This window comes from Pleurodeles waltl, chromosome 5, assembly GCF_031143425.1.
Source record: "Pleurodeles waltl isolate 20211129_DDA chromosome 5, aPleWal1.hap1.20221129, whole genome shotgun sequence".
NCBI classification, from domain to species: domain Eukaryota; kingdom Metazoa; phylum Chordata; class Amphibia; order Caudata; family Salamandridae; genus Pleurodeles; species Pleurodeles waltl.
The window spans coordinates 1,020,161,809-1,020,233,897 of NC_090444.1; positions in this window are offsets into that span (position 1 = coordinate 1,020,161,809).

Below are 72,089 nucleotides of genomic sequence, written 5' to 3' on the forward strand. Positions count from 1 at the left end.
GGGCCCACAACAATACCTCCCACCCCAGCAACAACACATCAGGAAACATCATCCACCACAATCCATGTACCTAGCACAGCAACCACCATTTTGTGCCCCCAGTCCTGGATCCTAATGTGACAATCACTAACCCAGTTACAGAGGTGCCAGGAACCAGTGGGAGGGGACACCCTGGGCCAAGGACACAAGCTCATAGTGGGATGAGTTGTGGAAGGGTAACTATGGGCGGGCAGAATGAAGCCACCTGGGACACTCATACCCAGGACGACATCGGCCAAGTTTTAGTACTCTACTGGGAGTCCCAAGGCATGATGAACCAGGTACTCACCAAAGTGAGGGAGATGAAGCAGCTGCATAGGGACATACACAATCAGTTGGAGGCCCATACCTCAAACATGAGCTCACAAATATACATCACTGATGCACTATTTGCACCTTTTCATACCTTAGAAAAAATTGGTATTGGAGAATTTAACATCAATGGCGCTGTACAGTACCCCACGCTATTTAAGCCTAAATCACCATGCAGATGAAAAGTTCAATAAAGATTTTTTGTCAGTGGTCCAGCCTCCATTGCAACATTTTCAGCCACTAAAATGGCGACTGTCGGACCTCGCATATTGTACATTATGTGTCTGATGCAGTCGGTGGATGTCCACCGCACAGTAGGCGGATGAGTGCACAACGGACACAGCCATAGGCTAACGTTGATGATGTCTGTATATGCTGAAGACCGCGTATGTTGCATACATCTATGCCCCGGTATGGAAAAAAACTAACTTGCCTTCTGACACTGCTGCCATCAAGATCTTCCCCATCTTAGCTGCTGTTTGTCACCTCTGGGAGCAATCATGGCTGACCAAGCAGGTGAATGGGCCTGTGCCTTCTCAGCAGAGGAACTGGAGCTGCTGGCAACTGAGGTCCTTTCCCTGTATGGACAGCTCTGTGGCTCACCAGAGGAACAGGTAATTCGCTCACGTGCATATGTTTCTATGTTTTACTCCATAACTTTCCTTCCCACTGGTAACATTGTGCCTCAGAGTCCAATTGTAGTCTGATTACTTGTGTATAGTGTTCCCAACATAGGGTAATAATGTCAGGAATTTGGCCAGCACTATACATTGTGTACTGAACATCATCATTAGGATGTATTAAGTGTGTTGAGCCCTTTATTCTATTATGATGTATGTAGACATATATGCATGAATACCTTTCATGCTACCTGTGACTAAATTTGCATTCAGGGCATGCTAACTCTGGAAACACACGTCTGGCCCCTACTGCATGAACTGGGAATGTGTCCTATAGCCATGAGCACACATACGGAGTTACCTCAAATTTCAAAAATATATTTTGCAATGCTTGAAATGTTATGTTCAGGTAGCCGGCAGTTATCAAGGCCTGAGATTGAGTTGTGCCCTGTCATTACAATGAGCCAGGCTGGGGCAGAGGTTATAATGACAGGCCCCTTACACCTATTTTCCATAAGTAATTATTTCACTAAACAGGCCTATTTACAGTGTAATATTTTTTGGGTTAGAAGTGGTTTAATGTATGTAACAACAATTTATCAACATCCATCCACACCAATGATAACAATGGAATGTTGATAAATACTACACAAACTCAAACAGACTTAACTTGATATTATGTTTAGTTGGCCACATGTCCACATATCAGCATGGAGGAAGTTATCACTGGTCATAATGGAAGGCCTGTCATGACGGTCCAAGTCTTATGATGCCATATGTGCTATGCTTCCAAACTTTATGGACATTATGCATCAAGTCAGTGGGTCTAGCTGTTAGGCCTAGGTTTAATTTGCAGAGTTCTGCCAAGCGAGACTTCACAAAGTGCCTAAAAAACTCCACCATGCTATGCAGAGTTCGGCGAGCAGCAGAGTTTGGGTAACTTACACTTTTTGCGCTGATTTTCAGTGCCAGGAGTTTCTCCCGCACAGTAAAATCAGCGTGAACAGCATCACGCTGAGCACCAGAGAGTGCTAATTTCTTTCTGCCGCTCTAGTAGATTTTCTACGTGAGTGGCCGCTTGTCAAAGCAGGCATGTGCGACCTGCATCGACCGCTCACGTTCAGTAATCTCGCTCGCCACCAGAGAAGGTAATGTCGACGTTTCGGCTACAACACAGGATTTTGACTCGCATGTGTTGAGCGGATGCAGATGGAGACAGATGTTAGCGATCCCATATTTAGGAGGTTGAAGTTCGCTTGTGTGTTCCTACAAAGTCCTTCTTGGCAACCTGTTGTATTATTCAACAACACTGAGTCCTGATGATGGTCTGATGGATCTCTGACTGCTACCACAGGCCGAAATGTCGACATTACCTTTTCATTTGACAAGCTGAATTGAAAGTCCATGATGTTGCTTGAACTGGGACTGAAAACCATGCAATTATTGTGCAGGGCTGTGTCATAATGAGGGTTATAACCCCTTACTGGATCTTCTGTTAGGATTCAATCTTGTGATCTGGGGGGGCTATATACAGTGTTGGTTTTTATGAGATGGACATTTGTTGGATTTGTTGTACATTTTTTAAAACTTCCTGAATCCTATTGAGTAATATATTGGATTTTAACAGTACGGAGTTGTCTTATTCATTAATTGAAGACTAGATTATATGTACACAAACTATATATAAACAATTCCTCTAGGAGCCTTTTTAAGTGAGACTTTTAGAAAGTGGCATTTTCTTGCTTAAACCATTCTGTGACTCTGCCTGCTTGTGTATTCCCTGTCTGGGTCAGACTGACAGTTGGGCTGTTTGTGAATCCCCTCTAGACAGTGATACAAAGGGAGCTCGGGTGTAGCCTACATATCCTAATGGGCCATCTGGGCTAGAGTGGAGGGAGGAGTGGACACTTACACTTGAATGGGGAGTGTCTGCCCTCACCCAATGCAGTCTTCAACCCCCTAGTGTAAGTCTGGACCCAGGCCTGGGCAAGACAGGATCTTTTGAATAACAGAGAATTTCCTTTGAAGTGTCCCTACTTCAAAGGCAGAAAGGGGTATAAGTAGTGGACCCAAAACCCCCGATTTGTAGATTACTTTTGAAACCAACAGCAACCTCTGCCAAGGAGGAGAGCTGAAGAGCTGGAGGAGGAGTACTGCCCCTTTGCCTGTGACTGTGCTTTGCTGGGTTGGCCCACAGTTGCTCCTTCTGCCTGAAAGAGAACAAAGACTGGACTTTGTGGTATATTCCTGCTTGTGAAGAATCTCCAATGGCTTGTCTGAGCTTGCCTCCTTTTTGAAGTATCAGGGCCATCAATGACCTCCTCTGCCAGCACTGGGACTCTCTGCTGAGACTCCTGCCCTGCCAAGGGGTGCCCTATCCAGTCCTTGGGTCCTTGAAAGGTGAAGCTGGTAGAAAAAGGACTGAAATACACGCATAGGATACCATGCAGGGAAAAGTTTGAAGTACCACCTGCATCGCAGCAGTAAAGATTATGCAACCCCTCACAGCGCAGTTTTTCCATCCCCTTGCCGCCGGATTTCACACGCATCATCGCTGGGCATGAAAATTATCGTGAACCTGCATGGATCAGAGGCTCCCCATCTGGAAATCAATGCATCGCTATCTTGGAGAGAGAAAAATGACTCATCGCCTACCCGACCGGAGAAGAAACAACGTACGGCCTCACTTGCGAGTAAGGAATCGATGCATCTCTGATTTTACTGATGCACTTTCACCTGTGCAGCTTCATTTTTGATGCAAACCAAGTACTTTGTGTAAAAACAATGTTTCCAGTGTTTTCTATGGAGTAAGACTCTTTTGATTTAAAAACAATTCACATCTTGTGTATGTTGGATTTTTGTCATTTTGGTCTTGTTTGATTTAGATAAATATTGCCGGTTTTACTTATAATGTGGTGTCCATTTTGTAGTGTTTTCACTGTATTACTGTGTGTGTTAGTACAAGTACTTTACACATTACCTTTGAGATAAGCCTGACTGCTTGTGACAAGCTACCGAGGGGGTGAGCACGGGTTATCTTAGGAGTATAACTCCCTTACTCTGACTAGAGTGAAGGTCCCTGCTTGGACAGAGTGCAAACTGACTGCCAACCAGAGACGCAATTTCTAACACCCCCACCAGCATAGAGCCTATCACTTGCATTATTACCACAAACATCACTGACCACACTACATCAACTTACTCACACCACTCCCTCACTGCATCCACACACAGCACATCTGACACCATGCACACATGAACACAACATATACCACTACCACTTCCACAGTAGCAAGCACCACTGATACAACATTCACCTCATACACACCAAAAAGCACACACACACAAGCAATCACCCAACACACACCACATTTAGTTGACACATTCATACGTGTAGCACATTCACTCGAGACACACATACACCTGCATCAACAACTGTCTCAGTCACATCAGACCCATTCAGTCCCTCTCACTCTAAGACCCCACCCCTTCCCAAACCCACTCCTAAGTTCCCTTTTGAGGTCCCTTCATTTTCCCTGGCCCTGAACCTCCCACCAAGCCTCATACCTCAACACCCAAAGTGGTTACCAGCCCTCCCACACCCAAGACCACCTCTCCCAACTCCAAAATCACTCATAGTATCCCCCATCTACTCTTTCCAGGTCCCAAGCTACTCATCTAAAAGGTTTTCCACCCCTCCCACTTCCCAGACCTCCCTCCTAAGCATCGATCCACCCTTTTCTCTTTCCAACCCACCACTTCACATACCAAGTCCACCCCCAAACCCAAGAGTCCCCCTCCTAAATGAAATCTTAGAGGTGCCTGCTCTGTCTAATAGATGCCCCTTTCTGATGAGGTTACCTGGCAGTGTCTGATGAGGCAAATGTTGTGGCACAGCACTGTGCACACAAAAATCTGTTTGGAAAGGACATTGGCCTTAGTATCATGTGTTCTTTTAATTAGTTGACAAATATAAAGAGTTTTCTGCTGGAACACATTGGTCCTTGTTCTACTTTTCCCTAGCTAATTTTTGTAACATCAATATGCTATCTGGCAGTATCTGATGAGGCCATTTTTGTGGCACAGCACTGTGCACGCAACAATCTGTTTTGAATGGACATTGGTCTTTGCATTATGTGTTCTTTTATTTAGTTCACAATTATAAAGAGTGTTCTGCTGGAACACATTGGTCCTTCTTTTGCTTTTTTTTCTAGCTACTTTTGGGAACACACAATTGTGACAACAGTTTGATTGTGACACAATGTCATAGTGCCTATACATTCTGGCAGGTTATGCTCCACATATGTTTATGGTGTACTTTGTTATGGACATGCACAAATTCCAAAACTGTATGTGTTGGTGGTAGGCATTTCTAGGCAAGCATTCATCATAATGGTGAGTACTTGCCCTGCCTAATTTGTGTGCTTTGTGACATTGGTATGTGGGACTGCAGGTGTGTTATTTTCCCTCTTAAAGGTGATCAAGGGTTCTTTATTTTGGTCGTGTGAGCAGTACAGGACATACATATGGTTAGGGGCACTGTGGCATGAATGTGCATGTGGGATGTCTCCAAATTGTGCCAGGCATTTTTTGTGTGTTATTTCAAATGGTAAGGGGTTCAGTTAGTCTTGTGCATTGTCAACCTCATTTTTATTGTACTTCTCCCTATGAAGTATGTTGGATATGTGTTGACTGTATATAAGTTAGTCATTTATTTATTCACACCTCGAAGGTGGTTGGTTGACATGGTTTTTGTGTTCTTTTTTGTGACGTGTGTCCATTGTTTTCTGTGTAGCTTACACCTACTTTAGTCACATGTGAGGAATGAATTGCACTTCCACATTGAACACATATACATGGCAGCTGATGGCACTATTGGTTGTCAGTGCTATGCTTTAAGCCAGAAGCCCTCTGCACAGAGACATTTTGGGGCATGGGCAAAGTCGCCACAGACTTTCATGTGGTGGTGCTTGCATTACTTCTTAGGTGTAGTATTTAGGATAGCTTTTTACAAATGAGATTGTTTGATGTGCCTGATGTGTGAGAGTTTATTGCAGTAGTATAGCATATAAAGTGTGTTTCAGTTTCATCTAACATCCCTTCTTAAGTTTCTTGGCTATCGATACAGGACCTAGCCTGTGAGAAGTTGGTGGGTGTTACAGTTATTATTTTCTGTGATGTTAGTGTGGACCTGCTGTTGTGTTATTGTGTTGTGGACACACATCCCTTTTCCTGTCAATGTTTGGGGCACACATTTAAATTTTGAAGAAGTGTCCTTGTGCAGTGGCTGTGAGCTGGCCAAAGCGGACACCAGAGAGGTGAGTTGGGTGCAATCATTATTAGCTGTTTCAGATAGAGAACCACACAATATTCTATCCCAAGCCCTTTGAACTTTATCTTGCAACTCTTTGCGAATCTGTTAACTGGAAAGTAAATGGAAATTGGTGAGATGAGGACTTACCGTCAGTTGTGCCCATGATGGTGCAGGTTTTGGCAGTCATCACTCAGCATCAGCTGTGGCAGGACGTGTACGGTCAGCTCCATGATGGCCGAGGACGTGTGCAGGTAAGGTGAAGGTGAGTTTCAGCCTTTTATCCCTCCTTTTCTGCCAGCTCAGATGTAGAGGTCGGCCGCCACAGTCAGGTCGGTGGTAAGGTGCATCATGTTGGAACTGGCGGTGGAACTGGTGGTCCGCCCTAAGACATATGCATTAACCTCGACTGCCACCATAGCAGTCTGAATTTCATGGCAGTGCCACAGCGGTCTTTCATATATGTACTCGCTTGACTCGTAATTGGGCAGGTGGACTGCCGAATTAGTGGTCAGGGAGAATCACGCCATTTGCTGAGCGGTGACCTTACCTCCAAACTTGTAATCAGGCTCTTAATCGAGATTATTGGAAATGTCTCTGCATATGTCTGCATGCTTTGATTGAATCTGAAGTAACAGTCTTGTATGGCTCTGAGCGGGTAAAGTTTTAAAATGGTTTGAATCATGGCTTGTTCAAAATCTATCATTATTTTTTATGGGCAGTAGTTGGGCAGTAGTTGTTTATTTATTTTAACTTTAATGTGGATTAATAGTTTGTGGTAACTCTAGCCGCCTTATGAAAATAGTGTAATAGTATAAAAACATAAATACAAATTTAAGATGTATAATACATTTGTCATTTACATACAAAATAATGCAACAGTTTTTTTTGTTTCATAACTACATGTATGTTCTTTTTAGATGTTGCACAATTTATTTGCCATTTTTTACAATGGGTGTTGTAAAGTGGAGTAGGTGTTTTTTGGTTCCATTTGTTAAAATATTCCATCAGTTTAATTTTATATGTGTTTGTTTGTGGGTAGTTGTTGGAAAATGGGTTATTGAGAAGGGCAGGTAGGTACCTACACTTAGCAATAGGCCACTCGCCCCCACTAGGTTCAGTTAGGTCTCAGTAAATTAACTCCAGACCAACCCTTGGTAGCTTGCCAACGAGCGACAAGGCTTAACTTAAGAGACAAAGCGTAAAGCATTCAAGTATCACAAAACAGTAATTAAATAAAACACAGGAAGCAGAATTATTGTTAGCTTTAAAATAACAACAAAAAGAATAAAATTGGAAAAAGGGAACAGGAGATATGAATTTTCAGAGAATTAGAGTATTTTAGTGCTTAGAAACAAATAGCACCCATCTGGTCATCTGGTCGCACCTCGACTAGGGCAAAGTCAAAGTTTAAGGCTGACTACGATGGAGCACTGCACGGCTACAGCAAGTGGACGGCCTTGGTCAAAAGTTTACATTCGGACTTAGTCGTTTTCTTGAAGATTTTCTTCAGCGGGACGAAGTCGCCAGTCCGTTCCGACCTCCTGGATCCCTTTCGCCGATAGGCATCACGGGAGCCCTCGGTGATCATTTCTAAGTTCGGATTTAGAGGATTTTTTTTTTATGAAAATCCTTTGACCGGGAAAAACCTTAATCTTGAACTGACATCCCTAAAGCCCTCTTTGGATACCTTGTGCGGGAGGTCCCGGTCAACTGTCTACGTTCTGACTTAGTCACCTTTTCAGAGATTTTCTTCACCGGGGCGAACCTGCAAGTCTGGCTGGGTCGTGGTTGAGGCAGGCCGGCTAGAGTTGCCGCAGCAGGTTGGTCCCTTTATGGAGCTTTTTTCAAAAAGTTCTCCAAACTTCTGGATCTTCTTCCAGAAGGTATTTAAGGTTCTTTTGGTGTCCACAGCTCACCCCAAGGTTCCAAAAGCTCTGAGTTGCTCCTTGAGTGTGCAGACTACAACTCCCAGAATGCACCTGGCGCAAACTCCAAATTAGCCACCAGACAGTGGTCAGCTGATCAGTTTCTCTAGGAGTTGGTGCAGGGGACTCTGGGTGGCAAATTTTCACCTGTAGCAAACAGGGAGTCCCTCCTTGAACAAGTTGAAGCCAGGCAAAGTCCTTCTTGTGATGAACCCAAGTGTGCAGCTGGCGCAGTCTTTCTGAGAGCAGTGCCCAGGTACAGGTCAGGTGTCCAGCACCACCCCAAACGCATTCATGCGATGAAGATGAGCTACAAAATATTTTCTGACAAAAAAACTTCCATTGCCAGATCACAAACCAAGACTTCAGCTAAACTGCTTCCATACACATATGATCACACAAGGTCTGGTCAAACTAAAACTCTGTTGAAACAGTAATGTCCCCCTGCATGGTGAGGGATGTGTACCCCTGCACTGAGTGACCCAACTGCAAGAACATTTGTTACCCTGATTGGTTTCAGTAAAAAATACATTCTGAATGTGTGATGCAGGCCTAGGCTCAAAACTGACCTTTAGGTGCAAAGCCTTACTCTGAGGCCATACATAGGTGCCAAAAGGATAGCCTTGGTGGGGCAGGAGACAACTTTCTGTGTCCCTGACCACAGACAGTGAGTGATGGTGGTAGTGTACCATGTTTTAGTGCAAAGTAGCATGCTTTTTCACCTGTTAAGGGAAATGAGCGCAATGCCTACAGTTGCATCTGAATGAAGTTCCACTCAAATGTTACAACCAACCCCTGCATTGGTCTTCTCGTGTGAATGTTGAGTGCGTGTGCTGCTACAGTTAAGTGTAGCATGACTTCATATTGAATGCATATGAATGCTTTTTCAACTGGTATCCATTGTGGATTGCCCCTGATCTGATATGGCGGTAAACTGAGTTTGTGAAATCCAGTCGGCATTCCAAAGGAGGATTGGATAACCTATCCTCTTAAATCACCTCCACTTCTGTTACCAGGTATTTTTATGACTAATGTAGGAGCTTAACACCAGCCTGGATTGATTTATTTAGGCCCACTAGTCTTTAGTCTCCTCAGAAGTCACATTGTTTAAAGACTCTGTTGAACAACAAGCCCATGCAGTAGGAACAGCTCTTTCAACATCCTCCCGACTTGTTACTGTGGCCTCAAAGGAATTAATGGAATTAGGAAAACTGTTAATTTGTTTTCAATATGTATTTGCAGGTAGATTTTTGTGTGGGGGCATTAGAAAAGATTACACTCGAAGACTCAGGTGATTTATTCGAGACCTGATACCAGCAGATAGGGTCTGATTTATATGTACTTCTTTACCATTCTTTCCAGTGCATGATATAATTGCCTGCATTGAACTGTTAACTACCGTTCTAACAGAGGTGATAACAGAATGTTCAGTAAAGTTATGCAGGAAATCTTTAAAGACTTCTTGGTCTTGATCAATGGCAAGTTTGGATTATGCCTCCATAACATCTTCAGTATAATTGGCCATGTTTAGTAATAAGAACAGTGGCAGTAAAGACAGATAGGAGAAACAATAAAGTTTATTTAAAATATGATCCCAAGTAACACAGCAATAAATGCGGAGCAGAGTATTTACAAGGTACAGCCTACTTCTTTCCTGAAAGAGGAGTGGAAAGAAACTTGCACAGTTCACGTCACGCTCTTTTTTTGACTGCAAAGCTGACTAGTGTGAGAGAAGAACAGGTTAAAGAAAAGGAGTATCAGTAGCATAAATTTAAACCAAAGCAGGTGAAAACAGGCACTCAGGAAAGTGGCATATCCCAGAGAAAAAGCTTGCATGCTGCAACAAATAGCAACAAATAACTCAAGTAACAAATGAGAGGACACTTAGGGCCTGATTAGGAGTTGGGCAGTTGAAACTCCACAACTCCAATATGGTAGTGGTGAGGCACCCATCAAACCAGTGGCCTCACATTACCGTATTTCCACTGGGCTGACTGGCAGAAACCGTAGTACATTTCCACAGGCCAGCCCGGTGGAAACAGTGCAACGGCACTGGCCTTGGCTTCCTTAGGGAGACAAGAACAATGCAGTCACACACAGCACCTTTGGAATGCGAACTGTCTGCATAACAGACAGTGCACATTCCGAGGGTGCTGACGGGAGGCCCCTATCCTGCCCACAACATGGTAGTGCAGGCACCTCAGTGGCCCCCAGCACTGCCATTCCACCAGCCTTTTCATGGCAGGAACCCTCCCATGAAAAGGCTAGTGACAAGGGAATTTGCGATCAGCACATCGGTGCTGAACTTAGCACCGCCATGGCTGACCACAGCCTAGAGTGTCGCCAACCTATTGGGATCCCTGATCCCGGTGGAGGTAGTGGTCTCCTGGCGGTCTGACTGCCAGGATCATAATTTGGTGGTCAGACCGCCAGGAGTGCGGGACCATCCCGTGCCCGGCCGCGACCCCTTTCTTTTTGCTCTTGGGGGTTCCCCTGTTTGCTTTTACAAAAGGCCGTCGGGCTCTAGAGAAAGAAATAGAGTTGGTGCAGCGCCGCTTAGCAGTGCCATCTTCCCCAGCTATTATTGCAGCCCACGACGACCTTCCCATACAGTCCACCTCGCAAACAGGATTTCTACCTATAGCGACCACCCTTTCCCTTTCCGATATCCTTAGGAAGTCTCAGGGTGAAACGCCAAATAAATCTATTCCACCTGCATTGCTGATTTCGCCGACCAGGAGCTTTTCCAAGAGTGAGCCCCCAACCACCGTTGTTTCCAATCCCAAGGGAAAAAGGAAACGTAGGGAGCCTGGTATTTTAAATAAAAGGTACCAGGACTTTGAGTCCCCTCCATCCGAATCAGCTCCCCAACAAGGTCATGGATCCATCCTCCTCGCTTCTCACCAGCGATCACCAGTTAAATGAGTCTATTAGTGGTCTCATGAGAGAAGAGATCTCTAAGTTGCTTCTTCCAATGGCAACCCGCCTTCAAATAATAGAGGAGAAACTAGAAGTTTTTATCAAGACCCAGAAGCCAGTACCCTCTACCACTACAGACACCCAACCCCGTTCGTACCATTCTTACCCTACCCACGAGCAGGTTAGTGTTAATAGACGACCTGCCTGAACGAGCAAGAGCCACTTTCCCTCTTTAAATCAAGATCCAACCAGTTCTGCCAGAGTACCAAATACTTCGATTATTTCTCCGTTGATGTCTCCAGTCCATCCTCCAGAAAGGATATCCCTTCCGTTAAACCCAGTGCCTAGTATTGGTACTTTTAAGCCTACTTGTGATCACGTTCTCTCTGGCTCCTTGCAGAGGACCCAGACCATTGGTCCAATGGGAATAAGAGCATTGCAACTCCCCCCGGAGTCATGCCCATATGTCTTGGTTATTTCTAATGTGCCTGTACTTAAAATCAAATCCCTGGAATCTTTTACTGAGCTCAAAAATAAGGTTATCCATTGGTTACATCTTAATGCAGGGTTTGCATTCTCCATGACATCCTCGATTTTGATGGTGAGAAGGGTTGGGTGGGTGGGTTATCTAGAAAAGATCGGTACATGGGACTGTATTGTCATCAATTTCAACTCCCCCGTTTTTGTACGGCAGCTTGCGTTAAATGCAGATAGACCATATCCTTCAGCAGGCATGGTCTCTCTATGTAGACTTCAAGCATTCTATCTGTCCGTACGGTCACCCATGAATAGGCAACCATTATTGTTCTGTAAAGTCTCCGGTGACATTGAGACACAGTCCAGCCCTGATCTTGGTCCCAGACATCCATCGCTGTCACTCTCGGAGATAGATTGACTATGTGATGGTCTGTGGGGAGAGGATCCCAACACTCCTGTTTCTGAGTACATTAATTATACTGTCCCTAATGTCTCTACTTTAGCAATTCCATTGTCTTTGACGGACCCTGATAATCGGGGAACTTCTGAAAATACTTTTTATTTAGTCAATAAGGAGGGGGCTCCTCCTCCCATAACCACTTCTAGGGATCCAGGTCTCTACTGTTTAGATACCCCACTGGATATGACTTCATCGGGCCCAGCACTTTGTGAAGTACACATCACCCAGGATATCACAGATACAGGCAATTATATGCCAGTGGGGAATAGCACGATTCCCTGCTGTACTATCCCTAGCATAAAACATCCCCCAAAGGAAGCTAGACATATCAAATCTAATGATCTTGCTAAGGTTCTCAGTTGGAATATAGCAGGGCTGAAAAGTAAAATGCAAAATCCGGAATGGGGCCAATTTATCGACGAACATCTACTATGTCTATTCCAAGAAACTTGGGCGATGGGTCCCAAACACAGATTAGGTTTTAGAAATTATTGGGTTCCAGCTCGAAAGTCACCCTCTGGGAGACCTTCGGAAGGGCTACTTATATGGCTAAGTAGTTCCCTCAGAAGTAAAGTTGTAGCAATAGATACGCGCTGCTCTGATCTACAGGCCCTATTGTTAACGATCCCCGAGGAGAAATCTTTACTAATAATCAATGTTTACAACAGGAGTGAGGGCACCCTTTTAGATCGCTTACTCAAAAATAATATCTCTCACCTTATTCTGATTGGAGGGGACTTTAACGTTACATTTGAGCCCAACCCCCTGGTTCAAGAGATATATCAAGAAGAGGATGCCTATTGGGGATTCCACAGCTAGTCTCTAACAAAAGGCAGAGATTGAACAAAACAGCTCGTTTAGTGGTGATATTACAATAACTTATGGCCTACGAGCCTGCAACGGTCACTCCTGCTCTGATAAAAATCTGCATCCCACTTTCAAATGAGGAGGGTCTAGAAGCCAGATTGATTATATACTCCTCGATATCCGACTGTGGGGTCATATGGTTGACATGAAAGTACAAGAGCATTAAGAGAGTGAACACGACCCATTGATTTTATCGACCAGAGGCCTATTCCCTTTACTTGAGATACCCCATTCCAAGCCCTATGCCCATCAGCTAGCTTTATCAAATAACAGACGTAATATAAAATGGGAGTCTGTTACTACATCCCCGAGCATCTTTCATTAATATACAATCTGCTAGCAAATCAAATGGAGTGTATGCTTCATTATAAAGAAGATGATGAGGGTGATAGGCTTCTAGCAGCCCACAGTAAATTGTTCGATTCCCTAAAACATCTTTTCACAAAAGAGATCACCAGTAACCCCAAGAAAAAGCGCCGGGCACGGTGGTTTAACAACTTATGTAGAGAAGCACAGCTCACTTTATTGAAAGCCCTAAAAACAGGCCAAGTTGAATCTATAAGAACAGCCAGAAAAGATTATAAGAACGAATGTATCAAGGCACGCAGAAGCTGGGAAGAGGCTAGATGGGCAGCTATCCTGGAAACCGCTAAATCAAAAGATACCTCCAGGTTTTGGAAATTAATAGCAGAAAACTGTGGAGACTTCGCCTCTGTACCTGGCACATCAATTCTTCCTGCAGCCTGGGTTGAGCACTTTGGCCAATTATATGCAGGTCCTCCCGAGGTATCCTTTAGGTCCCTCGATGTTCCAATATCCCAAGACGCTACCCGATCATATTTACCCTAGCTGAAACAAGTGCCGCTATAGACTCATTAAATTGGGGAAAGGCTCCAGGCCCTGATAAGATCCCGGGCGATTTCTACAAGACAAGACCTGATATATGGGCTCCTTATCTCAACCGAATCTGCAATGCAATCGCAGCTGGAGCCCCTTTCCCTCACTCATGGAAAGGGGCTGAGATTGTCCCCATCTTTAAAAAAGGTGGCCCCAATATTCCAGCTAATTATCGTCCGATCAGTCTCCTAGACAATTTTCAAAAAATGTATGCTAAACACCTTTTGTGTCGCCTCGATGAATGGATCTTGGAATCTAATGCCCTATCCAATCTACAAGCAGGGTTTAGACCTGCTGTGAGCACTATTGACCAAGTCCTGAGATTCCTGGCAATTAAATGGAAGAATGTGGACTTAGGGGGGGGAAATCTGTATGTGGTCTTTATAGACCTGAGAACCGCATTTGATTTGATCCCCAGGAACGTGCTATGGTCAACTCTCTCTAATATGGGGGCTCCTTCAGGTCTCTTGAGTCTTATCACCCGGCTTCATGACAACACTTATGCCCTAATTAGATGCGGCAAGGAGGGTGAGCTGACAGATCCTGTGGCTATCAACAGAGGTGTCCGGCAGGGGTGTGTTCTTGCTCCTACCCTTTTTTTGCTTTATATCAATAACTGTATCCGTTATCTGGAGAATTGCATAAACGACTCGCCCAAATTGGCTGGGGAAAAAATCCCCTGCTTATTGTACGCGGACGACACAATCTTGCTTGCTAAATCTCCCATGGGGATCCAAAATTTGGTTAACCAATTTTGTGCTTTCTGTAGGGATTTTGGGCTTGACGTCAATGCAAAAAAAACAAAACTCATGATATACAGCTCTTTAAGAAAACGAGCACGTGTCAGAATCGAAATGAATTCAATACCGCTGGAGAAAGTGGAAGAGTTTGACTATCTGGGAATTAGATTATCGACCACAGGAAAATGGGAGGCAGCCATTGATAAAAGGGCACTTATCTTTAGTCAAAGAGGTGGGGCCCTAGTACGTAGGTCCAGAAAGGCTCTGAGTTCCCCTCTGATTACAATTGCTGAGATTTATAATGCCCAAATCCGTGCGGCGGCCCTGTATGGAGCAGAACTCTGGGGATTACATAGAAGATTGGATATTTTACAAATAAAAGAAAACAGCTTCCTTAGACAGGTTTCACGGTTAGGGGTAGGTTCCCCAATAATTCCTCTCAGGCTCGACTTAGGGTTAAAAAGCATCAAAACCATAGCGGCCCTGAGATCGCTTTCCTATTGGATCCGTCTTTGGAAAACTCCCAAACTCGATCCATACAGGGCGGCGGTGAGGGAACTCATAGTCACTCCTCAGGGCCCGACCAAAATCCAATGGCTGCAGGAGATGAAATCTGCTTGGGTTAAAATAGGTCTCTCCCACTATTGGGAACAACCGAAACTGATTCCCAATAACGCAAGACAACTTGTTAAAAGAAGATATTGGGAAAAAGTCAACGAAGATATACTGCGCCAAAACGGGCTGGGTAGGTTAACAACAGAATTCCTCCAATTCAAACATGAACCCTGGCCCGAGACATTCATGAACCTCCCCATGCCATCATATGCTCAGGCCCTTTATCTACAGCTTAGATATGGTTCCATGCCTATTAATAATTATATGGCCCACTGGTCATCCAGCGTCCCTTCAACTGATAGATGTATATCTTGCCCTCATTATAAAGAAACAATCAAGCATATTCTGTTTTTCTGCCCCTCATATAAGAGCCCCAGAGGAAAGTGGATTATCCCCCTCTGTAAAAATCTATCACTATTGGACAGAGCCAATGCCATCAGAATATGCAAATATGAAACATCTACACTGGTTGCCTCCTCAGTTACCAAATTTTTATCGGAGGCTTGGTGTATTCATCGTAGTCTCATTTCTGTGAAGGGCCCCTAGAGCTCTAGGCTGAACCTTTGTTTGTTTACTGAGGGAGATTTCAATAAGATTCATATTCCTTTGTCGCTTCTTTTATTTTCTAATATATGCCACGTACTTTGTCATTATTTTGAATTTATTAACTTATATGCGACATCTTTCTCTGTATTTTAGCAAGAATTTGCGACCTTTGTAGGAGCAAACTGAGATCGCACAAGCTTACAGAGATGTTTTTTATGCCAAAACTTGCTAATTCTTGTATTTTAAGTCCGATTTTAATCTTAGTTGAAAGGATTTTATTGAAATATTTTATATGTTAGTTGATTATTAGATTTTTATAGTATTTTGAATGACTGTTATTATGAATTACGATGAGTTATTGCGATCCCAATGGATTTTATACAACTATGTAAGACTGTGTTTTTCCTTTTAATTCTAAATGGTCCAAATTTTTAAGACCGAATGTATTTAAATAAAAATAAAAATACTCATATAAGTAGGTGATAACATTATTATTGAGGCACAGTCACCACACTTAATGAAAAATTTCAAAACATTCTGACATATGGAATAAAGAACTACATGTCGCTTATATTATAAGGATATTGCAACTCACGTCAGGGGTTTCATGTAGTGGAATGAGGCCAAAAGCTGAGTTCCTTCATAAGGACACGGAACACAGTGGCGCCATGCTATTCCTTATAATGTATGGCAAGGAATTATATAATTCTTTCAATACATGGTCACGCCAGCACCCTACCCACCAACTGCATAACTATTTGGGTACATATTTACTCAACTTTCACGCAACTATGGTCAGCAAGCAAAGTTGCTGAAAGGGAGAGGGCAAAAATGCTCCATATTTACAAAGATATGGAGCATTTCTTCTCTCTCCTTGTGCTGGCATAATTCAGGCAGCCTAGCGCCAACGCAGCCACCCTTGCACCATGGTGCAAAGGTGCCTGTGTTGCAAGGATAATTGTTTTTGTGCAGCAAGGGATACCTTCCTGCACAAAAACAATCCCTCAAGATATTTTCCTCTTTTTATGTGTGCTGCAGTTTGCAGCACATTGTGAAAGAGGAAACACGAGGAGAAATAAAGATTTATCTCCTCATTTCGCCTCCCTCTGGGAGGTGTAGTGATTTCAAGCAATCCCAGGTTTACAAACCTTCGTAAGTCTGGGATTGCGTAAAATCCATGGGTGGATGCATGGGAACATCTATGTTCCACCCATGGAACGCTTCCCAGAATTAAATGTACCGCAATCCAGCACAGGCTGCTGCATTGCATTTCCTTTGCAAAGCCAGGCAAGGCTGTGCAAATTGCCTCTTGCATGGCTTTGCAAGTATCTGCTAACATTTTGTGTCATGGATGTGCCACAAAAGTGGTGCAACTATAATGCAAAATGTTATTAAATTCCGATGCGCTTCTTTTCTTGCGTTGTCCCAGCCCCACCTAACAACACCATGGCGGTGCCGTATTTACAATACTGCGCACCATGGAGGTCGTTTCCACCGTAGAGTCATAAATCATGATGCTATGTGGCACTTTGCTGGAATAGTGGCATAAATTATGGCGCTAGTGCAGCAAAGCACTAGGGAGGTCCATAGGTTACTATGGGCCCGTCACTTTAACGCCTGCCCCGAGAAGGCATTAAAAATGATGGAAAAAATGGTGCAGTGAAATCCTGTAGATTTCACCGTGACATTTTTTGCAGCCTCCCTTCGTGGGAACGCAGCCACTTGCACACATGATGCCTGGCACAGGCATAATATGGCGCAAGGGGTTACAAAGTGACACAATACAAGCATTGCACACTTTGTAAATATGGGGTGGGGAAATGTCCTCCTTAATGCCACATCAGCGTTAAAAAAGTGATGCTAGTGTGTCAACAGGGGGTTCAAGGCCTTGTAAATCTAGCCCTAAATGTCTTACTCTTTCCATTGAAATAGATAGGAATATTTGATGCTATGAAAAATAAAGTAGTCTGTAGTACAAAATGAAACGCTCGAGAAACTATGAGGTATTAGTTGTCAAAAGATATCAGTGTCAGTTTAATTCAGGTCAATTAAAGGAAAACGTAGCACACAGTGTATTGAAAAATTCAGAGAGATTCTATCTTTTTTTAAATTGACTGAGATGTGCAAAACATAGCATGGTGCCAAAATATCCCCTTTTTGTTAATCATGGTTGATCGAGTAAAACAGAGCAGGAGAAGAAAAATCAAGGTTTTCCTTTCGCTGTTTGAGCAGCTAAGTTGTTTATTTATTACAGGCAGCTAGAGATGTTACAAGTTGCTGGTAATAAGAAAATGTGAGTTTTTATGTAGGGCTGGCAATACATTGCTGCTTGCCTGTAATTCCTTGTTCTTCAAACACATCTGACATGCTTTTAAATTTGCTTGTGCTTTGTCTATGATATATGCTAAAAGATAGGAGAACGGAAAAACGTCTATTTCACTTTTGATATATGGAAACAGATCAAGTTGAGTTATATATAAAAATCCAAAATTGATAATGTGACAATTTTTTTTTTCATTGTAGTTTAGGAATATAACATGGTGTATTTCTTATTTTTTCCCAATTGCTATAGTAAGAAAATGGACTAATGTAGCACGAACTTGTGCTTTCAGTTTTCCTAAATTTCTATTGGCCAGCGGAGGCTTGTTAGCAGCTGTGTTGAGGCTTCACCATCTATATTCCCTGACTCTTTTTAAAATTAAACATCTAGCTCGTACTGGAGAAACTGTAGCATGATCACTCTGGCCCTCACTCTGTACGAGACTCAGACAGCACGTCACTCTTTCACAGGCTCATGCACTAGTGTGCTTGTGCCAGATGTCAAAGCTTTTCCAGGATTTACCTACATCCAGGTATGGCTTTCTCTGTTCTTCCAATTTGTAGGGCCACTCATCTTCCAAGATATAGTGCACCCATACTAACTGAAGGCAGCCAGGGTGCTTTAGGCTTCTGCCCTGTGCTGCCTGAAGCTGAGGCCTATCAGAGATAGTGACAGCATGGATTCTCTTCAAACCCATCAAAGTAAAGGGTGGTATTCGCAAGCCTCTTAGACCAAATTCTCCCTCTGGTGGGCGGATGGCCCACACATGCACACATACACCCTCACTCACACCCATGCATTCACACATACACACACACACACACACATTCACAAAACTCACTCATAAGTTCATCCATTCAAACATACACTCATGCCCGCACTAAACTTTAAAAAAAATAAAACTTACCTATGCTGCAACTCTTGAGGTAAGTCTTGGAGATCTCACCAGGGTTGGGATTGCCACCTCCTCTCAAAGGCTAAACTTAGGGGCAGCCAGTGTGAAGAGACAGCAGTCTCTCACTCGTCACAGAGTGGGGAGGGGTAAATGAGACTGCTGGCCCCACCCCACTCTGTGATGAGGTGTCATTGATTGACACTTGGCTCTGGGCGCATCAGGGTTTAAAACTGAAGCGGACAGTCTGAGGTAATCAGTGACTCTCGCCTTTGTCATGAGGGGAAGGGCCTTGAGACACATTTGCCAGGCTGAGGTCATACCTGCAGGGCTGTGAAATCCTTAGTCTGGCAAAGTTCAACTCAGGCAGTCAGGTGACTGTGCATTTTGCTCATGTACAGCTCTTGGTTGTCTGACCAGAACAAGAAGAGTTCTGTCGGGCTGACGTTTGCTGAACCTCACCAATACTTTTCTTATCAGGGAAAAAAGTGGGAGGCGTGACCCCTCTGCCTGTATTAACAGGCACGGCTGGTGCTGAAAAGGGGCTGTCAGTGGCTTAATGGTAAATACTCTTCCTTTTGGGAAGAGGAGGGAGGATGACGGACTGATGTGCATCTGGCTAGAATTATCAGTGACAGCAGGTCACACGTGCATGTGTATCTGATTGTCACCTGGCTATGTTCATGTTAATTGTGATTGTTGCACAGCAGAGCACTTCATCATTGTGTGCACAGGAGAATCGGTAGGTATATTCACAGTTCAGGTCAGAAGCATTTGCCATGCTATCAAGCACTTCAAAAAAAGAAGGTAACTAAAAGTAATGCACATCTCTCACTTGTGCAAATAACCTCTAACAGAATTCGATTGGCAATTGCTTGCTTGTTGAAGGATAAGTTTCTATTTGAAACATACTGTTGTCAGACAGGTTTAAAGACTGTCCACCAGAGAGTATGATTACTCTGAAACCTTGCCCTTCCACAGCAATCACAAATGTTATATATTAGCGGTGTTCAAATAAAAAAATCAAATGAAAAATATTGGGATTCACAAATATTATGTCAAGAATATTGGGATGTCAAAAATATTGGTAACAGGAATATCAAAGCTAAAAATATAGTTTCAACTGTTTTTAATATTGCTGTAAAATATTGACTTACAACATATCTTTGTATGTAATAGCATTTAAACTGTTATTTTGCATGTAATTTATTTTACTGTGTATGATGTATTGTATTATTTTTTTTTAAAATTTGCATTTGAGTAAGATCATTTTTGTAATTTTGTGATTGTTGAAATTTGTGAATTTAGTAGTATTATTGTATAACAATGATGGTTTTTGTCAACATCAGGGCAGTGCGCGCTCTACTGGCGACTATAACGCAAAAACCCAGTCTTTATGCAAGAGCATGATTCATGTATTATGTTGATATTCTGTTGTTTACCTTTTGCATTGCAGAGTTTAATCCTGAAGACTTATATTCAAGGTGCTTGTAAATACTGTTCATTTGCAATGTATTGCTGCAGGCTTTCAGAGTGTGTCAGGGTGTGGTCCCTTTCCAGGGCTTTCTAGAAGCTTTCTCTGCAGCATGACTGAGTGTGGTTTGTGGACTGGGCCAGACTCTATATAAGGGAGCCATCCCAGCTCCATGTGCTCACTATTCAGAGGTCCCGGTGCAGAGCAGCAGCAACTTCCTGAGCTCCTGTTCTGGAGGCCTACCTTGATCTTCCAGGCCTTTGCCCTTCATTGTATTGGTGATCCTTGATCAGGGCAGTAAGACTGAGGTCAGGTGGGGCCCCCGATCCCGTTTTTGAAGGCATTCGAGTTCTTGGGCCTAGTTTTCATGTTGGAAGAATTTTCCTTGTGCGTGTGAATGTGCTCTTGCTTTCTGACATTTACATGTAGATACTTGAATCGGCAAGATGCGCGATTCATTCTTGGTATTTGACTTTTGAGATTCGGGTCGGCAACAGTGTGCACAACCATTTCTAGACATTTGCATATTGACATTCGAATCGGCAAGACGCACGATTCATTCCGTGCATTTAACTCTTGATAATCATTGTGCGCGACCATTTCTTGGCATTTACATGGTGGCATTCGAATCGGCAAGACGCGTGATTCATTCCTTACATTTAACTCTTGATATTCATTGTGCGCAACCATTTCCTGGCATTTGCATGGTGGCATTCGAATCGGCAAGACGCGCGATTCATTCCTTGCATTTAAACCTTGATGTTCAGATCGCTTACAGTGTGCGCAATCATTTCATGGCATTTGCATGTACTTGTTAGAATCGGCAGTGTGCGCAATTCATTTCCCGCATTTAAATCTTGATGTTCAGACCGCTTACAATGTGCCCGATCATTTCATGGCAATCCAAACTTTGATGTGTAGTGTTTCCTGAAGTGCACACAATTATCCAGGGCCCTTGAATTTTCTGCAGAGGTGTTACATTCAAGATGTTACATTCTATGTGCATGTTAAGTCGTTAGTATAATTCCTGTTGTTTTCCAGGGCATTTTTGGATTGCCTCTGTCCTCATGTAATGAGGTAGTGTTTGTTCTGGGACATTGTTCTAGAAGGTTCTTGTATTGCTAGACAGTATGTAACAACTCATGAAAAGTCCCTATGAAACAATGTGTCTTTTCCAGGTACCTAGATTTCTTGAGGCCTAGTTAGAGTCTAGTGCTAGGCCATTCATATATTTTCAGTCTAAGTGTTACTTCATGTTCCGAGTACCATTGAACTCTAGATTCAACATAATGTTACTTCATTTTCCGAGTATCATTGAACTCTAGATTCAACAAAGTGTTACTTCATGTTCCGAGTATCATTGAACTCTAGATTCAACAGAGTGTTATTTCATGTTCGGAGTATCATTGAACTCTAGACTCAACAGAGTGTTATTTCATGTTCTGAGTATCATTGAACCCTAGATTCAACAGAGAGTTTTTATGAACCTTAATGTGATTATATCTTGATATATATTTTTGCTTCCTACAGGTCTCCTTCCCAGCTGTTCCCTTCCTAATCCCCTTTTCCCCACTTGGACTCTCTTAGGCTCTGTGATATTTCTATCAGAGTTTTGGAGCTGTCTTGAGGTGGACATGTTGGGAACGTGTGCAGACCCAGAGGATCTGGCCTCCCTGACAGTTTTATATTTACTTAGCAGCTGTATATTAGGTCACTATGGGATAAGTGTTGGAAGATTTTTTTTTAATTGACATTTCAATGTATATTTGTACATTTTTGCTGCATTAATAACTTTTGTGTATAATAATGTATAAATCACTAATATATTATTTATAATAAATGTATAATTATGTAATCCCAAATATGTAAATACATATTTAAATTAAAATGCTTAGTGTCTAAAAAAACAATTTATAAAGTAAATTAATTTAGCATTTTTCTCATAAAGATAAATATTTTTTTTTGTAAACAAATTGGGGGATTAAATATTTTTAAACCTTTTTATGTAGAAAATTAAATCACTGTAGAAATATTTTTTTTGTTCTTTATTTTATTAATGCTAATTTGTGATTGTGATTTTATTTTTTATTTTGTGGTTCAAAGATTCAGAATGATAGCAAATATTTGAAAATATATATATTTTTATTAGTAGTGATCAAAATATTATTTTAGAGATTAATTTTTTATATATTAACATATGGCTTTGTAGTTTTGGTTAGTGTCTAATATATGTACATTTTAGTTTATTTTGTAGGTGAAAAATAATGTGTGCACACGGAGTAATGATTGTGTGTATAATATTTTGCTCTAGAGCACCTTATGTAAAATGTTTTAGATTGTAGTGGAGATAGTCATTTTCATCTCTTTCCACAAATTGGTTTAAATTGGAGAGGGAACAGTAAAGATCACCCTTTTATTGTCTAACGCCTTTCCCTATCAACATAGATTGTAGTGGGAATAGTAAACATCACCCATTTACTGTCCAAGACCTACTCCAACTTGGTACAGAGTAAAGTTGATATACCAAATGTCAACCCTTTAGTATCCAACACCCTCTCTAAATTTGAATAGATTGTAGTTGAAATAGTAAATGTCAACTCTTCAGAATCCAACACCTTCCTCAAGTTGGTTTAATTTGGAGTGGGAATAGAAAATATCACCCTTTCTTTGTCTAACACCTTCCCTAAATTTGTGTAGGCTGGAGTGGGAATAGTGAATGTAATCCATTTAGTGTTCACACCTTCTCCAAATTGGTGTAGAGTGGTGTGAGTATAGTAAATATCATCCCTTTAGTAACCAACACCTTCCCCAAATTCATATTGATTGGAGTGGAAATAGTAAATTTCACCTCTTCAGTGTCCAATGCTTCCCCAGATTGGTATGGGCCACAGGGGGGCCCCGGCACTGCCCATGGCATGGGCAGTGCAGGACCCCTCCCAGCCAGCACCCTCAGAATGCGCACATGCTTTGCAGACAATGCACATTCTGAGGGTTCTGTTGTGCGATGGTATGGGCTTCAGCTCCCTTAAAGGAGCGGAGGCCAATGCCGTGGAAGTTTCTGCCAGGCTGACCGTAGCAAACATCATAATACGATATTTCTGTGGTCAAAACTGTGTAAACATCATAATACAACGAGGGGTGAGGCTGCCGGTATTAGGAAGGTGTCATACCTGCGGCTTTGGCAGTCGTCTGGTCCGAGCTGCCAAAGTAGTGATAAGGCCCAAAGTTATATGTTTGCAATAAAGAATATTATTACTTAGACTTTGTTTTACAATAAAGCCATGTAACATATTTTTGAAATTTTATTTGTTTTAACATTTAATTTAATGTAAATTTTACATTTTTAAAGATATATTTCAATTTAAAACAAAACATTTATATATAGATAAATAAATGAATTATTATCCAATATATTTTTATTATTACATAAAAACGTAAATCATAATAAATACTATTGTATGTTGTACACTTCCACTTCTTTCCATTCTTTAACATTTTTAACATTTCTTAAATTGTTTAATATGCATATACAGTATATGACATCATTTTAACATACGTTTTTTCAGTAGTGAATGATTGGACATATATTTTATACTATTATTTAACATATACTTCACAATTTTCTAACATGATTTAAAACTTTTTTGACATATTTACATGTTTAATATTTTTTTATATTTTTAATACATTTATTCAACATTTTTACATTTATGTTGATTCATTTCTATGGGGAAATAGTATTTTTTTTGTTTCATATAGTGGCCATTTGTTTTTACTGCTACCTTCTATTTTGTAGTCTACTGGTGTCATTTTAGTCATTTTCCGGATCCAGGTTACAGTAAGATGGTGCTGTTCATTGGAACAGGTGCATCCTTTGTTAAGGTTTGTCTAAGGGTTTTCATGGTAGGGGGAGGCTTGGGGAGTCTAGAGGTTGGTCATAGTGTTGTTCCTGGCTTTTGAATGTTTAGTTGTATGAGAAATTGGGTTGTTGGTTTCCTGAGGTATGAGCCCTGGTCAAGCACCAGCCACAATCCCTTGCAGTGTGAACCACAAAAAGTCACAAATTTAACCTGTCCTTTACCCTGGGTAGCTTGGCACAAAAAACAGTCAGGCTAAATTTAGAGGCAATGTGTTAAGTATTTATGCAGTATACAAACAGCAATACAGTGAAAACACAATGCAATAAAAATCCCCAAACCAATTTTAAAAAATAGAGAAACTTGTAATAAGTTATTTGACATAGAAACCATCAAAATCCAACTTACGTTATGAAATGTTGAAGGTTCAAAATTGAAAATTCTTAGTTTTAGAAAATGGCCGTTTAGGTACCTTTAGCACCACAACTAAGGGTCCAGGAGCGGATGGAGAACATTTGGGGGTTCAGGATTCACTCAGGCTGTTTTTGAGTGAGGGTTCAAGATGGCTAAGCCTGTTAAGTCCCTGTGGTTAAGAAAAGGAGGCCAGCAAAGGTAGCCCTAATTGTCACTTCTAGAAGTTCTAGGTGCAAGGGAAGATGCAGGGCTCTACAGCAGGACTGGCCTCTGAAGGGTCAAGGCAGGCTCCAGGAGGCAAAGCAATCTCTACAGTTACAGTAGTGGCCTGGCAGAGTGCACAGCAGGTCACAGCAGCAGGCAGTCCTCTGAGAGTCTTTCCACAGGTCCAGTAGTGAACTGAAAAGTGTGCCTGAGAACCCTGTTTCTATACCTTGGTGCCCTGCTGTAGGAGGCTTGGCTGGCTTGTAGTGGGTACCAGAGGTACTTACACCTTGTGCCAGGTCCAGTTATCCCTCATTAGTGTAGAAGAGGTGTTTCAAGCAGCTTAGGCTGATAGAAGGTAGCTATAGCAGAGCAGCTTAGGCTGAACTAGGAGACATGCAAAGCTCCTACTATACCACTGGTGTCATATGCACAATATCATAAGGAAACACAATACACAGATATACTAAAAATAAAGGTACTTTATTTTTATGACAATATGCCAAAAGTATCTCAGTGAGTACCCTCAGTATGAGGATGCCAAATATACACAAGATATATGTACACAATACCAAAAATATGCAGTAATAGCACAAGGAAGTAATGCAAGCAGTGTAAAGTTACAATAGATTGCAATAGGAGCACATAGGTACGGGGGCAACACAAACCATATACTCCAAAAGTGGAATGCGAACCACGAATGGACCCCAAACCTATGTGAGCTTGTAGAGGGTTGCTGGGACTGTAAGAAAACAGTGAGGGTTAGAAAAATAGCCCCCCTTAAGACCCTGTAAGGTAGGTGTAAAGTGCACCTACAACCCCCAGAGAGCACAGAAGTCGTGATAGGGAGATTCTGCAAGGAAAACCAACACCAGCAATGCAACAACAGTGGACCGGACCTGAGTACCTGTAAGACAAGGTGACCAAGTCCAAGAGTCGCGACACTGTCGAGAGTGGGCAGGAGCCCAGGAAATGCCAGCTGAGGGTGCAAGGAAGCTGCCACCGGATGGAAGAAGCTTGGTGTTCTGCAAGAACGAAGAGGACTAGGAACTTCCCCTTTGGAGGATGGATGTCCCACGTCGTGAAGAAGCTTGCAGAGGTGTTCCCACGCAGAAAGACCACAAACAAGCCTTGCTGGCTGCAAGGGTCGCGGTTAGGGTTTTTGGATGCTGCTGTGGCCCAGGAGGGACCAGGATGTCACCACTTTGATCAGGAGACAGAGGGGGTACCCGCAGAAGTACCGGAACAGTCAATTAGAAGAGGAGTGAACCAGAGTCCACCCGAAGTCTGAAAAGGGAGTCCCACGACACCGGAGGACAACTCAGAAGGTTGTGCACTGCAGGTTAGAGTGTCGGGGACCCAGGCTTGGCTGTGCACGAAGGAAATCCTGGAAGAGTGCACAGGAGCCGGAGCTGCTGCAAATCACGCGGTACCCAGCAATGCAGTCTAGCGTGGGGAGGCAAGGACTTACCTCCACCAAACTTGGATTGAAGAGTCACTGGACTGTGGGAGTCACTTGGACAGAGTTGCTGAGTTTCAGGGACCACGCTCGTCGTGCTGAGAGGGGACCCAGAGGACCGGTGATGCAGTCTTTTGTTGCCTGCGGTTGCAGGGGGAAGATTCCGTCAACCCACGGGAGATTTCTTCAGAGCTCCTGGTGCAGAAAGGAGGCAGGCTACCCCCAGAGCATGCACCACCAGGAAACAGTCGAGAAAGCCGGCAGGATGAAGCGATACAAGGTTGCAGTAGTCGTCTTTGCTACTTTGTTGCGGTTTTGCAGGCGTCCTGAGCAGTCAGCGGTCGATCCTTTGGCAGAAGGTGAAGAGGGAGATGCAGAGGAACTCTGGTGAGCTCTTGCATTCGGTATCTGAAGAATTCCCCAATGCAGAGACCCTAAATAGCCAGAAAAGGAGGTTTGGCTACCTAGGAAGTAGGATAGGCTAGTAAGAAAGGTAAGAGCCTATCAGAAGGAGTCTCTGATGTCACCTGATGGCACTGGCCACTCAGAGCAGTCCAGTGTGCCAGCAACACCTCTGTTTCCAAGATGGCAGAGGTCTGGGGCACACTGGAGGAGCTCTGGGCACCTCCCCTGGGAGGTGCAGGTCAGGGGAGTGGTCACTCCCCTTTCCTTTGTCCAGTTTCGCATCAGAGCAGGGCTGGGGGATCCCTAAACCGGTAGACTGGCTAATGCAGAGATGGGCAGCATCTGTGCCCATCAAAGCATTTCCAGAGGCTGGGGGAGGCTACTCCTCCCCAGCCATCACACCTATTTCCAAAGGGAGAGGGTGTCACACCCTCTCTCAGAGGAAATCCTTTGTTCTGCCTTCCTGGGCCAGGGCTGCCTGGACCCCAGGAGGGCAGAAACCTGCCTGAGGGGTTGGCAGCAGCAGCAGCTGCAGTGGAGACCCCGGAAAGGCAGTTTGGCAGTACCCGGGTTCTGTGCTAGAGACCCGGGGGATCATGGAATTGTCTCCCCAATGCCAGAATGGCATTGGGGTGACATTTCCATGATCTTAGACATGTTACATGGCCATGTTCGGAGTTACCATTGTGACGCTATACATAGGTAGCGACCTATGTATAGTGCACGCGTGAAATGGTGTCCCCGCACTCACAAAGTTCGGGGAATTTGCCCTGAACAATGTTGGGGCACCTTGGCTAGTGCCATGGTGCCCACACACTAAGTAACTTTGCATCCAACCTTCACCAGGTGAAGGTTAGACATATAGGTGACTTATAAGTTACTTAAGAGCAGTGGTAAATGGCTGTGAAATAATGTGGACGTTATTTCACTCAGGCTGCACTGGTAGGCCTGTGTAAGAATTGTCAGATCTCCCTATGGGTGGTAAAAGAAATGCTGCAGCCCATAGGGATCTCCTGGAAACCCAATACCCTGGGTACCTCAGTACCATATACTAGGGAATTATAAGGGTGTTCCAGTATGCCAATGTGAATTGGTGAAATTGGTCACTAGCCTGTTAGTGACAATTTGGAAAGCAGAGAGAGCATAACCACTGAGGTTCTGGTTAGCAGAGCCTCAGTGAGACAGTTAGTCATCACACAGGGAACACATACAGGGCACACATATGAGCACTGGGGCCCTGCCTGGCATGGTCCCAGTGACACATAGACTAAAACAACATATATACAGTGAAATATGGGGGTAACATTCCAGGCAAGATGGTACTTTCCTACACCTGCTCCTAGAAGTTGGGAGAAGTTTCCAGAAGTGTTCTTTGAAGTTCCAGGAGTTTCCTGCCCCTCCCCCTGCCCTAGCTCCTTGCTTCCTGCTCTGACAATACAGGGTTGTTAGGCTTATTGTGTGGTGGCAGAGCCTAGCCTATTCAGGAGCAAGTGTGGCTGTGCTTAGCTAAGCCCCACATCAAGTCAGTTAATAGCTGTTCTAATCCCACTATTGTGTGACATTCTAGGGTAAATTCACAAAGTCTCAACTGTCAGTTACACGCAGTAATGTGACTTAAGGCAGGCTGCAAGAAGAGAGGGTTAAGGGCAGACAAATGCCAACTTTCTAAAAGTAGCACTTTCAAACTTGTAATGATAAATCCAACTTTACCATTAAAGAGGGGTTATCATTACACAGTCATAAATACCAAACATGACATATCTATCACCTCTGCTTTAGAAATAACAGCTTAATAAATATAATAAGGAATCCCCAATGTTATTCCAAATTCGTTTTTGATTACTACGACATGTGAAACGAAAACATACTTGTCCCACCTTTTAATTACATAGCACCCAGACCTATGGGCTACCTAGGGCTTACCTTAGGGGTGACGTATATGTAATACAGTGGGAGTTTAAGGTTTGGCAAGGGGTTTTAAATACCAAGTCGAAATGATAGTGGGACACTGCCTTCAGGTTGCAATGTCCAGTATGGAGCAAGTTTTAAGGTGCTGCTTACGTGATTGGCACAATAAATAATGCAGCCCCATTGGTAGCATGTAATTTACAGGTCCTGGGTATATGGTGTACCACTCTTCAAGGGATTTACATGTAATTTAAATATGCCAATCAGGTATATGCCAGTCAAACCATGTTTTAGGGAAAGAGCACAAGCACTTTAACTGGTTAGCAGTGGTCCTAAGGCCAGCAAACAAAAATCCTGCAAAATGTAGGATGAGGAAGGCAAAAGGTTTGGGTGTGATCCTGTAGAGAGGACTATTTGAAACAAGTTGTATTAATAGTGTTTTGGGGCTTTTTGTACACCTTTTTACTTAAGTATCATTATGTTATGTTATATTGTGGTATGTTACTTATTCTATGGTAATTGTGTAATGTATATATTTTTGTGATTGTAATGTTTTTTGCGGGTAAGTTTGATTGTTTATTTTACAGGTTTTTGCCAATAAATGTGTCCTATGGCCATTGGGAGTTACAATTTTTCTAAGGAAATCACTTTTGGTTTTGAATAAACCAATTTTTTTGACTTTGATTTCCTTTTTTCTGGTTTCCAGGACTGTTTATTTTGTTAAACGCTTTTTAGGTTTTGTATGGTTTCTAGATAATTAGGATTGTTTCAAGAGATATTTATTTGATTTGTTTTATTTTGTAAATTTTTTGAGGAGCTTTTTGGGCAATATTTTGCCCATTTTAAGTGGATTTATATGTTTGACTATGAGGATACAGAGGAAGATCTGCAGCTACTGAAGAGTATGTCAAATTTATTTTATTTGCTATCAGTGCGAAATGTTGGGGGGGCGTGGCCAAGCCACCGAGCATGGCGGACGCGAGCTGCTAGAGCTCCGTGCTGCGCCCGGCTCATCCGACACCATCAGAGGAGACCAGGGAAGCATATCGCTCCCCGAGAACTCGGGCTGGAGCTTGGGTGAGTCTGAGGCTCATCGGAGCCGTGAACGGGCCCTCGGCGGTGTTCCGCGGCAGAGATGTGCTACGGCCGCGGGAGTCGGGCCCATGAGCTGGGCCGCGGGGTGGCGCGGCCGCATGAGAAGGAGCGGCTTGAGCGGCTGGGGCCGTGCGCCTGGACCGGGACGATCCTGCGACACGCCCGTTTGGCGGCAGCTGCAGCCTGAGGAGGTGAGGTGACACCTCCTCTAGAGACGAGGAGAACAAAACGAGCGTGCGGCCCGAGCGGGCCTTTTTGGGAGCCGATGACGGGCACGGGCGGAGCCCGCGGGGCCCTCTTGAGGACCTGCGGGGCCCTGACGGCATTTGCCCTGATCCTGACTGCGGCGATGGAGGAGGGGGGTGCCCCCTCTATGGCCTCGGTCCTGTGCTGGAGAGCGGTGAAAGAGTCGCCGGGAGGAGGTGTCTCGGGCCTTTCCGGGCCTGCGGGGAGCAACAGATCTGCGCCTGCACCGGCGTTGAATTTAACTACCCTGCTGGAGACCTGCAACTACTAAAAGTAGTCTTGAGACCAGAGTGAGTGGCAGAGGATTGGAGGTGGGGAGACGATTGGCCGGGCTGCTCGTGCTGTCTTTTGGGGGCGACCTGGTGCCTTCCAACAAGCGGGCCCGGCCTTCCCGGTCATCTTGGGTATCCGAGCGAGCGAATGATACGTGGAAGTTTGCATGACCAGCTAATGGTCAATAACGCCGAGAACGCTGCGTAGGGGGCAGCGCTTGGTGCAATTCTCGACTGGACTGGCTACAGGTGGGAACCTGCAACGTGGAGTAGGAGATGGCCACTAGTGGTATTGTCTGGCATCAGGCTGCACATCTTTGGCAGTGAGTCGCCCATTGCCCCCCTTTGCCATAACTGAGTCTGAACAAAAGCACAGAGCACACGCAGTGGCTGGTAGGGCGGTGAGTGATGACTTGGGGCTGTACAGAGGCTCCCTGCGACCTGGAACATAGCTGGAACTGGGCGTTTGCGCTCTGGTGCTGGGGCCGGGAAATCGCAAGACCCGATAATGCAGGACAGCCACAAACTAGATGCAGTACTTGCCGCAGTAGAACGCATCGGAGATTCACTGGAGCGTGCCCGCACATCTTTGAAAGCCAAGATAGACAAGGTGGAGAGTGACCTTGTCCTGCTACATGCGGACCATCGCAAGTTGGCAGACAAAACCAGCGAGATCGAGGCTAAAGTAGTTAAGCTAACACCCGCGGCCTCCCGGCTGAAAATAGAAATGGAGGACGTGCAAGCCAGGGTGACGGAGTTGGAGCACAAAGTGGAGGACGCAGAAGACTGCTCTAGGAGGAACAACATTCGAGTGGTGAGCTTGCCGGAGGGTGCCGAGGGCCGGGATCCGGTGGCCTACTCGGAGAGCTGGCTGCGGGGGCTGGTACCAGAGGGCGAGCTCACCCCCTTCTTCTCTGTGGAGCGTGCCCATCGAATTCCGGCGTGGTCGAGGCCACCGGGGAGCGCTCCACGCCCATTTATCATTTGCCTCCTCCACTATGCTGATAGAGACCTTATACTAGGAACGGTTAGGGCTGCCCCGCCTCCCCGAGTTCGACGGCGCACAGATCTTACTATTCCCGGACTATACCCTAGCGGTGCAGAGGGACCGAGCCTCCTACCTGCCTCTGAAGTGTAAGCTACGATCCCTTGGCCTAAATTACTCCTTGCTATTTCCCGCCAGGTTGCGTGTTGTGGCGGAGAACAAATCGCATTTCTTTGCCACACCTGAGGCAGCATGGGAGTGGCTTGAGTCATCGGGACTGGCTTCTGATGGTGAAGCTGAACGGGCTGGGCCGGTACCTTGAGGCAAACGCAGTCAGGCAGACGGGAGCGAAGGAGAAGTGAAGCTCGCACTGGACCTACGGCATGCGTGCCAGACCTAGAACAACTAATCCAGGAGAGAAGGGAAGCGATACACACAGCTGCGGCGATAAGTGCGTCCCGCTTGGTGTCGGGGTCAGACACAGAACTCTCGCAGCCGGCTAGTGACCGTCCTCCCACACCAGACCACCTGTCGGAATTAGGCCTCACTGGAGGCCCCCCTGTGACGCCGGCCACCGCGGATGAGCTCTTTTAAAAGATCCTCGAGCAATGTCGAGAAACTGTACACTGTTGGAACTGCCCAACTACCTGAACTTACATTAGTATGGTCCAGGAAATGAGCGGGTAGCGGATCCGATTGACGAATGCATGCATCGAACTCTACGTGGTTGTGTGTATGCCGGATGGCGTGGCGCCCTCCCTCACGCGCTGCGCTCCCCTGCGGCTGGAAAGTGTGAGATTGCCCTTGTGTTCCCCTCTATTTTCTCTGTTATCTGCTATTACCGGATAGAATGGCTTGTGTTTGAACTGCATTTCTGCGGGTTTGGCCTACCCCACACTCCTACTAGTGGAGACACATAGGGGGTCATTCTGACCCCGGCGGTCTAAGACCGCCGGGGCCAGGGTCGGCGGGAGCACCGCCGACAGGCCGGCGGTGCCCCGCAGGGCATTCTGTCCGCGGCGGTTCGGCCGCGGTCAGAAGAGGCAAACCGGCGGTCTCCCGCCGGTTTACCGCTGCCTTTAGAATCCCCCATGGCGGCGCAGCTTGCTGCGCCGCCATGGGGGATTCTGACACCCCCTACCGCCATCCTGTTCCTGGCGGTTCGCCCGCCAGGAACAAGATGGCGGTAGGGGGTGCCGCGGGGCCCCTGGGGGCCCCTGCCGTGCCCATGCCAATGGCATGGGCATGGCAGGTGCCCCCGTAAGAGGGCCCTGAAAAGTATTTCAGTGTCTGCTAAGCAGACACTGAAATACGCGACGGGTGCAACTGCACCCGTCGCACCCCTGCAACTACGCCGGCTCAATTCTGAGCCGGCGTCCTCGTTGCAGGGGCATTTCCTCTGGGCCGGCGGGCGCTCTTTTGGAGAGCGCCCGCTGGCCCAGAGGAAATGTCTGAATGGCCGCCGCGGTCTTTTGACCGCGGTGCGGTCATTCAGCGGCGGTACCCTGGCAGACTGAGAGGTGATCTATTACCTATGGTATGTCTAAATATACAGCAATCACCTGGAATTTGAGAGGCATTCACACCCCCAAGCGGCAATACGCTATTTACTCCTATCTTAAAAGACACTCAGTCCATTTGGCGTTTTTACAGGAGACGCACCTGGTGGGGCTGGAGATTCCCCGGTTGCGCCAACGCTGGAGGGGACAATTGTATGCGACAGGTCACTCAGCATACGCCACGGGTGCATTAATTTGGATTAGAGCTGGCACTCCCTTTGCGGCGGGGGAGCAGGTCGTGGACCCACAGGGTAGATTTGTAGTGGGAGGCTGGCGGGTCATACTGTTGTATTAGGCTCTATATGTGCCCCAAACACAGACCAGACTTCCTTTCTGCATAGCCTGTCTCAGCACCTGGCGGGTTGGAGCGGCCTTCCATGGCTGCTGGGAGGGGACTTCAACAGTGTATTTGATGTGGAGTTGGACCGCTCCTTCCCCCGTTGCCCACGTCACCGGTGGTGGCTGCCTCTCACGGTCTGGTGAGCTGGACTCAACAGTGGCATTTGGTAGATGTATGGCAGCAGCGACACACAGTGGACAGGGTCTACTCCTTCTACTCTGCCCCACACTCCCTCCACGTGCGCCTAGACAGAATGCTTGGCACTGCGAGCTTTGCCCCATGATAGTGAACTCGGACTATTTGGGGCGCACACACTCGGATCACAACCCGTTACTTGCGCACCTGTGATGGGGGTCCTCCCGTCCAGCTGTTCCCACCTCGAGGCTGAGGCCGGAACTGCTAGAAGACGCTGCTTTCAGAGCGTCACTGAGTGCTGTAATCCCAGAATTTTTTGCACAACGACGGCACGGCTTCGTCTGGTTTGGTAGAATGGGAATCATTCAAAGTTTTCATCCGGGGGCACTGTCTGGGAGCTCAGTGTAACTTGCGTCATTCTGTTGAGCGCAACCTGACCCGGGTGGAGCGGGTTCTGTTACGACCGGAGGGGGGAGGTAACTAACAATCAGGCTGAAAATTCGATGTTACCAGCGATACGCGCTGAACACCTGTCGCTGCTGGAGCGTCTGCGATGTCTGAATTATACTGCGCACTCTGCAAGAACCCATGCTTCGCCTGACAAAGCGGGTAAGCTCTTGGCTTGGCTAATCCACCGGGATTGTGAGAGGAGACCGATAGTGGAAATCCGCTCACAGACTGGGGAACTGATACACACACCTGGGGAGATACAAGCCGAATTCACGAGGCAGTGCAGGGCACTTTATGCCTCAGGTGCGCCTATCGGGGATGATTCCGGCGCTGGGTTTCTTGCTGGGGTGGAGCTGCCGTGCTTAGAGAACGACCAGATTGAGGCACTTGAGACACCTCTCGACCTTGAAGAGATTAGGGCCCGTATTTATACTTTTTGACGCTAAACTGCGCTAACCCAGTTTAGCGTCAAAAAATTTTGCGCCGGCTAACGTCATTCTGAAGCGCCATGCGGGCGCCGTATTTATTGAATGGCGTTAGCCGGCGCAAGCAGACCGGCACTGCCTGGTGTGCGTGGAAAAAAACCATGTACACCAGGCAGCGCCGGCGTTGGGAAAAGTGGCGCTAGGGCGTCTTAAAAATGGTGCAAGTCAGGTTGACGCAAAAAATCGCCTCCACCCGATTTGCGCCATTTTTAACGACGCCCAGACGCCATTTACATGACTCCTGTCTTAGTAAAGACAGGAGTCATGCCCCCTTGCCCAATGGCCAAGCCCAGAGGACTTATGTCCCCTGGGCATGGTCATTGGGCATAGTGGCATGTAGGGGGGCACAAATAAGGCCTCCTGGGGTGGGCAAGGGTGGCAGGGGGGGTCCCTGGGGGCAGGGGAGGGCACCTGTGGGCTCATTTTGAGCCCACAGGCCCCTTAACGCCTACCCTGACCCAGGCGTTAAAAAGTGGCGCAAATGCAGGGTTTTTTGACCCGACCACTCCCGGGCGTGATTTTTGCCCGGGAGTATAAATACGACGCATTTGCGTCGCCGTCATTTTTTTAGACGGGAACACCTTCCTTGCATCTCATTAACGCAAGGAAGGCGTTCACGCAAAAAAATGACGCTATTTGGCCATACTTTGGCGCTAGACGCGTCTAACGCCAAAGTATAAATATGGCGTTAGTTTTGCGCCGAATTTGCGTCGAAAAAAACGACGCACATTCGGCGCAAACGGAGTATAAATATGCCCCTAGGTCTAGTATCCGTGAGCTTGCATCTGGCAAAACGCCAGGCCCGGATGGTTTGCCGTTTGACTTTTACAAGGCCTTCACGCTACAATTGGCGCCCTGGTTGCTTCGTGTATATGAGGCGGCTGAGCAGGAGGGTTATCTATCGACTACTCAGAGGGAGGCGTTGCTGGTCTCCCTTTCCAAGCCTGGGAGGGATCCAGTAGAAATGGGTTCATACAGACCTCTGGCAATGCTGAACACCTATTATAAAATACTAGCTAAGGTGCTGGCGACGCTCCTTGCGCCGAGTGTGCCGGGCCTGATACATCCCGACCAAAACGGGTTTGTATCAGCTAGAGACACCTTCCACAATATCAGAAGGTTGTTCCGGGTCATGCAGTATGCGAGGCGTGATTGGCCGTGAGCGGGCTGCCTTGTCCTTGACCTGGAGAAGGCCTTTGACTCTCTAGAATGGCCCTACTTGTTTAGAGTGCTGCAGCAGTTTGGTATGGGACCATCCTTTATTCGTCTACTTAAACTGCTATACACCAAGCTACAGGTCCGGGTGAGGCTGGGATCTGAGATATCGGAGCCGATCCGGGTGCACAGGGGCACGAGGCAGGGCTGCCCTCTCTCGCCGTTGTTGTTTTCACTCGCTATGGAACCTCTGGTGGCGGCCTTGCGCAGAGAGGGGAGTTACTGGGGAATCCCTCTAGGGGACGGCCTGCACATAGTGTCGTTGTATGCTGACGACCTCCTTCTGTACTTCAGAGATGTCACGCAGATCCCACCAGAGGCTGGGTCGCTTCTACAACACTTTGCGTTGATATCCGGCCTCAAGGTCAGTTGGTCTAAGTCGTGCCTTTTTCCCTTTGACCCGGGGCTCTCAGATCCGGGACTTAATCTAGCCGGGAGCCCTGTTCCGTGGCAACCATCCACATTCAGATACCTGGGCATCCGAGTCTACCATCGCAAGAAGGACATATTCAAGGGCAACCTTGCAAGAGCGGTGTCCTCGGTCAGGTCTCAAATGTCATTTTGGAGGACTCTGCCGCTGTCGGTGGCAGTCAGGATAGCACTACTCAAGATGATGGTCCTGCCACGACTTTTGTATTTTTTATCTAACCTCCCGCACTATGTTCCCCCTAGTTTCTTTAGGGCTCTGAAGACGGGGCTGAGAGACGTCATCTGGAATGGCGGCCACTGCAGAGTTGCCCTAAAAAAGTTGTACCTGCCACCAGACAGGGGTGGACTGGCAGTCCCTAATTTGGAACACTACTACCTGGCAGCTCAGTTTCAGTGGATATCCAGGTCAGGTGGTTGGCGGATGCCCAGCTCACAGACACCGCGTCGGAGCGGGGTCCCTGGTCGCTCCAGCAGATACAGCACTTATTTCACCTGCTTACTCGTGCACTGACCCCACGGCAGCTGTTTCTCAGGGTAGCCCATAAATGTTTCTGTAGATCCCTCCGCCTCATGGAGTCGGTGATCCCCTTTGTGCCGGCCCTGGTGCTGTTGGGTATGCTTAGGGGCCCCAGAGTCACGTCGGACTCCGAATTACACGCATGGCACGAAATGGAGCTGTGTACATTGGGTGATCTCTATGAAGAGGGCCAGCTGCTCCCGTTTGCCAGGCTCCAGGATTTGGGGTTGCCGCCTGGTCAGTTTCTATTATACTGCTCCTTGTTACGGGACCTGAGGTCCGGGTGGGGAGATGTCTCGGTGGCTCCTCCCACTCACTTGCTGATTCAATACCTGCAGGTGATGGGTCGGGGTCATCGCCTGATTAGCTGGCTTGCAGGTGCCCTGAGAACTCACACTGCCCTGGAGAGCGAAACGCTATGAGCGGCGTGGGAAGTGGATGCGGGCGGTCCAATCGCGGAGGCACGGTGGAGGTTTGCTCTCTCGGGCCACCTTAATTTCTCCCGTAATTCTCGATTTCGCTTAATTCAGTACCATATAGTGCACAGAGCCTACCTTACGCCAGCCTGCATGAACAGATACTTTGCCCGCAGGGACGCGGCCTGTCCCCAATGCCGTGAGATTGGCGCAGACTTGTTACACATGGCGTGGTCCTGTTCTAGCTTGTGCTCCTACTGGAGGGTGGTAATTGACAATTTATCTGACTGCACAGCACAACGGGTACCCTTTACGTGGGAGGCATGTATACTGGGGCTATTCCCCAGAAGCAAGCGGTGCAGAGCAGAGGTGCGCTTCACAGACTTGGAGCTTATTGTGGCAAAGTGATTAGTGACCCGTAGGTGGAAGTCACCAGATCCCCCACCAGTGCGGGCCTGGAGGCGCTCTCTCGAGGTGTGGGCAGGGGCGGAGGGTACAGCACTGAAACAGGTGGAGGTTTTGGGGCTGCGCCAGTTCCCGCTGTCTACCTGCTGGGAGGGACTAATGTTGCGGCTGTGGAGTGTGGGCAGGGACCAAGTGGAAGGAAGTTTGAACTAGTACGAATGAGTATCTGTTGAAGAAGAGATGCACTGCGTAGGAGGACTGAGTGTGGGAATTGGCGAGATCCGCTATAGCGCTGGGAGGCGGGAAGGCAGTATTTACTGGACTTGACGCTTGGCCCGGCCCCTCTACCAGCAAGCCGGTCTGTTGTAGTGTGACCCACAGCCTGATCGGGAAGTAATTACATGTGAAATAATTGTACAGATGTCCGCAACCAGCAGTTGTTACCGTTGTTTTTGCTCTAAGGTTAGTTTATATAAAATTCATAGTATCTGCCCCCTTAGCAAAGACACCCAAGTTGTAAACTTGTGATGGAAGCAATGGTGCGCCAGTGAGTACTGCCAAGCAGCATGCTCACTAATAGACGTTAAGTAGGCTATTAACTTCTTAGGCTGCACTTGCGATGATACTACTACAAAACATTATGTAATGTAATGATAAAATGTTAAACAGATTTATGGGAAAAAAAATCAGTGCGAAATGTTATGTTCTATTTTTTGTTTGAATATTCTAATCTGATTGTTTTTTGCATATGTGTGGTTTATGTGTTATTTTGCATGATGGATTGAGTTTTTTCTTTGAGTTTTTTGGTTGGTAAGGTTTACGTTTTTCATTTAAATAATGAATATATTGTATTATATCAGCCTTATTTAAAACTGGAGTCTTAGTTAATGTTTAGACTGACCTAATAAAATGTTATGATTAGTATTTATTATATAAGAAATGATTTGTCATGTTGGTTAGATTTTGTGACAGTCTTTCTTGGAGTTTTGTAGGTTAATATTTGTTTTAATCCTATACGTTTGGCTAATATTTCTAAGTGATCTACTCCTTTGTTGTTTATGAAGATTTTGGCCTTACATTTTAGCATTTTACACATTTTTTGGTTTGTTTGCTAAGTTTAGGAGCAGTTTTGGTTGCAGATTTAACCATTTGTAGTTGTGGGTAGCTTTGGACCTTTTGTAACACTTCTATAAATTTGGAGAGTGTGGATTGGGTTAAGTCTAGTGTGGATTAAAGGGTATTGTGCCATCCATTCACTGTGTTGTTTGTTTTTACTTCCTCTACCAAGATGCTGCCATCGACATTCCACAGAGCTATCTGAAATTTGGGTGGGTGTCTGTGTCCAGAGCATTGTAGTCTGCTAACCCAAGTGTCTTTTAAATAATCCATTACAGGGCTTAGTTTGTCTTTGTTTTGTTGATATAAAGAGCTTTCATTAGTAAATTGTATTGGTCAGCTAATTGCCATCATTTTTTATTTCAGAGACAAATTGGATGTTTGTCGCATATTGTACAGTGTAGATTGTTGGAGATATCTGCAAATGGTTTGATTGAAATGATAGTTACAGTGTTGTGGCTGTGTGGGGAAAGAACAATTTTTAATATGGTTTGAATCATGGATTGTTCAATGTCTATGATTATTTTTTGTGGGCAATAGTTATCTGTTTTATGTTTAGTGTGGTTTAAGAGGCCATGGTAGGCGCAGCTTTGTTTAGTTGGTAGTAGGGCATATATAAAAGAGATATTTGTGTTTTGATATTCACCATGTATGGTGTGCATGTGAATGATTGATTTGGGACACATTTCGAAGGCCCCATCCATCATCCAGGTTTCACACTGCCCTTGTTTTAGTGAGTGATCTGCTGTGGAAATACGAGGATTCATTTACCATTATTAAGGTTGTCATATAAAAGGAAAGGTTCCTCATTACGTGACATTGTTAAATGTTCAGGTATTTCTGTGTCTTGCTATTTTCTAAGGGCAGAAAGAGTATTGCTGGTGGCCTTTTTAGTTGGTGCAGTTAAACATTTCAAAGTGTATATAGATGATAGATGGCCTGTGATATGTTCAGTGCCTTTAGGGAGTACAACTTTTAGGGTTTTAGTGTTGGGTTCGTGAGAGCTATTGCTTGCCTCTCTTACATCCTGCAATACTGTCTTTACTTCTCTTTCTGTCACCTTTGGGGGTTGGTTGTAATTCTACTACATGAATTACAACATGATCTTTTATAGGGACCCTCCCACAGCATGCATCAGAATAACATTTGGTACATTTCCAATTCAAATTTTCTGTTGATGCACTTGCTTGGTTTGAGGTGTAACCTGTGGAACTTAGTAATTGCTTTCCTTACTTGGATATTATGTATTTGATATGTCTGTCACTGTATCTGAAAAATACAGTTTTTAAAGGTTTATAAGTGTATTATTTACTCATAAAATTATGCAACTAGTTTTCTATATTTATATGTATGTCCCTTTTTGATGTCTCCCAAGGTTTTGCAGCTTTTCCATTGGTGGTGTTCTAATGTGGAGCAGGTGATTCTTTTTCTATTTGATGGAAAAAACACCAGTTTCATTTTAAATGTTTATTTGTTGATACTTTTAGAGGTTGAGGTCAATCAGTTTGTTTTTAGTGGCTATTGGAGTGAGTTCATATTTTTTTTGTTATGTGTATTTACTTTGTTATCTCTTTGCAGCCTATCACATTTGAAAGTTGTAGTGTTTTCTTTTAGGAAGTATATGTAAATAGAGAGAAGTTAAACAATGTTTTGTTAATTATTGGCTATTTTACTTTTTTAAGTTTAGTTGAGAGTAAGGGCCTCATTATGGGTATGGCAGGCTGACCATCAGCCGCCAGACCCCAACACAGTTTCAAAGATTCCATGGGGCTGACTGACAGAAACCTCCGCATTAGTGATCCCAGTGAAAACAGTGCAGCTGCATTGGCCTTGGCTCCTCAGAGAGCCGAGGCCACTGCCATTGCAGAGAGGAGACCCTCAGCACCTTCAGAATGTGCACAGTCTACCAGAGCAGACAGTGCGCATTCCAGGGGTGCTGGGCAGGGCGGGCACCTGCACAGCTCATGACATTGCTGTGGGCAGTGCAGGGCCCCCCCATTGCTCCTAGTACTGTCTCTCCGCCAGCCTTTTCATGGCGGGGAGCCCGCCATGAAATGGCTGGCAGAAAGGGATGTCGTGATCAGCACGGCATCGCTGATCTCTGTGCTGCAGTGACTGACCAGGACTTCAACTGACGCCATCTCGTTGGGATCCATGATACTGCTGGTAGAAGCACCCCCAGCTGTCTGACTGCCAGGGTCGTAATCTGTCTGTCGGACCGCCAGGAGTGCAGTGGTCTGACCACCAATGCAAGGCCCTAAATTTTAGTTCAAATATAAGTTTGACTTACTTGATTAGGTAGTTATTGAGATGTACAGGTTTTCTTTAGGGGTCTGGTTAGAGAATCTAGCAGAGTTTGCTTGTCTTGCAGCATTTTCATTTTGGAAGTATTTAGTTGATAAAATTGGTGTGCCTTTTACATTTCTGATTTAATTGTTTGTATGATTTTATTGGTTAAACTTGTCTATAGTTGATTTTATTTGTTAGTTTAGTTTTAGTGTGAATATTTTGGAGGTTGAGACAAGGGCCTCATATTGAGTTTGCAGCATAGGACTTATGTTTTCATATTAAATCATTTTGATTTTCACTACCAATGGATATTGTACTATGGTGTCTGTACATTATTCTTGTAAGACTTTGAAGTGCAGCCCACTTGGGTACGACTGCTTACTGTATTTACATTGGTTGCATCTGTAGCTGTTGTATTATTCCCCATGCTGTATTAGTATAAGCATTTTCACAGCAATGACAGTGATTTCTTGATAACTTGCCAACACTGCATTGTTTCATACTGTACATGCAGCCCGTATCATGCTTCTCTTGCCCTTAGTACTTCCATGTTAAGTCAGCATGTTTGGCACACGGTACTGCACATTGTTCTTTGGTTGATTTTCTGATATTCATTGTGCATTTATACAACTAGTATAGTGGGAAGATTAGTTGACTTACCTTTCCTGTGTTACCATTTTTCAAAGGACTTAGTGGGTGTCATGCCAGACTGCTATTGTGATTTGTTTCAATTTCAGTTTTGAGTAGTTGATATAATTTTGCCTGATAAAGCATGACAGTCACGCTTTGTACAAATTTTTGTCCACTAAATGCTCCGATATTAAATTTTCTATATTTTTCCAAACTTGATAAGATGGCTCCTGTGTCCTTCACATAAAGACTATGGCCCTCATTACAATCCTGGCGGTCCAAGACCGCCAGGGCTGTTTCGGAGGAAGCACCGCCAACAGGCTGGCGGTGCTTCACTGGGCATTACAACTGCGGCCCAGGGGATTACGAGTCCCCGACCGCCAGCCTTTTCCCGGCATGGGCAGTGCAGGGGCCACCTGACAGGGCCCCATGCAGCTTTTCACTGTCTGCTATGCAGACAGTGAAAAGCGCAACGGGTACAACTGAACCCGTCGCACAGGCGCAACACCGCCGGCTCCATTTGGAGCCGGCTCCTGTGTTGCGGCCGAGATCCCCGCTGGGCCGGAGGGCAGAAACTAGGTTTCCGCCGGCCCAGCGTGGATCTCCTAATGGCCGCGGCGGGAGTGCAGCTACATTGGCGGCCGCCCGGTGGTCCGATCTTGGCGGGCAGCAAGGTCGTAATGAGGGCCTATGTACTTTCACTATTATCTGTTTTCTCTGTTTATACAATATTTTGAATATGTACCACTGTGCCTGAAGGTTAATATGGGTTCAAGGCAGCAGAAAGGGCTGAAATACGTTGTGGGTGTTACTCCGGACTGCTAGTGAGTTTTATTTTATTTTATTTCAATATTTACTAGTCGATAAGCATAATTTTGGTTGACAATGACGCTTATGGTTCGCTCACAAGGTCTATGTACTTACAATATTGTCTTTTTTTTATATTCATACATTTGTTCTGTATATACACTGCTATGTTTTAAGGTGAGTATGTGAACAAGGCCATTGTGACGGGTGAAACACGTCATGGCACTGGAGTAAACCTTTATGTACTACAACACATTCCTTAGGAGATGTTTTGTTGTGAAGCACGTTTATTGCCAGTTTGTTATGCCAGCTTGACGCTCCACCCCTAACAAGGCAGAGGTCCCAGCAGACACACAAGCTGTGTGTTTCAAACGATATATATATCTATTGTCATTTCTCAAACAACAATGTTGCGCACTCCGTAGGAGATGTCAAAGAGGTCTTTCATATCTCCCCCGGAGAGCATGACATTGTTGTTTGAGAAACGAAAATACCGCAAGGCCATCCTCACTCTTCACAGCACCCACTGTGTGATGAGAGGTCTGAGAGGTGCAGTGCTCATTTGACAGTTTTGGGAAATTAATATATATATAAATATATATATATATATATATATATATATATATATATATATATATATATATATATATATATATATAGATATATATATAGATATAGTTATAGATATAGATATTCACTGGAAAAAACAATGGCTACAGGGGCGCTATAGTTAGATTGATGTTTTACCCATGCAAACACATAAAAGTTCAGCACTTATAGTTATACTTAAGTTAAGAAACCATAACTCGTGGCCTAAAGTTACTCTCCAGAACAAGTTATACTTTTTTCAGATAAGTATAACTATAACTGCTGAATTTATTTGATTTTGAATGGGTAAAATGTCAACCAAACTATAACGTCCCTGTAACCTTTGTTTATTTCAGTGAATTTCTATGGGTTTTTTTAACAGACATGTTAATATTTGAGAAAGGTTGTGGCAAGCCAATCTGGGCCTTACTTTTTCCAAGGATTCGAGGAGACTCTGAGGAGGATTCTTGAATCCACAGATTAGCAAAAAAAAACGGCATTTTATTGCCCATGAGAGGTCCCTAAGGGATCCCTCCATGTGCCCCATAGGGTTATGATACCTGTGTCCTGACCCTTTATATATTTTCACACAGTTTTATTTTTTTCTACCCCCCCCCCCAAGACAATGTGAGAAACAAAATGGTGGCTGCAAGTTTCTGGCAGGTTGCAGCCAGCCAATTAGGGCCTTGCTATTCCTCTGTCTCTGCAAAGGATCCAAGGAGCATCCGAGGAGGTTCCTCATCTGTATATATACACATTTGGTTTTCATTTATTACTTAGAAAACAACTGAACAGATTTACACCAAATAACAAAAAGGCCTCTTTCTGGACCAAAAGCTACCATTCTGCCATGTTTGGTGAAATTCCATCCATTGGTTTCGGTGCTATCACTGTTCAAAATCCCTATGGAAAAATGAATGGGGAAAATGTGTTTTGCCCCCCCCCCCTTTTCTCAGGTCCTGCTTGACGTATCACCCCGAAACTTTCCAGACAGCAGCTGACGGGAGAGTAAAAGTGTTTTGGAAAATTTTGTGAAGATTCATCAAACGGCACCAAATAGCTAATATATATAAATATATATATACACACACACACACACACACACACACACATACACACACACACACACACACATACACACACACACACACATATAGGACTCTGTGGTAGCTTCTATTTTATTTTGAACAAATTTCTCATCACCTGCACCGGGCTCCTTCACACAGGCTCCCTTTCAACAGATAGTTGCGGCCACAACATTTTCTTGATGAAGCACTGCTTAATAATTTCATGACAACAAACAGTCCTGACGTGTTTCCGGGACACATCGTTCCCTTAAATACGGGTCAGTCATTATTAACAATACCTCCATTAAATCCACTACATTCAGTACAATGAATGCTAAACATTAATGACAGACTACAGGATTAATTCGCTGTACCAGCGCAAGCAAAACGTGTTGGCCATTTTTAATCATTTCATCCATACATCATATTTGCAGATTTTTCAATCATAAGATTGCATTATCAGCCCAATATGACCAGTTCTTTGAAATAATGTTAAACTTAGACAGATAACAATCAAAACTCTCATAGTACAAACTCTGACTTTTCACACTCAATCAGGCTCAAGTGGACAAGAAGTCATTCAGCACTCCATATACCTGTCCTGAACACCATAGGCATTCTTTTACCTAAACAACAAGCAAATGCAGACATCTACTTTTCCATAAAAAAGGATACAATAGCACTTCTGTTTAATAATATCAACCCTAAGATTAATATCACATTCTGACTTTTGGCCCTACCAAGTTGCAGGGACTTTCAGCGAAAAGGAATTGAATAATTTTTGGGGGTTTCGCAGCCCACCCCTACAACGCTCTGTTACAATGTGCAACCTGAAACGGCCTTGAGACCCACGACCCAGGCGCGAGGAGAGAGCACTCGTTGGAGGCCATGTTGCAGTCTTGGTGAACATTGTGGATCAGGTGAGTATCATGGAAACAAACGTATTGATGAAATTGTTATCTGTAGGGGGTGACAGAGAAACACTGAATGATAAACGGCGGCAGTGACAAGTCTGCATGAAGTGATTGAGAGCAGTACATTGGGATTCCGGAAGAGTCGTCACAGTTGAATTTGAGGCAAAACATGGCAACAGCGAGGGATAAGGGGAGACGGGATGCAGCAAAAAAGTTATTTTTGTAGTATAATACTGTGGAAGGTACGAGCCCCTCACAAAACATTGATCTGTATAAGAACCCAAATAACAAAGCACTGTGGAAGAATTTATGGAAGACTTGTTGTAGGAGGATGGCCTGGTTTGTAGTGGGTACATTGGGTACTTACGCCTTATACCAGGTCCAGTTATCCCTTATTAGTGAAGCAGTAGTATTCTAGCAGCTTAGGCTGATAGAGGCAGATATAGCAGAGCTGCTTAGGCTGACCTAGGAGACATGCAAAGCTCATGCAATACCACTTATAGTTACACAGTACTTATACACAAGCAAAGACAATACTCACTGTTACCAAAAATAAAGGTATTTATTTGGGTGACACAGAACCAAAAATATCTTAGAGACAATACTCCTTCTGGAGGTAAGTATTATACACAATATATACACTAGACACCAAAAGTCATAGAACAATACACAGTACGAAATCCTATAGAATGCAATGGGAGAAAATAGGTCTAGGGGCAACACAAACCATATACTAAGAAAGTGGAATGTGAATCACAAATTCCCCCCTAGACAAGTGTAGTTTGTGCAGAATCGCTGGGAGAGTAAGAATACAGTAAAGGTAAGTACATTACCCCACCCCAGAGCCCAGAAAAGCAGGAGTAAAGTACTGCAAGTTTCCTTAGGACACACTACACCTCGTTTTTGGGATTCTGCAGCAGCCAACCAAGTCTGCAAAGAACAAATGCTGGATTATTGGACCTGAAGACCTGGAAAGGAAGGGGACCAAGTCCAGAAGTCGAAAGAAGTTCCAGGAAGGACAGGAGCCCCTGCCAACCCAGAAGAGGGTGCAAAAGACGAGTCCCCGGTTAGTCAAAGACTGCAGGAATGCACCCTAGGAAAATGCCAGCAGGTTCATGCATAATGCAAAAGATGTTCCACGGAGTGAAGATTGTTGCATACAAGATTTGGTGTCGGAAGTCGCCAACAAGCCTTGGCTACGACAAAAGTATGTTTTGCATCAAAATGGTGTTGGATGGACCCAGGAGGGACTTGGGGGCCTCGACTCTATGTGAGGAGGAAGAGGAGACTCTCAGCACTTTAGAGAGCCCTCAGGATGCCAGGCAGCACCCCCAGGACTCACAGGATCCGGGTTCAAAGGAGGTGCAAAATGCAGTTGATGCAGCACAACAAAAGAAGGTCCCACACTGCCGGAGAACAACTCAGCGAGTTGAGTATTACAGGATGGAGTGTTGGGGACCTGGTCCAGGCTGTGCATGAAGGAATTTTGCAAAGAGTGCACAGAGGCCTCAGGAGGTGAAAAAGAGACATACACAGGGGTACCATGGTTCTTGGGTTAGACAAGGTCTTACCTCCTCCAAATTGCATCAGCAGGACCTCAGGATAGTCTATGTCAATGATGTCCACCCTCTGTGTCCTTATGAGCATGCTCATCATTGTGAGAGGAGTCTCAGGGTACAGGTCGTTGTCTTGGAAGGTGGCTGCTTGGAGCAGGGGAGTGACGCCGTCACTCCACTGGAGATTTATTTGGTTCTTCTGGTGCAGGATGAAGACAGGGCATCCCCAGAGTGTGCACACCATGGAAACTGTTGCAGTTGCTGACTTGGAGCTGAGGTTGCTGAAGAAAAGTGTCTCTTGTAGATACTTTGTTGAAGTTACAGCGTTTCTTGGAGCAGACTGCGGTTGATCCGAGGTCAGAAGAGTCTGAAGTTGTTGCAGAGGATTCCTGAAGGAAACTTGCAAGCAGAATCTGAAGAGAACCCAAAGGAGAGACCCTAAATAGCCCTGAGAGGGGGATTGGCTACCTTATCAGGTATGGACCTATCAGGAGGGGTCTCTGACACCATCTGCTGGCACTGGCCACTCAGAGCCCTCCAGAGTGCCCCGACACCCTGCAAAGCAAGATGGCAGAAATCCGGGACACACTGGAGGAGCTCTAGGCACCGTCCCTGGGGTGGTGATGGACAGGGGAGTGGTCACTCCCCTTTCCTTTGTCCAGTTTCCCTCCAGAGCAGGGTAGACTGGTTTATGCAAGGAAGGCACCATCTGTGCCTTTCAAAGCATTTCCAGAGGCTGGGGGAGGCTACCCCTCCCCAGCCTGTAACACCTATTTTCAAAGGGGGAGGGTGTAACACCCTGCTCTCAGAGGAAATGCTTTGTTCTGCCTTCCTGGGACTGGGCTGCCCAGACCCCAGGAGGGCAGAACCCTGTCTGTGAGGTGGCAGCCGCTGTAGCTGCAGTGCAAGCCTCAGAGAGCTGGTTTGGAGTACTGGGGGTCCATGGTGGAGCCCCCAGGATGCATGGAATTGGGTCCGCAATACCTGATTTTGAATGGGGGGACAATTCCATGATCTTAGACATGTTACATGGCCATATTTGGAGTTACTATTGTGAAGCTACATATAGGTATTGACCTATATGTAGTGCATGCGTGTAATGGCGTCCCCGCACACACAAAGTTCGGAAAAATGGCCCTGAACTATGTGGGGGCACCTTTGCTAGTGAAAGGGTGCCCTCACACTTAGTAACTTTGCACCTAACCTTCAGAAAGTGAAAGTTAGACAGCTAGGTGACTTATAGGTTACTTCAGTGCAGTGAAAATGGCTGTGAAATATTGTGTGCGCTATTTCACACAGGCTGTAATGTTAGTCCTGTGTAAGCGTTTGTCTGAGCTCCCTATGGGTGGCAAAAGAAATGCTGCAGCCCATATGGATCTCCTGGAACCCCAATGCCGTAGGTGCCTAGGTACCATATACTATGGACTAATAAGGGGGGGGTCCAGTGTGCCAATTGAAATTGGTAAATTAAGTCACTGGCCTACAGTGACAAATTTAAAAGCAGAGAGAGCATGAGCACTGAGGTTCTGATTAGCAGAGCCTCAGTGACACAGTTAGGCACTACACAGGCATACACATTAGGCCACAAATTGTGGGCACACTGACACACACTCACAAAAAGGCCAAAAGTGGGGGTAACCATGCTAGAAAAGAGGCTACTTTCTCACACTTGTCCAGGCATCATATGGTAAAAGTCTGCCTCTAAGCAAGGACATCATGGGCATTTGGGGGCAGCTGCAGGGAAGAAATGGTAGAGGCCACAGAGGTAGGATAGGTCTGATGCAAGTAATTACATTGGGTATCTTTCTGACAGGAATTTCTGGATTCTTTATGAATGTATTCAAGTAATGTGACCACTGTTGATCTGTAAGATCCTGACCTGCTAAGTTCTCCCATTAATCCTTGAGGTGAGGATATTTAGCAATGCTCTATACAGCACCGTGATTGCCTGTTTATTGCTGCCGTGAGTGAGCAGAGACTGAATGGGTAGAAAGGGTTCAGGTTTGGTGTATTCTGATCACCACAGTATTCCTATTGTGGGCAACAGAGCATTGTAGGACAGGAACAGGCCCTCTTCTAAGTTGTACTGCTCCCTGAGTTCCTGGAAGGACAGCAGGGTTTTGTGCACATAGAGGTCACCCAATGTAGTGAGGACGGACTTCCGGAGAGCACATTTTTGTCTCCTGTGTAATTTACTTTGTTTGTGAAGATTTTAAGTAATCAAGCAATAAAATGATGATGATGATGATGATGATAGTGATGAGTCAAAGACTTGATTAATGTCAGACTGCATGTTAAGCATATCCTCTGCTGGAAATCTAATGGCATTCATGTGGGATTTAGGGGCTTCTGACCTCAGAATCCATGCTAAAAAATGTCACGCTCTGTCCTCTTCTGCATGTTGCCTAACCACATATTCCAAATAATCTACTTCCCTGAGTCTGGATACCATTCCTTGTGTCACCCTCACCTGCATCTGGGTTTTTCATATGGCACATGCAAGTTTGTGAATATGGCCGTAGGTCATGATTAGTGCCTTATGTACAGGCTCAGTATGATGACTTTAAAGGCATCGCAGTGCACCCCTGTGTTTGAGGTAGTCCCCTCATTTTCCTCAAAATAATTAGTGATCTGTGAGTCTATAGTGTCAGGGAAGCTTCTATCCTGCAGTGTTGGAGTATGCACCCTCCAGGTAGACACCAGCACCTCTTGCCTGTTTCACTGTACTATCCTTTTGTCGCAGGGAGTCTACTTTTGCAGAACTGTGCCTTTGAACAAACAAACGTCAGAATGCAGGGACTGCTACACTTCTGCCAAATAAGTACTGTCACACCAAAATACCTGTCTAGCTCACAGGGCCTTACTTGCCCTCCTAACCTTACAGAGTGACAAGTAATTGTGGCAACCCAAAAGGCACAACATTATACCCCCTCTCTCAGGTAACATTGGAAAACAGGACAGTCCTTTTCAAACATTATCTCAGTCATACATACCCATAGCAAATGTAGAAAAGACACAATGAACGTGCACAGCATATTTATTGCAACTAACATAGTCTATTAAGAAGCAAATTGGACATAATTACAACACTGGCAATAATTAGAAAAGTCAGAATAGCAGTTAAAAATCTGTATAACACAAATAGAGCCACCAAAATGCAAATCCAGTGGACTAAGCCTACCCTGCGATTGTATGTGCAGGAAGGCTATTATTATTATTTTTGATCTCTCGGAGTAGGGAACCCCATACCTCCATTTGCCTAGTCACGTGGTCCTCATAGGCAAGTGTAAACCCAGTTTACACAGGCTGCATGCTCCAGAGGGCATCTGTTCCCCACCCCAGACTTCTCAGCTCTGCTGAAATCCTCCTCTCTAAAAATAAAACTATGAGACCTAATTTATAATGCTAGCTTGAGACAGTGAAAAGCTACTGTGTTATATCTATAAAAGCCAGGAAACTATTGCTGGACATACAGAAAACAACAGCAGGCGCTTGTTGTGCCCACTGAGCAGTCGGAGCCCAGGAAAGTGACTGCACAGCATGTGAAATTACAATGTGTTTCAAAACAATGGCACGAAGGAAAAAATGTGCAATGTTCAACAATGCAAGGCAAAGACATTGTGGTTTCCAGAGTGCTAAAAAATGAGGCATAACTATATTGAGTCCATGCACAGGCTTCATGACACTTTTTAGGGGATTGTGGTGGGAGAGTGTATGGCCTTAGTATTAAGTGGCTAAGAACTGTGTTGCCATGTTGAAGTTCCAAAGGAGGAGGTCAATTCTGGTATGCAGTTGATGTACGGGTTGCCAGTGTGCCCTTGGGTGATGGGGCCTGTCCAAGGAGGTGTTATATACAGTGTTGAAATCCCCACCCCATATACTTGGTGCCACCAAGTAATGTACCAGTATGGGAGGTAAGTTTTCTGAAAAATTGTTGTTGATTAATACTGGATGCATAGAGCACCAACAGGGCAATTGAAGCACCATTTAGGCCCTCATTCTGACCCTGGCGGTCGGTGATAAAGCGGCGGCCAAGCCGCCAACAGGCCGGCGGTCTAAAATATGCAATTCTGACCCTGGCGGGAACCGCCAACACAGCCCGCCAACTTAACACTCCGACCGCCACGGCGGTACAAACAAACAGCGCGGCGGTTCCCGCCAACAGCCAGGCGGCAGACAATGTACCGCCCACCCTATTACGACCCACCAATCTGCCACCTTTTCCGGGGCGGGAGCACCGCCGATAAGAACACGGCGGAAACAGACTACGAACGGGAAAACGCTCACCTCTACGCACTCCACGCGAGATTCCGGCAGTATGGAACCAGAGTTGCAGGTCATCCCCGCACTCCTATTCCTGCTCATATACCAGGAGCACGCCCGGCGGCGCGGAAGACATCGGTGAGTACTGCACCTACGACACAGGGGAGGGAAAAGATTACCGGCACACACCCACCCACCCACACCACTACAACACACACATCAATGCATTCCCACAGATCACTGTCACAACCCACAAACCACCCCCCTCCGAAATAATGCAAAGACCAAAAGAAGAGATCATAAACGGGCAGATATATTGAAATATGTACACCAGTAATCCCAATAAATAAATAAACTATGTACAAAATATATACAGCTACTAAATGTAGTCCAACCACTGTCCGTGGATCACAGGGGTCCTGTGCAAAGGGGCAAGGCCCAGTCCCACGACAAGAACTCCACGGAGAGAACACTGCAGGGGCATCAGAAAGAAAATAGGACAGGCACCTCAGGGGGAAGGGAAGGGGGGGCACCTCAGCCACTTGAGTACACGACGCCAGATCCACGAGGGGACTCCATGACCACTGGCCCATCCTGGGGAGAGCAAAGCCACAGTCCATACAGTCCATACAGTGGGTGGCCTGCCCACTGGGCCATCCTGGGGAGAGCAAAGCCACAGTCCAAACAGTCCATACAGTGGGTGGCCTGCCCACTGGGCCATCCTGGGGAGAGCAAAGCCACAGTCCAAACAGTCCATACAGTGGGTGGCCTGCCCACTGGGCCATCCTGGGGAGAGCAAAGCCACAGTCCATACAGTCCATACAGTGGGTGGCCTGCCCACTGGGCCATCCTGGGGAGAGCAAAGCCACAGTCCATACAGTCCATACAGTGGGTGGCCTGCCCACTGGGCCATCCTGGGGAGAGCAAAGCCACAGTCCATACAGTCCATACAGTGGGTGGCCTGCCCACTGGGCCATCCTGGGGAGAGCAAAGCCACAGTTCATACAGTCCATACAGTGGGTGGCCTGCCCACTGGGCCATCCTGGGGAGAGCAAAGCCACAGTCCATACAGTCCACACAGTGGGTGGCCTGCCCACTGGGCCATCCTGGGGAGAGCAAAGCCACAGTCCATACAGTCCATAACAGACCCCACTGCCACTGGAGGAGGCAAGTTGGCCAGAGGACATCCTGCAGCCCTGCCCGAGATAGATCCTGCCCTGCCACGTCTGCCAAAGGGCCAGCGGTTCTTGCCTTGAAGGGCCCAGTTCAGCGGTTCCTGAGACGGCGGGGCCCAGTTCAGCGGTTCTTGAGACGGCGGGGCCCAGCGGAGCGGTGCGTGAGACGGCGGGGCCCAGCGGAGCGGTTCTTGAGACGGCGGGGCCCAGCGGAGCGGTGCTTGAGACGGCGGGGCCCAGCGGAGCGGTGCTTGAGACTGCGGGGCCCAGTTCAGCGGTCCTTGCCCTGAAGGGCCCAGTTCAGCGGTTCTTGAGACGGCGGGGCCCAGTTCAGCGGTTCTTGAGACGGCGGGGCCCAGCGGAGCGGTTCTTGAGACGGCGGGGCCCAGCGGAGCGGTGCTTGAGACTGCGGGGCCCAGTTCAGTGGTTCTTGAGACGGCGGGGCCCAGTTCAGCGGTTCTTGAGACGGTGGGGCCCAGTTCAGCGGTTCTTGAGACGGCGGGGCCCAGCGGAGCGGTTCTTGAGACGGCGGGGCCCAGCGGAGCGGTGCTTGAGACTGCGGGGCCCAGTTCAGCGGTTCCTGAGACGGCGGGGCCCAGTTCAGCGGTTCTTGAGACGGCGGGGCCCAGCGGAGCGGTTCTTGAGACGGCGGGGCCCAGCGGAGCGGTGCTTGAGACAGCGGGGCCCAGCGGAGCGGTGCTTGAGACTGCGGGGCCCAGTTCAGCGGTCCTTGCCCTGAAGGGCCCAGTTCAGCGGTGCTTGAGACTGCGGGGCCCAGTTCAGCGGTCCTTGCCCTGAAGGGCCCAGTTCAGCGGTTCTTGAGACGGCGGGGCCCAGTTCAGCGGTTCTTGAGACGGCGGGCCCAGTTCAGCGGTCCTTGCCCTGAAGGGCCCAGTTCAGCGGTTCTTGAGACGGCGGCCGGTCTATGGCCAACTGCTAATTGCCTGGTGGTGCCCTCCTGGGCAGCGGGGATGGTGCTCCTTCACTGCCCACCTGGGCTGTGGGTGGTGGGGCCCTCCTGGCCAGCTGGGCTGGGTCCTCCCTGGGCAGCGGCTATGGGGGTGGTGGGCTCTCCCGGGGCAGCTGTGCCGGTTCCTCCCGGGGCAGCGGCTATGGGGGTTGTGGGCTCCTCCTGGGCAGCAGGCCTGCTGCCTGACCTCTCCGACTTGCTGCCCTTGCCCTCCTTAGTCGTGGGCCTGTGGCCCTTTCCTCCCTTTGGAGCTGTGGCTGGTGACTGTCTCTGGGTGGTGTCCGGGGGGGATGTAGAAGGCGGGCTCCTGCGGCGACCCTTCCGCCTTCTGCTCCTCTTCCCAGGGGGTGGGCTGGCTGTCCCCTTGCTGCTGGGCGAAGATCCAGACATGCGGGCTGGCGGGCTCCAATACCCCTGCACCCTTGTCAAAGGGGCTGCAGGGCTGGTGGTGGCTGAGGTGCTCTTCTTACCCCGACGAGAAGGAGGGGGGGGCTCAGGGTCAGGAAAGAAGTTAGTAGTGGCGAGGAAGAGCTTCTTGGGACAATGGAGAGTGGTAGGTACAGTGGGAATGGGAGTGGAGGGAGAGGATGTGGTTGTAGGTGAGTCACGTTTGCTGTCTTTGGGTGCAGGTGCAGGAGGGATAGGCTGTCGTGAGGTGGATGGCTGTTGGGTGGGTGGGTGGCTGCGTTTGTGTGGTGTGGAAGAGGGGGTGACAGACACAGTGGGAGAGGACACAGGGGACGTGTAAATGGCAGTGGGGGTGGTGACTGCACGTGTGCGGACTGGAGTGGAGGGTGTGCTGGTGATGGAAACACTGGCTGATGGTGAGGTGAATGGAGGTGTGAGTGTAGACGTCACAGGGAGGGAGGAGGGAGACGAGGAGGTGGGGGTCACAGAGGTGGTAGTGACTGTTGGCATGTCTGCATCGGAATGTTGCGTGTGTGAATGTCTGCGTGATCTGTGGTGCTTATGTTTGGATGACCTTCTCTTGGGTGTTGAGGTGTGTGCAGGCTGGTCTGATGGTGTGGGTGGGACAGGCAGAGGAACAGGAGACTGGGAGGAGGGAGTTAGTAGAGGCAGGCAGGAGACAGGGACAATGGCTGCCGTCAGTGCTGAGGCCAGAGCCTGGAACGATCGCTGATGGGCAGCCTGACCCGAATGAATGCCCTCCAGGTACGCATTGCTGCGATGAACCTACCTCTCCACCCCCTGGATGGCATTCAAAAGGGTAGTCTGCCCAACAATGAGCGTTCGGAGGAGGTCAATGACCTCCTCACTGAGGGCAGCGGGGCTAACAGGGGCAGGGCCTGTGGCGCCTGGGGCGAAGGAGATGCCCGGCTTCCTGGCAGAGCGGGCACGGGGCGAACGCTGAGGGGCTGCTGGGAGGGCGGAGATGGTGCGCTGGGTGGCGGCTGTACCTGTAATGGCGGGGGGCACGGATGGTGCCACCCCCGCAAGGGAGCCCCCTTCCGAGGACGTGTCCGTGTCGCTGCAGGGTCCAGTCGTCCCCGTCGTGGAGCTCCCCTCGCCCTCCGTCTCACTGGTCCAGTCTGACTCTGTGGCATGGCCCTCCTGGGCCATGTGAGATGCAGCTCCCTCCTGCCCCGATGCCACTTCTCCTCCGCCTGATGATGCTGATGCACACAAGCACAGAAAGACAAACAAAAAGGGGGGGGGAGAGAGAAATAAAGGGATATTGAGTACATGGATCTACGGTACAGTTAGCGGACATGACAGACACAGATGCCCCCTGCACTAAGTTGCGCACTTGGGGTACGCTACGCATTCCGTGGAACATGCCCTACACGCCTAGAGTTGACAACTGCACCCATGGATGACACGGCCCAGGGATGGCTGTACTGACAAACTACTGAGGGTGGTGGCTGGGGACACAGGGGCTTACGGGGGTGCCCAGCCTACAGATATCGCCCTGGCCTAGGGGGACCCCCAGCCCTCCTCCCCCACCCAGACACCTCCACTGCGTGACAACAGAGTAGATAATGCTTGTACTCACCCCCTTGTGTCTGCTGTGCTGCCCTCACGCGCCCATCCAATTCAGGGTAGGCCACCGCCAGGATCCGGAACATCAGGGGGCTCAGTTGACGGCAGGCACCCCGCCTACGTTGGGAGGCCATCCCCAGCAGAGACTCGGCGGTCTTCTTGGTCCCGCGGCGGATGTCCTCCCACCTCTTGCGGCAGTGGGTGCCCCGTCGATGGTGGACCCCCAGGGCCCGGACTTCCTTGGCGATGGCACGCCAAATCCCGATCTTCTCATGGGCGCGGACCTATGTGACACGTACAGGGAGGGAGAAATACCACGTTCAAGTTTCTCAGCATTTTCCTTTCCAGTGGCCCAACGCCCCCCATCCCCGCCAGGCCCCCCGCCATGCCCTCTGCCAGGCCCAACATGCCCTCCATCCCCGCCAGGCCCCCCGCCAGGCCCAACATGCCCCCCATCCCCGCCAGGCCCCCCGCCATGCCCCCCGCCAGGCCCAACATGCCCCCCATCCCAGCCAGGCCCCCCGCCATGCCCCCCGCCAGGCCCAACATGCCCCCCATCCCCGCCAGGCCCCCTGCCAGGCCCCCCGCCAGGCCCAACATGCCCCCCATCCCCGCCAGGCCCCCCGCCAGGCCCCCAAGCCAGCCAGTGGCCCCAAATCCATATTGAATTAAACTCACTTGTTGGTCTGGAGGACCATAGAGTAGCGCATACTGGGGGAGGACCCCATCCACAAGTTTCTCCAACTCCTCTCCAGTGAAGGCAGGGGCCCTTTCCCCAGGCGCAGCAGCCATTGTCCCTTCCAGACCGAGGTCACAGCAACACTTGCAGTATAGGTCCTCTCCTGTGAAAGTTCAAGTCGCAAGTGGATAAGTAGATAGAAAATGGCGGTCACGTCCGCGGCGGTGCGTACCGCGGCGGTGCGTCCCGCCACCGCCGGCGCCCTTCGCCATTGGCTCCTGAAACCCATAGGCTTCAATGTTAACCAATGCGGCTTCGCGCCGCGGTCTTCGCCCGCCACCCGCCGCGGTGTGCCACGCCAGCGCATTGACCTCACATCCCATTGTCACACTTCACAGGTCAGGCAGCCGCCATTTCCAGGGCCCACATGGCTCAATTTCAACTGCGTCACACAGGCCTAGGCCTTGCATAGCCACTCAGACACGCCATTCACTGCATAGAGAATCGTATACTGTGCTAGCTGTGAGTACGTACCTGTGGGTTGCTTGACTGTGTGCTCCATGTTGTCCTTCCTAGGCACCGTCCGCTGGGTTGGGCGAGGAGACGGATGAATCCTCCCGTGTACCGACCGCTGGTGGACCTGTCGACAATGGAAGAACGCCACATTATCCTGACCTACCGTCTTAACCGTGCCACTATCCATGAACTGTGTGCCCAGCTGGAGCCCGACCTGATGTCCCCCATCCGCCAACCCACAGGGATTCCCCCTCTGGTGCAGGTCATGTCAGTACTCCATTTCTTGGCAAGTGGGTCATTTCAGACAACCGTGGGAATTGCTTCTGGGATGTCTCAGCCCATGTTTTCGAAAGTGTTATCCAGAGTGTTGTCTGCCCTGATGAAATCCGTGAGGAACTACATCATTTTCCCTGAGGTGGGCGAATTGGCTACAGTGAAGGGTGATTTCTACGCCCTTGGACATATTCCCAACGTAATTGGTGCCATTGATGGGACCCATGTGGCTTTGGTTCCCCCAAGAGACAGGGAGCAGGTGTACAGGAACAGAAAAAATTACCATTCAATGAACATCCAGGTGGTGTGTTTGGCTGACCAGTACATCTCGCATGTAAATGCCAAATTCCCAGGGTCAGTGCATGACGCCTACATCCTCAGGAATAGCAGCATCCCTTACGTGATGGAACAGCTACAGAGACACCGTGTATGGCTAGTGGGGGACTCTGGGTACCCCAACCTGTCGTGGCTACTGACCCCAGTAAGGAATCCCCGGACCAGGGCAGAGGAACGGTACAATGAGGCCCATGGGCGTACTAGGAGGGTGATCGAACACACCTTTGGCCTCCTAAAGGCCAGGTTTCGGTGCCTGCATATGACAGGTGGATCCCTAATGTACTCACCTAAGAAGTTGTGTCACATCATCGTGGCCTGCTGCATGCTTCACAACCTGGCTTTGCGCCGCCAGGTGCCTTTCCTGCAGGAGGATGGTCGAGACGGTGGTGTTGTGGCAGCGGTGGAACCTGAGGAGAGTGACGAGGAGGAAGACGACGGGGCTGAAACAGACAACAGGGACAGAATCATTGAACAGTACTTCCAATAGGACACAGGTAACATGTCAAAGATAATTTAGTAAATGTTAACTACTCTCCAGCATCTCTGCTGCCTGTCTATTTGCCCCAGTGTATGATGACTGAGTTTTGGCTTTTCCCTCCCTATTTCAGATCTGGGGTCCCCACTACGAGTCCTGTGCTTCGTTTCCCCATGGACTACAGCTTTGTGGCAGCTGTTTGTTGACTTCACCATGTACAAGGACATATTTGCACTGTCATGTCAATTACAATCTATTGAAATCACAGCCAGACTCCAGATATTTTGGTGCAAAATAGGTGTTTATTGAAGTGCTCAAAATGGGATGGGTGGTTTCAAGTGGGTGGGGGCTATGGTGAAGGAATGTCCATGGCAGAGTCCAGAGTAACAGTCACACAGGTGCATTGTCCAGAGGCCTGTGGAGAAATGGAGCATGGGCAGTTCAAGGATGGACAGGGTGACAATGTGGGACAGTGGGATGACATCAGGTGGTATCCATTGCTGGCGGGGGTCTTGACATCCTACTCTGTCTTCTTGCGAGATCTCAGGGCCCTCTTGCGGTGTGGTTCTTCTCCTGCAGGAGGTGGGGGTCTGGTGGGCTGCTGCTGTGCGGGGGCCTCCTGTCCACTAGCGCCGGCGGAGGTGGTTGGCTGTTCTTGGTCCAGGCTAGTGGCAGGGGCCCTTGGGTGTTGTTGAGTGTCCGCCCTGTTGTTGACGAGGTCCTGCAGCAGCCCTACCATGGTAACCAGGGTGGTGTTGATGGCTCTGATGTCCTCCCTGTACCCCCGATAGTGTTCCTCCTGCAGTACCTGGATCTCTTGGAACCGGGCCAGTACCGTCGCCATCGTCTCCTGGGAGCGGTTGTATGCTCCCATGATGGTGGTGAGGACCTCGTGGAGAGTGGGTTCCCTGGGCCTCTCCTCCCCCCCCTGTCGCACAGCTGCCCTCCGAGTTCCCCTGTTTCCCTGGGCCTCTGCCCCCTGGCCGGTGTGCCCACTACCACTGCCCCCAGGTCCCTGTTGTTGTTGGGGTGGTGGGTTATCCTGGGTGCCCTGTAGTGGTAGACACACTGCAGATTGACGCGCCCTGGAGACAGAGGCATGGGCCCGCTGGGTGGGAGCTGTGCTGGTGTTCCCAGAGGGGTTTGGGTCTGTAGTGGCCTGGGCCTGTGTGAGGGGAACCGACTGTCCAGAGGTCCCCGATGGTCCGGGCTGGTCATCGGTGTCCAGGTCGACAGAGCTGCTGTCATCGCTGACGGCCTCTTGGGTGGGGGGTGTGGAGAATTCTGGCCCCTCCGCCGCGGTGTGTTGACGGTCGGGTCCTGCAGGGGTATAGAGGTATGGTTATAGTTTCAATGTGTGGCATATGGGTGTATCTGTGGGTTCTCGTGTCCCCAAGTGCTGGCATTCGTGTGTGGGGGCTTTGGTGAGGGTGGCTTGTGGGGGGGATGTGTATATGCATTGGGCATGCTTTGGTGATGGGTGTCCATGCTTAGTGGACGCATGCAGGCCTAGGTTTTGGGATGTGTGGGTTGTGATGGTGAGACATTGGCGGGGAATAGGTGTGCTGGGGGTGGGGGTGAGGATGGTGGTGGGGGTGAGGATGGGGGTGGGGGTGAGGATGGTGGTGGGGGTGAGGGTGGGGGTGAGGATGGGGGTGGGGGTGAGGGTGGGGTTCGAGGATGGGGGTGAGGGTTGGGGTCTGATTTGGCATGCAGGTGGGGGGGAAGCAGTATTGAAGCTTCAACTTACCAGTATCCATTCCTCCGCCGACTCCTGCGAGGCCGTCAGGATGCAGGATGTTCAAGACTTCCTCCTCCCATGATGTGAATTGTGGGGGTTGAGGTGGGGGTCCTCCGCCAGTCTTCTGCACGGCGATGTTGTGCCTGGATACCATGGAACGCACCTTCCCCCGTAGGTCGTTCCATCGCTTCCTGATGTCTTCCCGATTTCTGGGGTGCTGTCCCACTGCGTTCACCCTGTCGACAATCCTCTGCCATAGCTCCGTCCTCCGGGCAATGCTGGTGTATTGTATCTGTGTGCCGAACAGCTGGGGCTCTACCCGAATGATTTCCTCCACCATGACCCTGAGTTCTTCGTCTGTGAAGCGGGGTTGTCTTTGGGGTGCCATGGGGTGGTGTGTATGATGTGTGGGGTGGAGTATGTGTATTTAAGTGAGTTGAGTGTGGTGGTGTGTGTTGTTTTGTGTGTGGATAGTGTGTGGGTGATGGTGTTGAGTGGCTGTGGCTGTTATTTTTTGGATGCTGGTGTCTCGCTCTTGCCTTCTTTACGAATTTTTTAGCGTAGGGGTTTGTGGGTGATGTGGGTGTGTGTTTTATATTGTATTGTGTGTGTGGGAGTGGTGTGTGTATGTGTATCAGGTGTGTGGGATTCAAATCGTCCAATGTGGCTGAGTTTTGTTCGTTTGTGTGTATTCTGACCGCGGCGGTGTGTCCCGCCAATGGAATACCGCGTTTGAATGACCGCCGCGTGGATTCGTGGGTCGTAATGGGATGGGCGTATTTCTGTTGGCGTGGCGGTGGAGGTTTGGTCACCTCCACCTTTCCGCCGACCGCTGGTCTGGCGGTCTGTTGTGGCGGTCGGATTTTCGGAGGTTTGCCTTCTGCGGGTCAGAATGACCGTGGCGGGTTTCCGCGACCGCGGCGGGATTATGGAGGATTTCTGACCGGCGGTAGGCGCCTTTTACCGCCGAGGTCAGAATGACCACCTTAGTGTGCCCTCTAGCACAACATATCTAGCCTTAGAGTGGTGACGCTTAAAAGTAGCCATTCTCCTGACATTCCAGTAAATTATATTGTAAGTGTGTAAGTGTTCTCTTCGGTGTTGTTAGAAATGGGGTCTTTGGTTGGCAGACAGGTTACCCCCTGTCCAAGACAGGGCCCTCACTCTAGTCAGGGTAAAATAGAATCACCCTCAGCTAACCCCCGCTCACCCTCTCGGTAGCTTGGCATGGGCAGGCTTAACTTCAGAGTGCTAGGTGTAAAGTATTTGTACCAACACACACAGTAACTTAATGAAAACACTACAAAATGACACAACACAGGTTTAGGAAAATAGGAAATATTTATCTAAACAAAACAAGACCAAAATGACAAAAACCAACATACGCAAGTCAAGTTATTGATGAAAATTTAAAAAGAGTCTTCATGTTCTTTTAAAAGCAACACTAACGCTGTTAGCGTGAAAATGTACCTGGGTCGCGTCAAAATAACATGCAGGTTAGTGGTGTGTCAATTTCTCACCCGCAAAAGAGGTTGTGCGTCGTTTCTCCTTCTGTGGTCCAATCGGCGTGCGTCGTTTCTTCCCCCGCAGGAGAGAGATGCTTTGATCGGGGCAAAACACCTTGGGTCCGGGCAGGCTTGCTTTGTTTTTCCGCCCCAGTGATGTTGGGCCATTGCAGACTCCGTCAGTGATGCCGCGTGTCGTTTCTCCAGCCACGTGCATCGATATCCCGGCCGCGCTGCAGGTGGAGCATCGACTTCAGCTGCGAAGCCGGCGGCGTGTCGTTTTTCAGCTGCGCTCAGGAGGTTGCGTCGGAAATTTCCCCGCACTGCAGTCTGTGCGTGGATTTCCAACCTTGGCCTGCCAGCTTCACCTTCCAAGGCCCCAGGATCTGGATAGGGCACCACTTGGCAGGGTAGGAGTCTCAGCAGAGGCTCGAGGTGCTGGAAGAGAGAAGTCTTTGCTGTCCCTGAGACTTCAACAACAGGAGGCACTCTCAATTTCAAGCCCTTGGAGAGTTCTTCACAAACAGGGAGGCACACAAAATTCAGTCTTTGTTCTCTTGAACAGGCAGAATCAGCAACTGCGGGATAGCTCCACAAAGGACACTGACAGGCAGGGCAGCTCTTCTTCCTCAGCTCTTCAGCTCTTCTCCAGGCAGAGGTTATTTTTGGTTTCCAGAAGTGATCTAAAGTCTGTGGTCTTGGGTGCCCTTCTCATACCCATTTTGGCCTTTGAAGTAGGCTTACTTCAAAGGAAAGTCTTTCTTGATTGTGAAATCCTGCCTTGCCCAGGCCAGGCCTCAGACACACACAGGGGGTTGAAGTCTGCATTGTGTGAGGACAGGCACAGTCCTTTCAGGTGTGAGTGACCACTCCTCCCCTCCCTCTTAGCACAGATGGCTCATCAGCATATGCAGGTGTTAGCGCGTCAGAGCCTAGATAAGTAAACTTACCAGGAGATGTGTTTAGGCTGACAAACCTTTGGACCACGTTTGGAGACTTCCCAGTACAAAATATTTTCTTGTCATCGCCAATTAATAGATCAATAATCAATCAATAACAACAATCACTAGTCAATAAACATTTAATAAGAATCAATAATTGAACACACCTTTGACTTCTCAGTCACAAATAACGACACCAGTTTAGTCAAAGTTAAGAGATCTATTTCCCTATTGTGTACAATCTAATATCATATCTGCTAGTCTCATTAGTAATAAACCCACACCAAAACAATCCAATCAATAATCAAAACGCGATTTAATCAATACATCTACTAATTTCATTTAGCGTCTGGGCACATCATTATACGAATCGACTTAACAGAGTCTCATTAGTACATGAATCAACAAGGCAAGAACTCAGTCATTTATCTATTTGCACAAAATATTAGTGAACGCCTTAACTAACCTCAAATTAGCATTAGCATGTTTGGCTTCATGCAAAACATTTAGGGCCATATTTATACTCCGTTTGCGCCGGATTAGCGTCGTTTTTTTTTACGCAAATTTGACGCAAAACGAACTCCATATTTATACTCTGTCGTTAGACGCGTCTAGCGCCAAAGTCCATGGAGTTTGCGTCATTTTTTAGCGTGGACACCTACTTTGCGTTAATGATATGCAAGGTAGGCGTTCCCATCTAAAAAATTTACTCCGAGGCATGTGCGCCGTATTTACACTCCCGGGCAAAAATTATGCCCGTGAGTGGGCGGGTAAAAAAAAATGACGTCCAGCTGCTTTTGCGTCGTTTTTTAGCACCTGGTCAGGGCAGGCGTTAAGGGGCCTATGGGCACGGAAGGAGCCCAGAGGTGCCCTCCCATGCCCCAAGGGACCTCCCCTGTCACCCTTGCCCACCCCAGGAGGATGCCTAAGGATGGAGGGACCCATCCCAGGGAACATAAGGTAAGTTCAGGTAAGTAATTTTTTTTTTTTTTGTGGCATAGGTGGGCCTGATTTGTGCCCCCCTACATGCCACTATGCCCAATGACCATGCCCAGGGGACAGAAGTCCCCTGGGCATGGCCATTGGGCAAGGGGGCATGACTCCTGTCTTTGCTAAGACAGGAGTCATTTCAATGGGGGTTGGGAGTCAAAAAAAATGGCCCGAATCGGGTTGAGGCGAAAATTTTGCCTCAGCCTGACTTGCCCCATTTTTTGGCGCCCAAGCTCCATATTCCCCTACGCCGGCGCTGCCTGGTGAACGTCATTTTTTTTTACGCACACCAGGCAGCTCCGCCGGCTAACGCCGGCTAACGTCATTGAATAAATACGGCGCCCGCATGGCGCTTCAGAATGGCGTTAGCCGGCGTTAGATTCTTTGACGCACAACTGCGTTGGCGCAGTTGTGCATCGAAAAGTATAAATATGGCCCTTAGTGAACACGAATTTAGAAAACATCTAAACTAAGGCCCCTATCAAAATAGCAGTTGGGACCTAGAAAGAAAAGGCAAACAGACAATTGCACTTTGCATCAGATAGTTACCAAACCACTAGATCAGCAAAGAGCGTCAGTCTTCGTCCTCAGGACATCATTCGATTCACCATCAGCCGAGATAGGATGGGGCAGAGTCTCATTATAGCATAACTACAGAACAGATTACTTCCCTCAGATAGAGGAGAAGATAATATCAAGCAAAGGATGGGAAGAGGATGGTCTGGTGATAGGACAACTAAACTAATTGTGGCAACTGGCAAGAGTTCTCTAACAAAAGTCTCATAGCAAAAAGGAAAGGCAAATGGCAAGGGTAAGAGTCCTCGTTAAAGTGGAAGAAGAAGTGTCTGCCTCGGTTTTCCTCGGGTTACACTGTTAAATCAAAACTGTCTATCTATTCCCTAATTCCTCATTGGATGAAGTTTGGCGCATTATTATCTTTATCCAATAATTCGGCAAGTACCCTACTAGAACTTTCCACAATTTGTAGTTCCCATGTCGCGGATTGGTCCAAGTTATTGACGTCTTCAACAGTTGGAATGTCAGGTAGAGAATGTTACACTTTGCGCTCCAGTCAGTGTCTTCATTGTCTTCTCCTAGAACGGTTAACCTTGCACCTGTTACAAATTACACTGTTGAATCTAGCAAGAACGTCACCTTGATTTAGCCGGTTTTCATGAGAAAGAATTTACTACGGCTACGCACAAATAACTCCTGGAAAAATACAGCTTTATGTCCTTCAGGAAACAGCACATTACACGTTAGAAAATACAATTCAATATGAGGCCAGGCAGGTAGGCCCAAACCCTCTCTAAGCTAAGGCCCTCTGATTTAATAAAGCAAACGCTTAACACACAACTCTAACTATGATATACTAATACAAATTCAGACATTATTGCATATAAGATTTCAGAATTAATAAGCTTTTCATTAGTCTCCGTATACATTGGTAGCCACTCTCCGTGGGCACATTTCAACGCGTGCATTATTTTCTATGTTAACCCATTTTCTATGCAGTTTCATCCCACAATATATTGCAAACTTTTCATATTAATATTGATTAAAAAACACACTCCAACACAGGTTACACCCCAGCTCCCTTTGTGTCACTGTCTCGAGAGAGGTGCAAGCAGCCCAACTGTCAATCTGACCCAGACAAGGAAGCCACAAGCAGGGCAGAGTCACATAATGGTTTAAGCAAGAAAATGCCCACTTTCTAAAAGTGGCATTTTCAAACACACAATCTTAAAACCAACTTTACTAAAAGATGTATTTTTAAGTTATGAGCTCAGAGACCCCAAACTCCACATGTCTATCCGCTCCCAAAGGAATATACACTTTGATCATATTTAAAGGCAGCCCCCATGTTAACCTATGAGAGGGATAGGTCTTGCAACAGTGAAAAAACGAATTTAGCAGTATTTCACTGTTAGGACATATAAAACACATTAGTATATGTCCTACCTTAAAAATACATTGCACCCTGCCCATGGGGATACCTAAGGCCTAACTTAGGGGTGTCTTACATGTAAGAAAAGGTAAGTTTTAGGCCTGGCAAGTGGGTACACTTGGCGAGTCAAATTTACAGTTTCAAACTGCACACACAGACAGTGCAGTGGCAGGTCTGAGACATGATTACAGAGCTTCTAATGTGGGTGGCACAACCAGTGCTGCAGGCCCACTAGTAGCATTTGATTTAAAGGCCCTGGGAACCTCTAGTGCACTTTACTAGGGACTTACTAGTAAATCAAATATGCCAATCATGGATAAACCAATCAACAATACAATTCACACAGAGAGCATATGCACTTTAGCACTGGTTAGCAGTGGTAAAGTGCTCAGAGTTCTAAAGCCAACAAAAACAGGTCAGACAAAATAGGAGGAAGGAGGCAAAAAGATTGGGGATGACCCTGCAAAAAGGGCCAATTCCAACAGGTGTGCTGTCATTATGTGTCTCCTTGCCATCGGGCCCCTGTGGCCTCTATGTAGGTCTATTTCCCACTTCGTGTCAGTGACATGATGCTGTATTACCACAGGAAAAATGCTTTTACTGGTCAATCAAGAACAAGCCCATGACCAAATAAACACTGTAACTGTAAACAAAAAATGTTGTTTCATCAGGAATCAAGGGTTTTTCCTTGACAGAAAGATGCGAGGAAGAAGGATCTTTAGTATAGGCTCATATGTGGTTGTGATATGTGCCCTCTCCCCAAGTCAAGTCATTGAAGAGGGTCCCAACTTTCTGCCCCTGGCCACAGGGGCACTGGAGGCAATGTTCTTCGGAAACCAATATACTGTACCCGAAATCAAATCACTTCATCCACCTCCATTGGAGTGAGAGCAGGACTCATCATAGCTCTGCCAGAATGTTCTCCAAGGTAAAGCTCAGCACTGATTCAAGGGTAGCATCCACCTGGGTTAAGAGATCTTGGAGTCAGGTTGCATCGAGATTCCAGCTCTGCGACAGTCATGGCACATCACAATATTTCTAAATACAATTTTGAATGACCAAATCAAGTTTTTTTTGTTAAGACTGTCACATCACAATCTTAAAAAAAAAAATCTCGAAAGACCAATTCCGGAGTTATTTGATAAAGATTGTGATTATTTATGTAAACTGCATAATAACCTATGTTGTCATCTCTTACTTTCCTCCTCCTTGTTTTAAAATACTCTAATTAACTTTATCCATGCATTTTCTGTTTCTGGATAGGCACATCCCCTTTTATTTTCAGTATTTGTTTCTCTTTCCATTCCCTTTAAAAAAAATGCCTGCATTTTATAGAATTCCTTGTGCATAGTTAAATCATTACATTATTTGTCCCACTTATGCTATATGTCTCCAATTTAAGATAGCCACGTCTTTCACAAGGTTTCCAGCTCATGCTCCAAATCGCACTTGCGCATTTCTGTGCAGCCAGTATCTAGAGGGAGATTTACGCAGCAGTGCTCATCTAACAAGGGGAAGAATGCTGCTAGCAGAGACCTGCTTCCCAGGTCGGTTCAGAGATTGACTGTCTTTTGCCCGTGTACTTACACACTCAGCACCAGCTCATTTAAGCCAATTACGCTATACCCGGGACTCGTAGGGTACTTTCTTCAGGCTTCTCCTTCGAAACCCTACTGAAGACAATATACAGCAAGTACTCCTCTTTAATGTGTATATTTCATCACTTCAAAACATGTCTTAGGTCTCAGCTTATGTTAGTTGGTTTACAGAGCCTCATATAATGTATTCCTGCCAGCAATTATGGGTTGGTTCCATCACCTTACTCAATTAACCTTTTCGGGCTTTTTCCTCTGTAAGTTTAACTCCTTTTCCAGTTTAATTAACTTAGTCAGTGGTCTCTTTTCGTCTGTGATCATTTATTTTTGTTTCTATGTCAATATTAATTTTCAGATGAACGACTCTACATTAGTAACTTGCAAGCTTTGCGCACTGCACATTGACTCTGTGGGCACCATTTTTTATGTTCCACTAATTAACATTCACTCTTCGGGCACCAATTTTTATGTTCCTCTATTCTTCCCACCAAATTACTGAGCAACTACCTATTTTCCCAGTCTCAGTTTGAACTTTTTTCATTCTTCACTTTCTCACTAGTACTATATCTACTTTCTTAGGATCTACTTACTTTCTATAATTCGAAGATGATGCCCTCACGAAAGACATTCTATTAACCTCTTAGCTGCTGGGCCTTTTCCCCCCCAGTGCTGAGCTCTTTTTTGGCTATTTGGGGTAGTTCGCGCTTAGGCCTTCATAACTTTTTGTCCACATAAGCTATCCACGCCAAATTTGCGTCCTTTTTTTCCAACATCCTAGGGATCCTAAAGGTACCCAGAGTTTCTTGGTTCCCCTGGAGGAGACCAAGAAATTTGCCAAAATACACCTAAAATTTAGTTTTTTCCCAAAAAATTGGAAAAAAGTGCTGCCGAAGAAGGCTTGTGGTTTTTCCCCTGAAAATGGCATCAACAAAAGGTTTATGGTGCTAAACTCACCATCTTCCCAGCTTTCAGGAACAGGCAGACTTGAATCAGAAAACCACATTTTTCAACACAATGTTGGCATTTTACTGGGACATACCCCATTTTTACTATTTTTGGTGCTTTCAGCCTCCTTCCAATTAGTGACAGGAATGGGTGTGAAACCAATACTGGATCCCGGACAGCTAAGCATTTCTGCAAAGTAGACAAGATTCTGAATTCAGCAAGGGGTCATTTATGTAGATCCTACAAGGTTTTCCTACAGAAAATAACAGCTGGAAAAAGAAAAATTGAAATTGAGCTGAAAAAAACAGCCATTTTTCTCAGCGTTTTACTCTGTAACTTTTTCCTGCAATGTCAGATTCTTTAAAGCAATATACCATTACATGTGCTGGACTCTTCTGGTTGCAGGGATATATATGGCTTGATGGTTCATCAAGATCCCTAGGTACCCAGAGCCAATAAATGAGCTGCACCTTGCAATGGGTTTTCATTCTATACCGGGTGTACAGCAATTCATTTGCTGAAATATAAAGAGTGAAAAATAGGTATCAAGAAAACCTTTGTATTTCCAAAATGGGCATAAGATAAGGTATTGAGCAGCAGTGGTTATTTGCCCATCTCTGAATTCCGGGTAGCCCATGCTAGCATGTGAATTACAGGCCATTTCTCAAATAGACGTTTTTTTTTACACACTGTCTTACATTTGGAAGGAAAAAATGAAGAGAAAGACAAGGGGCAATAACACTTGTTGTGCTATTCTATGTTCCCCCAAGTCTCCCGATAAAAATGGTACCTCACTTGCGTGGGTAGGCCTAATGCACACGACAGGAAAGGCAACATGGACACATCACATTTTTACATTGAAATCTGACGTGTTTTTTGCAAAGTGCCTAGCTGTGGATTTTGGCCTCTAGCTCAGCCGGCACCTAGGGAAACCTAAAAAACCTGCACATTTTTGAAAATTAGACACCTAGGGAAATCCAGGATGGGCTGACTTGTGGGTCTCTGGTCAGGTTCTGTTACCCAGGATCCTTTGCAAACCTCAAAATGTGGCAAAAAAAACACTTTTTCCTCACATTTCGGTGACATAAAGTTCTGGAATCTGAGAGGAGCCACAAATTTCCTTCTACTCAGTGTTCCCCCAAGTCTCCCGATAAAAATGATACCTCACTTGTGGGGGTAGGCCTAGTGCCCGCAACAGGAAATGCCCCAAAACACAACATGGACACATCACATTTTGACAAAGAAAACAGAGCTGTTTTTTGCAAAGTGCCTAGCTGTGGATTTTAGCCTCTAGCTCAGCAGGCACCTAGGGAAACCTAGCACACCTGCACAGACACCTAGGGGAATCCAAGATGGGGTGACTTGTGGGGCTCTGATCAGGTTCTTTTACCCAGAATCCTTTGCAAACCTCAAAATGTGGCCAAAAAACCACTTTTTCCTCACATTTCAGTGACAGAAAGTTCTGGACTCTGAGAAGAGCCACAAATGTCCTTCCATCCAGCATTCCCCCAAGTCTACCAATAAAAATGGTACCTCACTTGTGTGGGTAGGCCTAGTGCCCGCGACAGGAACACACAACGGTCAATGTTGGTACTTACATGAGGCAACTGTTGACCCTGGGGTGATCCATTCCTTACGCAGGCACTAGGTATAGGCACTCAAGTGGGGTAGTGTTTTTATCAGGACAGATGAGGAATCACTGGGTGGTAGGAATTTTATGGATCGCAGCTTATTCCTGTAGTTTGTGTGACAGAAATGCAAGAAAATTGAGTTTTTATTCAACATTTCAGCTTTGCAGGGTATTCTGGGTAAGAAAACTCTGGGGAATCCACACAAGTCACACCTCTGTGGACTCCCCCGGATGTCTAGTTTCCAGAAGTGTTTGGGTTTAGTATGTTTCCCTATATAGCCGCCGAACCCAGGACCAAAAACACAGGTGCCTGCCTTACAAAACCAGTTTGTTTTGTGATAGATAATTTTGATGTCTCCACAATACAATACAGTGGAATTCGGGGCTGAACTAAATAGGGGAGCTCCCAAGAGAGCACCCTCTCTGTGCTTGCCCCCGCATTCACCTGCTCTCTGGGTTGGGCTAACCCACTATTGCCCTGTTGCACAGACTGTGCTTGCGAAGGGACAACAGGACTGCCCTCATCACCTCCCTCAGAATTTACTGGAAGGAGTAATCCAATGGGACTCCTCCAACTGAAAAATCACTCCCAGAGTCTGCGCTATTGTCCTATCCCTCAGATGCTGTCTCAGTATCTGCTGTCTCAGTCTCTGATCCTATGTCAGAGCTGTCCTCTATAACCAAAGTGACGTCAACAGCAGTCATCCATCAAGATGCCATCTCTGCTATTGGCTAAACTGTCACTCTAAAACACTAGCCTACATAGACAGTCACAAAATTGCTGGTGTGTGTGTGTGATTAGTGCAACAGTAGAGGCCACCTTACCTGCGCTTCTTCCCTCAATCAGCATGTTCTTTCAAGACACTCAAACACCTTGTCACATACCATTCGTCACAGTCTTTAGCACCTCCTGCACCCAGTCCAACAATCATTATTGGTGCTCCCACTCCCATGTCCTCCTCCTCGGATTCCCTCATTACCACCCAGCAAATGTGCTCTTCATCTCTCCATCGCCACCCCGCACATACATTTAATTTGTATTATAGCGCAGGTAGTGGTTGACTTTACTAACGTACTCAGCTATTTACTTAAAATACAGATTTGCTATTTGCAGTAGGCATATAAACCTTCTGCGCTTCTTTATGGCACTGAAACTGCCACTAGACAAAAGTCTGATCCTTTTGTAGCAGAAATATAATCACAAGACTTACTTGACTTCTTTATTGCTGCCTAAAAGCTACAGTTGAAATGCGTCAGTTGAAGTATGTGCACTGCTTTGAAGACGCAAGCTGCAACTGCAAGACAACTGGTGGCAAATATATATATATATATATATATATATTTATATTTATATATATATATATATATATATATACATATATATAATAAGATATATATATAGATCACTTTTATATGTGGGTCTGGTTTTCCTGGGGGCCGATTGCAGCCCCCAGGGAAAACACACATGCACTGACAAAAGTGATATATATAAATATATATATATATATATATATATATATATATATATATATATATATAGATATATCTACATAGATCTATCTATAGATATATCCATGTAGATAGACATATCTATCTACATGGATTGATACATCTATATATATATATATCTATCTCTCTCTCTCTCTCTATATATATATATATATATATATAGATATATCTATATCTATATCTATATCTATATCTATATCTATCTATATATATATATATCTATATATATATAAATATATGTATGTATTTTTTTGGGTAGGTGTAGGGTTTCCTTGGGGCCAAAATGGCCCCCAGGGAAACCCTACAACAATTTTTGAAAAAAATGCCCCCACAGGGGGTCGCCCTGCCTATGGGCGACCCCCTATCAATTTTTTAAAAAATTTTTTTTTTAATTAGCCCCTGGGGGTGGCGCGGTCGCGCCCCCCAGGGGGCCCCAACATTATATTTGAAAAATATGGCCCCACAGGGGGTCGCCCTGCCTACGGGCGACACCCTGTCAATTTAGTTATTTTTTTTAAACAAATTAGCCCCCGGGGGTGGTGCGATCGTACGCCCCCAGGGGGCCCCAACATTTAATTTAAAAAATATGGACCCCGGGGGGGAGCGGCCCGTTTTCCTAGGAGGGCCGACCCCCCCAAGTGAAATCCCTGGCGTCTAGTGACGTTTCCTGGCCTGCTGCGATCGAGGGCCAGGAAACGCGTTCAGGAAGGCCTCCTATGAAAGGGGAGAGTCTCCCCTTTCATAGGAGGCCTTCCCGAAATTCCCCTAAACGGCCTTCCCGAACATGGGGAAGGCCGTTTAGGGGAAGCTCTTCCGTGTCTCCCAGGGCTAAAAAAAAAAAAAAAGAAAATCCTCGGATGCAACGCACCCGAGGATTTTCAAACCCCCTCCCCGGTGTCAGCCACTGGTCGTGACCTGCACCAGCCCGCACTAAAGGGGTTAAGAAGGAGACCCATCAGAAGTTAACATGACAATTGAAGGATTCTTTCTGTTTCAAACCCAGTCATTTATTGTATTAGCCCTGTAACAGGACCTTTGTATTGCCTATTGCTCACTTCATGATCACATTTTATGTTTTTACTATCACGGCACCCACTTGCACTGCGTGCTCACTTTATTTCCCACAGCACCATTTTTCTTTGTTTTAGATCCTTTTTGTACAGTATATGCAATTGATTCCTTTGACATCTTTTGTATATGTATGGGGCCTTGTTGATGTTCATTGATATTCAAAGTCAAATAATTTTTACAGTTTCCATGTGGCTAAATGAAAAAAAAAGGAGATTTGTTGCTTTATGATTACTGTGTACCCTACCCTCCCTAGGTATATATGTTGCTTCTATGGTGATTAAAGTACTGGTGAATAGTATAGCCAAACTAAATGAGAACTGCCTGTGGTCAATGCCCCCTAATTACTTTTTAGCTTTCATTTCTCATCTGGTTCCATATCTAGCGCTCCAGTGAGCGTACTAAGGTTCAGCACTGGTCTTGTCTTTGGTTACAGACTAGTGTAGCAAAGAGGGTGACCTTCAGCATTCTCACACCATTCACAGAGGTGCATTCTCACACTGCTGACCCTATTAGGTGGAGTCCCTGACCACTGTCTAAAAGCAGGTAACAGGGGTGTGGACTTTAGTAAAATATCTACTTGGCCATTGGGCAAGTTGCTTCATAAATCTCGTTGCCTTTTAAAAATTTCACTTGTCCCTTTGGAGCCAGCTTGTGGCGCAACAAATTATATAGGTGTTCTGATAATAGCCTCACTCATTATGCCAAAGCGTAGATTATAGTAGTATTTGAATACTACAAATTCCCTTATATGGCCACCCTTCTGCAGAGCCTCATACTGGACCTGAAGGTAGCACTAACTGATAGTTCCAGTTTTCGAATGCCTTTCAAGTCTGTGCAGATTTATTAACTTGCATGGTTTAGGGTTTTTCACCAGCCCTTTTCTAATCTTTTCCAATTCTGAGAAAGGATGGAAACTTACTCCTGACAAGGGCAAAGTAAAATTTCTTACAGAGTTGGGAAAAAAGTGGTTGGAGGGAAAGTGAACTTATAAACATTCAACAGATTTTCGCATGAGCAAATCTACACATGCATATGTGCTTATGCTAAAATGTAGTTCACAAATACTTTGTAGGACTACAATTTCCCAGTCTACTTCCATAAATTCTTGTGAGTTCATGAAAGCCGTAAATCTGCAGTAAATGTAAGGAAATATACCATGGTTGCACTTTGTTGACTTTCTTTAAGAATTGGGCCCCTAATCAGGCCAAGAGTTAACCAAGACCTTTTGTTTTTATTAAAAGTCTATCTCTTTCTCTATCTATGGACTGGATTCTCTGTGGGTATTCTCAAGGAGCATTTCGGCACACAAAGTAGTTTTATTCAGTGCCAGAAATGTTATGGATTTT